General features: G+C 34.2%; 3 protein-coding genes across 21 annotated transcripts in view; 2 read left to right on the forward strand and 1 right to left on the reverse strand.

The window, feature by feature from the left end:
• The window catches only part of magi2a (membrane associated guanylate kinase, WW and PDZ domain containing 2a), a 328,630-nt gene extending 322,204 nt beyond the window's left edge, over positions 1–6,426 (reverse strand). For 15 of the 16 annotated variants that reach the window (XM_073946372.1, XM_073946344.1, XM_073946347.1 and 12 more), the window contains exon 1: positions 5,632–6,426. In XM_073946372.1, coding sequence (XP_073802473.1) covers positions 5,632–5,944 — 313 coding nt within the window. In that variant the 5' untranslated portion in view covers positions 5,945–6,426. The remainder of the gene's footprint in view (positions 1–5,631) is intronic. The other variant, NM_001327853.1, reaches the window with a different exon arrangement.
• Positions 6,427–40,949: 34,523 nt separating this feature from the next.
• slc35e3 (solute carrier family 35 member E3) lies at positions 40,950–45,788 on the forward strand. The gene is made up of 5 exons (NM_001030179.1): positions 40,950–41,552; positions 41,833–41,943; positions 42,680–42,838; positions 43,927–44,009; positions 45,391–45,788. The coding sequence occupies exons 1-5, from the start codon at positions 41,139–41,141 to the stop codon at positions 45,575–45,577; spliced, it is 954 nt and encodes a 317-aa protein (NP_001025350.1). The 5' UTR covers positions 40,950–41,138; the 3' UTR covers positions 45,578–45,788.
• A 3,354-nt stretch (positions 45,789–49,142) lies between these two features.
• Positions 49,143–59,518, forward strand: mdm2 (MDM2 proto-oncogene). 4 transcript variants are annotated; one of them, XM_005164844.6, is made up of 12 exons: positions 49,147–49,180; positions 50,677–50,748; positions 50,833–50,907; positions 52,364–52,497; positions 52,805–52,854; positions 52,966–53,024; positions 53,180–53,249; positions 55,816–55,973; positions 56,086–56,235; positions 56,346–56,414; positions 56,732–56,764; positions 57,614–59,088. In XM_005164844.6, exons 2-12 carry the CDS (start codon positions 50,689–50,691, stop codon positions 58,214–58,216), a joined length of 1,461 nt encoding a protein of 486 aa, XP_005164901.1. In that variant the 5' UTR covers positions 49,147–49,180; positions 50,677–50,688; the 3' UTR covers positions 58,217–59,088. The 4 variants fall into 4 exon arrangements, with proteins under 4 accessions (NP_571439.3, XP_005164901.1, XP_073801693.1 ...); NM_001365432.1 differs by lacking the exon at positions 49,147–49,180 and adding an exon at positions 50,512–50,591 and having other exon boundaries at positions 57,614–59,518; NM_131364.3 differs by lacking the exon at positions 56,732–56,764 and having other exon boundaries at positions 49,143–49,180; positions 57,614–59,518.
• The last annotated feature ends 9,938 nt before the right edge of the window (positions 59,519–69,456 follow it).

A 69,456-nucleotide genomic window follows, 5' to 3' on the forward strand; every position in this document is an offset into this window, starting at 1 on the left:
TGAATTTTGAGGCAGATCAGATAATGCATGCCTGAGTTATAATGACTTCCGGTTTTGTGGCGAATCGTCAAAGTTTGCGGGGCCGCTACGGACACGCCCATCGACAAAAACTATAAAGCTCCGCAATTTAACATCGCCATGGCCTTTAGATGACAAAACCCAATTTTGGTGTCGATAGTATAAAATCCCTAGGAGGAGTTCGTTAAGATACAACGCCTGGAAATGGCAAAAATGCCACTTATTTGCAGCAGGAAGTTAAAAATATCTGACTTCCTGTTGGGTTTGAGATATGGCTCCAAGAGACTTTTTCGTATGTTTTGGCGTGTTTGAGGTGTGTGCCAATTTTCGCGCATGTGCGTGATTCGTAGATCAGGGGCTCGTCCGTTTAATTTTTCTAGGTGGCGCTGTCGAGTCATTTTGCCACGCCCACTTCAATATTGTTATGTGGATGTGTTCAAGAGATGACGTTTATCAACCATGTGAAGTTTCAGGCTGATCAGACTTTGTGTGGTTGAGTTATGAGGACTTCCTGTTCCATGGCGAAGCGTTGAGGTTTGTCATGCCGCCACGGACACGCCCCTCTGCGAAAACTCTAGAGCTTCACAATATATCATCGCTAGAGCTTTCAGATGACAGCACTCAAATTTGGTGCTGATACCATGAAATTTGTGGGAGGAGTTTGTTACAGTGTAAAACATGTCATTTCCTGTGGCCAGCAGGTGGCGCTATAACTGTATCTGGATATCGGCATGTAAACGTGTTCAGGTCAGGACTCTTATCAAACGTGTAAATTTTGAGGCAGATCGGATAATGCATGCCTGAGTTATAATGACTTCCTGTTTTGTGGCGAATCGTCAAAGTTTGCGAGGCTGCCACGGACACGGCCATCGATGAAAACTCTAAAGCTTCGCAATTTAACATCGCCAAGGCCTTTAGATGACATAACTCAATTTTGGTGTCGATCTGATAAAATCCCTAGGAGGAGTTCGTTAAAATACGACACCTGGAAATGGCAAAAATGCCACTTTTTCGCCGCAGGAAGTTAAAAATATCAGACTTCCTGTTGGGTTTGAGATATGGCTCCAAGAGACTTTTTCGTATGGTTTGGCATGTTTGAGGTCTGTGCCAATTTTCGTGCATGTGCGTGATTTGTGTATCGGGGGCTCGTCCGTTTAATTTTTCTAGGTGGCGCTGTCGAGTCATTTTGCCACGCCCACTTCCGAGACCCATATCAACCTGCTATTTACACCGCGTTTGGTGTGTGTGCAAATTTTCATGAGTTTTCGGGCATGTTTAGCCCCTCAAAAGTGCCCCGATAGGGGGCGGAATAATAATAATAATAATAATAAAAAACGGAGCAATTCCAATAGGGCCTACGCACCGTTTCGGTGCTCGGTCCCTAATAATAATAATAATAATAAACGGAGCAATTCCAATAGGGCCTACGCACCGTTTCGGTGCTCGGTCCCTAATAAACGGAGCAATTCCAATAGGGCCTACGCACCGTTTCGGTGCTCGGTCCCTAATAATAATAAACGGAGCAATTCCAATAGGGCCTACGCACCGTTTCGGTGCTCGGTCCCTAATAAACGGAGCAATTCCAATAGGGCCTTGCACCGTTCGGTGCTCGGTCCCTAATTAACCACTTGTTACAACAGCATCTCTGAACATACAACACAACAAACCTTGAAACAAATGATCTACAGCAGCAGCAGAAGAAGAGCACACAGATTACACTTCTGTCAGCTGAGAACCACAAACTGAGGCTACAATTCATCAAAACTAGACAACAGAAGACCGGAAACAGGCTACTTGAGTTTTGAGTCTGATAAGTTTTGATTTCTGCTTAGAGATTCAGAAGGTAGAATGGGGATTTCATGTAAACAACATCTATCAGTAAAATGCAGCATATTATAAAGCTAAAAACCAGATCAAATTATTTTTTTGAACATGACACTGAGTTCACTTTACTCAAATAAACAGATAACCAGAACCAGACCAAATAACCAGATCTTAACCCAATAGAGAAACTTTGGAATGCAGAGTAACAAAAGACCCTCACCATGAATGTGCAGCGAATAAATTTACAACATACTGCTATGTCAATATTAACCAAAATTATTCCCCTTTGATGTAACTATGTCATGAAGAAATAAAGCTTCATTTTTCAAATTCATATTTAAATTGCTAAACAAAAATCCCATTTACCCACTAGATAAATGTATTGATGTCAAATTAAAAAAACTGCAAGGTGTTATTAAGGTCTTTAAACAGTTACAAACAAAACAGTTGCGTTACAGTTTTTAGTACTAAGTGATTCTTCTGGATTATTGTTTTAGAATTATGTGAAGTCTGCTTATATTTGCTATTCAAATGATACAGCACACCCATATGAGCCTTCTGTAAAGCTGAACAAGCATTACTCCACTAAGGGCAAAGGTGGAGGTGACGGCTGGCAAAATTAAAATGAATTTAAAATGACTTGAAATTGAGTGCTCTGTCTGAATGGGTTTCATTTAAGATATTGATCTCTTGATTTGCTTGTGCCTACAGCAAAACACAAGGGTCATGACAATGAAACAAGGTGCCAATGTCAAATGTATCCTTCTGTTGAAATGTAGTGCATCTGAATTTGACCTTAATATGAACGTTCAAGCCCAAAGCATCACAAGAAAATATTTTAGAGATCTTGGGTGGTTGTCTGTATTGATAAGAGTCATGCACAGGGGGAAAGAAAACTAAATGAAACTGATAAAATAAAGATATACAATCATGTATTTAATATAAACGAGGGTCAAAATATGATTATTTTATTTATAATAAGGAGAATGATTAAATTCATTATAAAATCTAGAGGAGAAGCCTTATTAATTAATTTATTCACATCTTAAGATCATTTGTTTTTTCATAACAGTCACTTAAAATAGCGTTATATTGAGAAAATTCTCTATATTATAAATTATAAAATATAATTATCTATATTATAAAAATATTTTTATAATTATAAGTTGTATTATAACAACAAATTCTAACAAACATCTCATAATGAGTGACTTGCATAAGTGACTTTTTTATTTTATAATTTATCATGATCACATTCAAATATAAAACTGACAGATATTATATTATTATTATGAAAAAACTTTTAAATATTAATGACATCACTTCATATTATTTTATGGATAAATAAAATTCCTGAAAACATTTTGTATATTTACTAAAATGTTTAATAAGTCATTATATTGAGAATGTTCATCAATTATCATGCCATGTTAATTTAAAGTATTATTAAATATAAACATTTCAGTATTAAGTTCTTGTAACTGTTAAGTCCCTAAAATGTGAAATTAAAAAAAGGTAACGTTTATTCATTATAACAAGAACATGTAAAACATGTTATGGAATGAGTAATCATTTGTGTAAAAGTTTCTTATTTTTATGAGATGTTAAGTCATTACTTTGCAAAACTTTTCAGTTTTTATAGGATGTTAAATGATTTTATGAGCAAGTTGCAAATTTTTATAACTGTCCTGGGGGCTTTAGCAACAAATATTTAACCCCCCCCCCCCCCCCCCCCCCCCGCTGTAGAAGACAATTACTGAAGGCAGGTTTTAAGATGCAAAAACCTACATGTCAAAGTAAAGGAATGCCATGCACTCATCCCAACCCATAATCTTAAAGCAGCTAAAATGCTTACAATTATGGGTCTGTTGCCGAAGAGAAAGGATAAGCTACTTTGTTTAACTAAACTGGCATCATTCATGACAGTGTGATTGTGAGGTTCAGACACAGGCCTACTGGGAAAATAGTAATGTCATGATGTATTTCAGAACTGTGGCACACCCACAAAGACCAGATCACAGCCTGATAGCACAAAATAAGCTGATGGATAACGGAAAGATAAACCTTCTGTGTCAACAAAGAAGCTCAATTTGGGTAAATAGCAGGACATTTGCAAACCTTATACAGAATGTGGTATGCAGTGCAATGCCTCTGTAAATGTGACAATGACATCACATAAACACCAGGATGCACTATATGGACACGCCCCCCTTTCCAAAAACACACCAACTATGGCAAGCCGTTTTGCCATTCAATCTGTAAACCAAACTACTATCTATTTTCATGCTACTACTACCTTTTTTGCAAGGCAAGGATTAGAATTTATTTATTAGCCACTAGTGCATGCTCTTTAAAGAGTAGTACATTATTAAAAGACACCAGTACTTCATTAGACATTAATACTTAATTAGACATCAGTATTCTTATTGGTACATTATTAGATACTCCAATTTATTTATAAGAATATTTCATCTAATTAGATACTAATTCGTTAGATATTAGAACCTATCAAACTCTAGATTATTCTATAAGAAACTCATTAGTTATTCATTAGATAGTATTTCTTAATTTATTAGTGACTAGTAGCACAACACTTTATTTTAAGGTGTCTTTTTTACACATGTTCCATGTACTTACTATAGTAAATACAGTTAATTATGCATAATTATATGTAGGCATCGGCCAGTATAAGAATCTGATGTTATGATAACCTTGGATAAAAATATCACAGTTTCACGGTATTGTGTTTACTGCTCCAAAATAAGTTATTTTTAAATGTTTTGGTATTTTAAGAAGCATTTAAAATATTTTGGACCAGTAGCTTTTGATGTTCCTTTTCAGCTAAAGATACGGTTGCCCTATAGTTGTGAAAAACATGTAAAAAACCAACCAACAAACAAACAAACAAATAAATCGTACAAATAACTTAGGAATGGTAACAGAAAACTTTGGCGGTTTTAAAACCTTGAATTTTCCAAACCGCATTATACCTTGAAACCGGTTATCCTCCAATACCAAATTGCATGTAACTAACCCTAAACCTAACCAGAATTCTAACCCTATTCGTAAGTACATGGTAATTAATAATACCCAGTTAAGTCACCTTAAAAAAATAAACTGTAACCAAAATCTTTTTTTTCTTGACATTTGTCATTCAGATTTCAACTAATCAGCTTTCACTAGAACACGATCCAACTAGGGCTAAGCAAAATATAAGTTTAACAGCATTATCACAATGTGCAATAGTTTTTGTACAACTTTGAAAGGTTTTGATCATTTCAAATCATGACTAACACACACACACAAACACACACGGACACACATAAACTAGCATGAAAATATGCCAGTGTGGTTTATGTTTAATGTTAAAATGGCTTGCCATTCACCAACTCTGCTTCTATAGCAACAAACTAACAAGTTTCACGCGGGAGTAACAACTTTAACCAACACTAGTACTTTCGTCGTATGCTACATTTGGATGCAATCTGATGCATAATAGATGTGAAACCCCGTGCTCACTTCAGAATACGTACATAAACAAGTGTACAATACAGATGCGCACTAGGTTCGCCATAAGCGCATATAGTCCATATCATTATACTAGGTTCTCGTAGCTTTATTGTTGATAGATAGATAGATAGATAGATAGATAGATAGATAGATAGATAGATAGATAGATAGATAGATAGATAGATAGATAGATAGATAGATAGATAGATAGATAGATAGATAGATAGACACTTTGTCACTTTAAACAAACTTTATATGTTAAATGACAGTTAAACTGACCTTGTTTGACACACTTGAACCGAACAGGGTCTTTGCAGTGCCTGACCACAGCCCAAACATCCCTGATGGTCAGTCCGGCCACTGGAGTATCGTTTACCTCCAGAAGCAGCTCGTCCTGCTGCAGTTTGCGCCTGTCCGGTTTCACCTCTCCAATAACGGGGAACTGTCCGTTCTCCGCGCCTCCCTGCAGCTCGAACCCTAGATCCCCACTCGGACCCCTGGACAACACAACCTCATGGACTCTGTTAGTCCAGTGACTTTTCTTCTTCAGGCTTTTGGACATGTTTGAAGTTGTTGACAGGACTACAGCCATAAAAGCGCCTTGTCCGTTCAGTCGCTTCACTAAAGTTGCACGGTCATATGGTTAGAGTCTCCATATCAGCAGTAGATCCTCTACGGCAGCCTCTTAAAACTGCTCCTCTCACTGTAACAGTGATGTCCGATTCGCGTATGAACCGTTTTTACGAGCCGGTTCTTTTCGGTGATTCGTTCGAGCCAATTCCAGTTTGTGAATCATTCGGCGTAAAAAGCCTCAATTAACGCTAAACCTGACTAAAGTTACACAAATACGTGAAATATAGTGATAAACTTTAGTATTTCTTTAAAAACGCCACAACATGAATGTTTATCAGTGGATATAGCTAATGTACAAATTCTAGACTTTTAAATACCGCAACAAGCCTTCTGTGAACACTTTTGGGCGGCAAATCAAATGGGCTGTGCGCTGGAATAGATTCCTTTACACGAATCGGACTTCATAGCGCTGCACTGAAACCAAACTGCTCGGGAAAGTGAGCCGGATGTGATGTGTGGAGGAGGAGAGAAGAGACGCTTCCCGCTGGAGAAATGAAGAGAAAAGAAGAGCGAGAGAATGCAAGAAAGTAATGGAACTTTCATCACATCGTCAGCCTGGAGCGATTTTTCCATTATAAACGACCGCTGTGCCGCCTCCTGGAGAAAATGCAAAATTAAACGCGTTCAAACCTTTGGTCGAAAGTTCTGCATTTTTTTCTGCAGATGTGCTGTAGTAGCTTAGTGCTGTAGTAGACAGAAAGATCAAAGTTTCAATGCAGGGATAGAAGAAACTTTGATAAGCAAGTCATTTTAAATCATCTGACAATACAAATCATAGCTTTACATTTTAAAAGAGCATGTAATCTTTCTTCAGTTGTTTATATTTTAAGCTGCACTCAAAAATATTTTGCTGCTTGCTCAAACAACCTTAAACAACAAAATGTATGAGCTGAATCAACACAATTATTGGGGAGTTTTGTGGGACAACTTAATTGTTTTGTGTTAATCCATTCATTTTCTTTTCAGCCTAGTCCCTTTATTAATCTGGGGTCGCCACAGCAGAATAACCACCAACTTATCCAGCATACAACTTATTAGCCTACCCAATTTACCTATAGCATGACTTTAGAATCGTGGGGGAAACTGGAGCACCCGGAGGAAACCCATGCAAACACGGAGAGAACATGCAAACTCCACACAAAAACGGCAACTGACCTTCTTGCTGTGAGGTAAAAGTGCTACCCACTGCACCACCGCGCAGCCTGTATTATGTTCAATCAAATTGAATTTGTGAAAACGATTAAGTTAACTGAACCGATTTGTGTTGAGACAACATGAAGTAATTGTGTGGAACCCAGCATTTTTTACAGTGTACAATTTTACTGGACAAATTGCTTTTGAGTCCTGGAGTATGATTATATAATTGTATTTCCTCCACAGAACAGTAAATTATACATTTAATAAAATGTTTACCAGAAAATCCTAAATTTCAAAATGTTACATGAATGCAATATAAGTGAAAGGAAGGTCTGTTTAAGTAAATGTGTTGTAATTTCACAGAATCCATTTATATCCACTAAAACTAAAACCATGTAAAGCATTAGATTTTTTTCTCATTAACATAATTTAGTACTTGTAAAATAAATTCCATGTATATGCAGAAAAAAAATCAGTTCTATAAAGATCTGATGGCAAAAAAATAATCTTAATTTATATATTTTTTTATGTCTGCAGCATAAAACAAACAATGGTTTTACTGACACACTAGACTATAAATTGTACATTTAGAAGGTAGATATAAAATATATATATACAAATGTGGAATTTTAATTTAAAATGTAGAATTTTCAAGTGGTCTATTAACTTATTATATTTCTATTGTATTATAACATAAGCATGTATACACATCTACAAGATAAATACCCCAAATTAAAGAGATTATAACTCATAGAATGACAGCACAGCTGTTTTAATCTTGTGCAGTGCAGTTTTCCATATCCGAGAATCAGGTTTTCAAGTAGATTAGTTACAGAGCAACACAGCGTCACTTTATGATCAAACGCTGTTGAAACCAGGCCAAATGAGTTTTAAGTTATTATTTGTTTTGCTATAATCCATCATCACACAGAACACATGCTTTCAAGTCAGCACTTCGTCTTCCAAGACAGCTCCCATGATTCGCTTTAGAAATATTATTATGGGATATTTAACTCCATACTGAGAAAACTTCCTATTTTCTGTTCTTTTAAACTCATTTCTGCATATCTATAGTCTTCTCAATCTTACAACTTGGTTCACCATTTTTTCTCTGCCACATGGGTGTAATTTACGATAAGTGGCAAAAAAAATCTGTGAAGAACATACTGGGTACTAAGTATGCGTCATTATTCTCCCCCCAGTTCACGCATCAAGTATAAAGGCAGCATATTATAATTAACAATGTACTTTCAGGAGATCAAAATAAAAATAAAAAAAATCTCAAAGTTTTCTAAAGCAACATTACAGGTTGAGTTTTACTGTACTGTAGATCGGTGGTTCTCAAAGTGGAGGACAATGAAGGGGGATCGCCTTGTGATTTCCAAAAATCTATTTTTAACAAACCATAATTACCTTATTTTATCCACGAACTGAAGAGAAAAGAAAAATAGATGTTTATAGTTACTGTATACTATATAGTTACTATAGTATCTTATAGTTACTAGTTCTATTGGATTGCGACCCCTGGGGTAATTACATTATATTAAAGACACAGCAATAGCGTCAGATGCAGCAGATTGATTTTACAACACCACGTTAAACTTTCTGGCCCATTTACAGCACTCACATACATTAAAAAATTAAACGAAGAATAGACTTGGGTCTATTTGTGTGTGCGCGCCATTGCATGCATTGCATGCCAAAACCCACCTCAGAGCATATTGGGGGTTGCGAGTCAATGGCATTGTTATTTTGGGGGTCGCGGGCTAAAAAGTTTGGGAACCCCTGCTGTAGATAATAAACTGGAGAAGCAAAGAATTTAAATAATATGAGCTTTGGCCACAAATATCCTTGTAATGCAATGTTAAATTCAAATACCAAGCATAATATAACGTTCATGACAAATACAAGTAAAACACAATACCTCCTGCCCAGTTTTCATTTTGTATATGGATTTATTTCTAGGCCAACCTTATTAAGTGAAATTGTTTGGTTCAGTTCCTTTGAATGCAATATTCCCAAACCAGAAGTACGGCACATAATTTAAATGTCTAGTTGTTTATGTAAACAACTAGTAGATATTACTTTTTTTCTAGAAATAATGCTGAAATCGAACAATTGTGCACTGCATCCACACCATAAAAGCTTTCTTCTGACTTAAAGGAATACATTAGGATGATGCTTGGCTAACTGACGTTTAGAGGAAATAACAAGGGCCAATGCTGTGACCTTTGCTCTGGGAGACAGAGGAGCAGCTCTCTGCATTCCACAGATGGGAGTATCTGAGCGATGAGTGAGAGTGGGAGACAAACAGACAAGACGAGAAAGAGTGGGGGTGTTTTGACAAGGCTAAAAGAATTGTTTGGAAGGAGGGTTTTAAACAAGTTTAGGAATTCCCTGAGCATGGCAAAAGGATATTGAGGAGTTGGTGCTTTTGAAATGGACATTGTGTTCAGTCCAGCCACATGAAGATGCACATATAAGCAGTTTAGATCTACAGCATCATAGCAGTTAGAGGCCATTCACATACAATGCAATTTTGGGTATAAATGAATTTGTAAGGGCCATCCAGTGGCGCAGCAGGTAGTGCTGTTGCCACACAGCAAGAAGGTTGCTGGTTCCAGCCTTTGCTGGGTCAGTTGGCGCTTCTGTCTGGAGTTTGCATGTTCTCCCTGCCTTAGCGTGGGTTTTCTCTGGGTGCTCCTGTTTCCCCCACAGTCCAAAGACATGCAATACAGGTGAATTAGGTAGGCTAAATTGTCCGTAGTGTATGGGTGAATGGGTGTGTATGGATGTTTCCCAGGGATGGAATTCCGTTGTGGCAACCCCTGATTAATAAAGGGACTAAGCCGAAAAGAAAACAAATGAATGAATGAATGAATTAGTGACAAAAACAAAAGACAGTGGAATAACATAAGTGTATAGACCTTTCCCTGATTTTTTTGTCAGCTTGCAGTTTGTAGGAGTTGGTTGTTGTTGAAAGTGCGGACTGGAATTTTTGCCACTAATTACACTCAACTTTAATCGAGTCAAGTGTAGAACTTGGGTTGAAAGTTGAGTCAAAAGCTCTGCAGCAAGTTGCCTTACAATTTTGAGTTCAACTTTTTTTTTCTTTTTTAAATTGTAGTGGACACAGGCATTTTAACCAACAGACTATGATTCCATCTAGTTAAATTATATCAAACATACACTGTTAAAGGCAAAATTATTACCCCTCCCATGAAACTTTATTTTTTTAAATAATGATAAATAGATGTAAAAAATTAGTGCAGTATTTTCTATAATATTCCTTTCTTCTGGAGAAAGTATTACTTTTAGTTTGGCTGAAATAAATAATAGGTCAATATTATTATCACTCCTAAGAAATTATTAGTTGACTGGTTGTAGAACAAACAACTGTTGTCCACTCACTTGCCTAAATAACCAAACCTGTCTAATTAATCTAATTAGCCTAGTTAAGCCTTTAAATTTCTTTTACCTATAAGCTGAATTCCAATATCTTGCAAAATAACTAGCAAAATATTATGTACTATCATCATGGCAAAGACAAAAGAAACTATTATGTTTAAAAATGTGTTATTGGGAGCACTTGGGAACTTATTTTAAAAAGCATTACAATTAATAAATCATTAATTATTATCAATTGATTATTAATACATTAATTTTAATTGTAATAATAGCTACTACAATAATGATTCTCCACTTAACCAGCAACTTCCTAAATAGCTATTTATGTGTTAATGTTCTTATTTATGTTACAATTAGGTTTGCAAGCGAAAGCACAGTGTTATTAATAAAAAGTCAACATCCCTTCACCAAGACTGGATGCGACACCAGGTTGATGTCTCCGTTGGGTCCTAAAGATGAGAATGACTGCCAAATACCTCAAATATGTGTATCATTTCTCCCAAAAAAACTGTAAAGATGAACACAAGAGCTAGAGAAAGTGTTTTTTTTATTCTGTTTAATACGGATCGGCTATGAAGTGTGCGTTTGTGTCATCAATAATTAAAAGTGCTGGTAAAACAGTTATAAAAATCACGACATGAAGAGGTAATTTGATGAAAAATAACAACATTATTGCGTTAGAGCTTAAATAAACTTTTTAACGCAAAAACAACATTATGCAGGCATATTAATACAGCTGTTCTGCATCAGTAATTCAGTTGACTGTTGAAATTCAACATTTTTAATCCAGCTAGTGAAGTTATCAAATAAATAACTCAATAAAAGTTTATAAATAAACTCAACAAAGCACCAAATATTTAACCCAATGGTTGAGTTATTAAATAAACAACCCAATAAAGGTTAAAAATAACCCAACAAAGCAACAAATAAATAACTCAATTTTTTTTTGAGTGGGAGGGCTAATAACATTTACTTCAACTGTAGATATTGATATTTTAAACTCGATTTAAAACACAAGTTGCTTTAATTTAGTACTGTAGATTCTTTAAATGGCTGTTTTTTCCAAGTTAGATTTATAAAAATAACAAACCAAGCCACTGGGTTAAAATTTGGTTAATAACTTTTAAATGTTTAATATTTCATATTAATAATAATAATTATAGTTTTCTGGATATTGACTGACAGCATCACAACAAGTGTAATATTCCTTCGTTTATTGGCCAAAATATTGAAGATCTGAAAAAAAAAAAACAATTTTGAAATATGCAAAATGCTAACTTTGCAAAAGCATATCACACATTTTAAATTAATATAGATTAAACTATGTTTTATTGTGACTATCCATAGAAATTTTTAATGCACAAACGTAGTGTGGCCATAGATTCACTATATGAGATTGTCAATTGCCATGTCTGAGTAAGGAATGTCCTGTTCAGTGCAAACAGAAGTGGCTCAATTACTGTCAGCATGAATAGAGTTCTAAGTGTACTTACTTTTCAGCATTGTGCTCTGTCTTGTGCAAAATTGTGTATGCACAGCTTTAAAAGTAAATTGTGGATGTCTGTGGTTGGACATCCTATAATACCTATTATATAAAAAGTTGATATTTGATGAATGTATACCAGGCTTATAAAACCAGATTAGACTACAGTGATGATGGGCCACAACATTATCACAAGTCGCAGCTGAATACTGACTGAATGTTGTAACATGGCCAACTTTGAGGTGTTGAGATATGATGGCATCGGAATTCACAGTGGGATGACAACAGGCTTGTGGAAGAAGTGTGATGCTCTGGACATTGTTCTACTGGGAATGGTTTGAAAAACATGATGAAGAGTTCAACGGTTTGCCCTGGCTCAAACCTTTTTTAATCTTAATCCAACTGAGCATCTGTGGGATGTGGTGGACCAACAAGTTTGATCCATGACAGCTCCACTTTACAACCCACAGGTCTCGAAGAATGTGCTGCTTCAGTCTTGGTGCCAGATACCAGAGGACACCTTCAGGGGGTCTTGTAGAGTTCGTGCCTCAGTGGGTTGGCACTGTTTTGGCAGCATGCCCGGAACCAAGAGGATATTAGGCAGGTGGTCATTTGTGTTCATTTTCACATCCTTCAACATTGACTTTAATACTGCACCAAATAGAACACTCACTTTCTTTCAGCTTATCAAGGGTCACAACAGAGGAATGAACCACCAATTAGACTCTGACAATTGTTTTAAACAGTGGATGCCCTTCCAGCCATGAACCAGCACTGAGGGTACAACCATCTGTTCTGGGAAAGACCCACTCGCTCTCTCAGTCAACACTAAGGTCAATTTAGTTAATCCAATTAACCTTTATCGCAAGCTTTTGAACTGTCAGTGAAACCAGAGCACCAGAAAGAAACCCATACAGAAATGGGAAAAACATGTAAACTCCACACAGAAAGGTCTATGGTCCAACTAAGACTCGAACTAAGACTCAACTTTCTTGCTGTGAGGCAACTGTCCTAACCCCTAATCACCAGGCTGCCTCTAATCAGAACAAAACTAGTATTCTCCTGAACTTAATGTGCATGATATGTTACTAATTTCACTATATCTGCTATTTGTTATCTCTGTAAAGCTGCTTTGACACAATCTGCATTTTATAAAGTGATATTAAAACAAAGGTGAGTTGATTTTTGTAAAGAAAATAATAGCGGTGAGGTGGGATGCCTCATGGCTCAATTCTTGGACCCTTTCTCTTCTTTATCTACATGACATTACTTTGATCTGACATTTAAAAAACATGGCTTTTCTTAACGCTGCTGATAACACTGAACTCAATATTTCATTCTGGCTTGATGATTTCATGATTGCTTGCATTTCATCATCTCTGACTGACTACTTTTTATTTTTATTTTTGCTGAATGGAGGGTCATCACCTTTAGCTCAGACTTACCTAGACATAACTTTTGTGGTTTTTGTCCAACCCAACATTTCATCGCAATTAGTTAGGTGCATTCATGAGAGCCATTAACGTTGGAATTATGATTGGCCATTATAAAGGCATGGTAATTAAAATAATATAAATGCAGTTGAAGCAAAATATTAGAAACAAAAAAAGTAAAAGTGGATATCGTGGAGAAAAAATATGCAGTGCTGTAAAGAGTACAAGATGGAGTGTGATTATCATTATTATTATTATTAGTGGTATTATTATTGTTAATAATTGTATCTGAATAAGGTGCCATTCCACTGCTCGAACCATCATCAGCAGCATGCTACACTCCCTGATACATTCTTAAAAACTTAGAAAACTACAAGGACATCAGTTCAAAAGATGACGGCTTTTTTGGCTGATGATGAAGTTTTAAAGTCTTATTAAAGTCTTATCTTATTGCATGCTTAGCCTATTTGTTTAACATATGTATTTATATTTATAATATTTAAACAACATGCTTGTGTACACTTATTTCAATATGATGTCACATGCAGAGTGCGTAAAAGTTTTACTGGAAACTATATAAAAACAAACATAAATGGATATACAATGTTTAAAGTGCATGTAAACAGATCTGTGATCAATGCAAAAATTGTCATTGAATATCGCCACTGATGATCAGCTGAACTTCACAGACCACATTGTAAGAAAAGGCCAGTCCTGCAGATATGTCTTCAACAAAATTAGACCCTTCATTTTGGAGCATGATTTGCAAATCACTGTGCAAACTCTTGCCCTATCCAGAATGGACTACTGCAATGCACTCTCTGCAGTAGTACTATCCAACCTCTGCAACCTCTGATCCAGAATACGGTGGCAAAAGTGGTCTTTAACGAGCTGAAAAGAGCATGTCACAGCTCTGTTTATCAATTTGGACTGGCAGCCAATTGCTGCTCTCATCAAATTCAAGGCTCTGACATTGGCCGACAAAACAACCACTGGCTCTGCAGCCCTTTATCTAAATTCACCACTTAAACTTATGTGCCCTCTAGAAGCTTGCATTTTGCAGAAGATTGGCAAATTGTGGTGCCTTTCTAAACACAAAATCACTTCCACATATCTTTACTTTAAAGTCGCCTACTGGTGGAATGACCTGCCCAGCTCGACTTTTCAAAGGAATGGCTAAAGGCACTTTTTCATCAACATTTTCATTTATTCTGTTTTAACACTTAGAATCTTTATTCTGTTTTCTTTTCTATTTCTTTACCTTGCTACATGTATTTTTAGACTGCCTAAAACTGATATACAGTATTGTTTATCTGTTGGTCTGCATGCTTGTCCGCATTTGTCCAGTAGCTCTCAAAAAAAGCATCAGCTAAATGAGTAAATGTATCTGTTTTCAGAGTGTTGCCAAGTGACTGCCATTGTGTTTTGAATGGTTACCTTCTATGATTTGATCATTCCTCAAAAAAAAAAAAAAAAAAAAAAAAAACAGTAATCACTGTTGCCAACTTAGCAATTTTGTTACTGGATTTAGCAACTGTTCAGACCGCCCTAGCAAGTTTATAAAAAGCTCCACCTAGCAACATATTTAGCTATTTTAAAATAAGCTTTGGCAAATTTCAGCTACTTTTGAAAAGTGATCCAAAAAATAACCTTTAAATTACACAAAAAAGAAGAAACCACTAAACTGTGTGGTAGCCAACAATACCACCAGCAGACTTTTTTTTTTTTTTTTTTTCTCAAGCAGACTTGAGAAAGCTGGAGAGAGAACTGTAGCAGGAGAAACATCATGTGATGCTAGTTGCTAATTCGGTACATTGTTAGAAAACAATGCAATGGTTGGGATTTTCTGCCAAATCATATGTTTAAATTAACAACATTTGACGGACATTTAAAGTAACTCTAAGAGCTAAACTATGCAATGCTCAATAAAATTAAATACAGGTAAACACAACTTTGTTCAATCAATCAATCAATCAATCAATCAATCAATCAATCAATCAATCAATCAATCAATCAATCAATCAATCAATCAATCAATCAATCAATCCCTTTATATTAGCACAGTAAATGTGATATAATAGCATATAGTAATAAAGTAATATAGTAATTTACAGTATAGTATAGTAATATTATAAAGGTCTCCGACATCCTTTGGTTAATATGGAGCAGTTTTGACAGGAGCAGTGATGTTTATGACGCGTCCAAACGTTTATATCTCAAGATTTATTTATTTGTCTTACAAATGCTACAAACAAAACACGGTCAAATCACTTCCAACTGATCACCCATCACCTGTGTGCCCTTATGTAAGCAGGTGAGCTGACGTGAAATGTAGGTGGAGCTTATCCATATTACTAAACCACTCGATCAGTGACACAGAATAATACAGCATAATAATATTCATCTTAATTACTCAGTAATCATACAACAAATAAACAAATAAACTATAAATGATATAAATATCACAAATGGTTCCAACAAATAAAGTACATTAAATAATGTAGCGTAGTAATACCAGAGCCTCATCATACTACATCAGTGGCTGAAAGCGCGAACGGCATGTCCTAAATTCAGGCAGGGATAACGTGTTTGTTCAGATCCTAAAACAAATACCATGTAATGCTAATTCAGTACCTAAAATAGTTGATCAGTTTAGTACGCTATTAGAAAACAATGCAAGAGATGCTTGTGATTTTCTGCCGAATCATATGTTTAAGTTAACAAAAGTTGATAGACATTTAAGGTAACTCTAAAGAACTAAACAATGCAATGCTCAATTACATACAGGTAAACACTCGTTCAATCAATCGGTTGATCAACCAATCAATCATTCAATCCCTTTATATTAGCAGAGTAAGTGTGGTATAAATGATATAGTACTTAAGTAATATAGTCATTTACAGTAAAGTATAGTAATATACTACAATAATAAATGTAGTAATATCAAAGCCTTATCAAGCCACTTGAATGTTTGAAAGTGCAAACAACATGTCTTGAAGTTCAGGCCGAGATATGTGTTTGTTCATCCATGTTGTATCCTAAACCCTAAATTTAAGCAGCATACAGTACTTTGCAGATCAGAGGTTTGTTTTGAACATGTACTCTGGCTCTTTTAGTGCTGGCTCTATATCTGGTTCACGTTCACACCCACACTCACACACTTTCATCCAACAGAAAAGTGCTTCTAGAAATGAGATGCTTCATCCCTGCTGCTACATCAGAGAGCAGGTGGCCATCCTAAACAGGACAATCGAGTCAGAGCTCCAAAAGCTGGAGGAAGCAATCTCTCGCTCCCACAATGCACTCCACCAGATGGGAGCACACTGGTCCTGACAGTGATGTCGCCCTGGGGACTGCAACATATTGCTAGGCAACATGATCTAATCATTATGACAGGCGTAATTTCCAGCCAATTTAAAGCCATCCAGAAATGAAGAGGCAGAGCCTGATGGTTTTAACGGGAGCAGGAAGGGATGCGCACGGGTGCTGTTAATGGCTGCTGTGCATCATTTGGGACGGCAATAATCAGAGGAGCTTGAAACAAGAACATCAGTCGGTTTCTGCATTCATGAGTTTGTATGCATTTAATAGTGATGTTAGCTATGGCAAATGTATTACTCATTAGTGCAAAACTCTGACCTTAAAGAAATAGTTTACCCAAAATGTATTTAAATTTGCCGTTAACTTACTCACCCTTATGCCATCCAAAGATGTAGGTGACTTCATTAAGGGAGATTTTAGCTAAAACCATGGTCATTAGTGATTAATGAAATGCAAGTCAACTAGCTGTCTGTCATTTAAAAGTATTTGAAATGGAAAATAATGACCAAACTAAATTAATACCCAAGGCTCAGGTTCATAACAGTCTGGAGTGCAACCATTTTCCTGCATAATAATGTATGCAGATGCAATGTCACACATGAACTGATGCTGTTTGATTTAAAATAAACATGTTTACTACTTCGCCAAAAAACAGCGAATTTAACATTTTAAAAATGTTTTTTTTTTTAAATGGACAATCGTTTTCTGTAAAAAAAAAAAAAATAGAATGACAAACGTGTTTTATAGTTTTACATAATACCATTGAATTACAATTTAGGCATTAGTCATTTTTCAAAATAGATATTATTTTATGTTCCACAGAATAAATCTCTATTTGTTAGAAATGACAAGAATGATTATTTAATGTCGGATTGTGAAACATTAGTAAAGACATCTGAATTAGCAAAATCAATATCAAATCAAATATTTCCTAATTTTGCATTATGTATATTGAACTTATTCTTTCATGCCAGAGCGGGCACAGCCATTTGAACCTTGCTGGCTCAAGACATGTGGCCATCATCATTAGTTGTTGTGCTGAGTAATGTTGCAAACTATTATTTTCTTAATACATGCATTCATTTTCTTTTCAGATTAGTCCCTTTGTTAATCTGGGGTCGCCACAGCGGAATAAACCGCCAACTTATCCAGCATATGTTTTATGCAGCTGATGCCCTTACAGCTGCAACTCATCTCTAGGAAACTTTCTTAATACACTACCTCACAAAAGTCTTTTCGCCTATCCAAGTTTTAGGCAAATAATAACTTGACTTCCAGTTGATTATTTGGTATCAGAAGTGGCTTATATAAAAGGCAAAGGGTTCTAGATTACGCTTATTTTACCAAAATAAAATATGATCATGCCTTGATTTGTAATTATGTAATTAGGACAGTAAGTTCTGACTTTGCTTAAACAAAAGTCTTGTCACTTAAAATAAATTATGTACACTATAAAATATAAAGTCATGGTGCAGTGGAAAAAAAGATTGATATTGTGCATGACTCCCATGAGCTTGGAGGACTGCATCCACACATCACTGCAATGACTCAAATGACTTAATAAAGTCATCTGGAATGGCAAAGAAAGCGTTTTTGCAGACTCCCAGAGTTCAGCAAGATTATTTAGATTTATATTCAATGCCTCATCTTACCCCAGCATGCTCAATAATGTTTATGTCTGGTGACTGGGCGGGCCAATCCTGGAGCACTTTGACCTTCTTTGCTATCAGGAACTTTGATGTGGAGAATGAAGTATGAAAAGGAGCGCTATCCCATCTAAGAATCTGCCCTCTCAAGTAGTTTTTAATGTAATGGGCAGCACAAATGTCTTAATACCTCAGGGTGTTGATGTAGCCATCCACTCTGCAGATCTCTCGCATGCCCACATACAGAATGTAACAGCAAACCATGATTTTTCCTTCACCAAACTTGACTGATTTCTGTAAGAATCTTGGGTCTATGTGGGTTCCAATAGGTCTTTGGCAGTATTTGTGATGAATGAGATGCAGTTCAACAAATGAAACATTGGAAAAATCTACCTTCTGCCACTTTTCCAAATGATCAAGTAAAAATTAAGCTATTTATTGCTCTTACAACTCGACAACAACACAGTTAGTAGGTTAAATAGTTTGACTGTGTTCTTCTGTTTGCTTACAGCTTACAGTGCATCCATAACCGAATGAACGAGTGAGGTTTGTTTTTACTTTAAAAAAAAGTAAAATCTCAGCCTCCATCAATCTGTTGGAAGACCATTTAGTATTTCCCAGAAAATGCTATAAGATATATCTCTAATTTCTAAGAACAAAATCAAGAATGACAAAAAAAACATATATAAGAATAAATTTGAGCTTGACTGTGTGTATACATGCACAAATTAGGTTGCTGTGACATGATTAAAGACTTCAAGGCAGCCTTTCCTTGCCAAAATATCAATTAGTTACCTTCAAAATGCTTTTAACTGCTTTTAAATTCTGTGCTTTAAAGAGAATCACTCCCCTGCTCTCTCCCTCTGTTTGAGTCCAAGGCTGGAGTGGCAGAAGGAAAACAGTAAGTTACTTACGCGCATCCATCATGAATATGACAGTAGCCACATGATGGACTTCATTGCAAATCACCTATGACGGAGAATACTGCATGTGTCAAACTCCAAGAGTTTTCTAGAACAGAGGCGTCATTGTACTGTCACAGGGCTTCACGAGACTTAAAACTAGCTATACACGTGAGTGGGAGTTATTGAAAGAAGCCAGTCAACAATTTTACGTTAAATATGTTTATTCTATTAACATACACCTGAAGGCTCCTGACCAACAAACTGCATACACTTCTACTGATGATCAGTTCAGACATTTGATTTGCAGTGCATGACTTATTTTTGTATCTAATCTAATTTGTAATTTTAAGACCTTCTAAAGACCAGGTAAATATTTATCTCTGAGCAATTGGTGTCCTATGATGTTAAGTTTATCACGACACATTAAATATGTTTTTACAACAGTTCTTTCTGTTTCACGAATCTGTCCAACATGAGGTTTACTTATTCAGATTATTATTATATTTATAATCATTAGGGATGATATATCGGTGGCCATGTCAATAATGGCCAATAAATGCTATGGTTAATATTATTATTGGTCTGATAACAAAATTAGGCAAATATATAAATAAAATATTATTTCCACTGATTAAAACACTTCACATGCCTGGTGTCTGCCACTTTTTTATTATTATACTGATATTTTTATTTTGGTTAATGTTCAGTTGCTATATTTATTTATTGTTTTTAGGTCAGGCAGAACATTTTATTTACATAAAAGTAAGTTGTTCATAGAAATTAATGGTTTAAGATAAATATTTAGTTTGATAAAGAAGAACAGATTAATAAAGTTTAGAGATTTTAAAAAATAAAATGAGTTGTTCACTTTTGTATATTGATTGGTTAATTTTTTTAGCAATTATACAGAAAAATGTTTAAATTAATATCTATAGGTGTTACGATGGGGAGTGACACTGACAACAGAAGATTTGGAGCCACATGCAGGTTTATACAAAGTCAGGCAAGTGATGGTCAATACGGGGGCAAACAGGAGTGAGGACAATCCAGAATCACAGTCGAATACAGGCAAGAGGTCAGAACGGCAGGAAAAGACAAAGAGGCTAACAAGGCTAATGGTCGGTACACAAGATAACAAGACTGGGAAACGCGTTGTAATGCTACTGAGACAGATAACAAGACTCGGCCCCCTGAAAGGGTGAATGTGTGCCTTAAGTAGTGAGTGCAATCAGTTTCTGACAATCCTCAGGTGGTGCGAATGTAATCAGTCTAGATGAGTAAGCATGTGTGTCTGGGCGAAGTGCATGTATGAATATGTAGTCCATCAAAGGCGGAAGTGTAGTCCATGGTTGTAGTGAGTGAGAACCAGTGATCTAGTGGAATATGATTGCTGGTAATCGCAACAATAGGCTAACAAATGATAAAAAAAAAATTACTGTAAAAAATGCTGGGATTCACACAATCGATTTGTGTTAGGACAACTTGAAGGAATTAAGTAACTTGTTCATTTTTACAAATGTATATGGATTGCGTATAAAACAATTAAGCTGTCCCCCCCCAAAAAAAACATTCAAGAATTGTCTTTATTCTTCATTTTAAATACACAGTTTAAACACTTAGTGCCTCCAAATCTTTAGAGTTATCAGTTATCAAATCAGTCAAAAATTCTATAATGGTGTATCTCTACCTAACATATTGAACAGTAAGCTATCAAATCATTATTTCAGATATTATCGCCATATGTTGTTCAAATATGCTTTACACATATGGTATGCGTTTCACATCAACATTACATCACTGCACAACTATATAAACAAACAGTGAATCTGTTGAATCAGAAACAAACTGTTTAACAGTAGTTTTGTTGTAAATAATGGTCAGTTTCATGCACAAATTGGTTATTTTGCTACGTAAGACCTCAATGTATCATCAGGAGCCACCGGTATTAATTTTGTGTTGCCTATTTGTTTAGGGGTTTGATAATCTCTTTATACTATTAATATCAATTAATAGTACAACCTTATGGTGAATAAATTAACAGCAAATTTAGATTTTTGGATGCATTAATGCAATATTTATTTAGATGAAATATTACATTATTAAGACAATTTTAAATGTATACATTAGTATGACTCCTCAAAAGCAAGACAAAGTAATCAGCAGTCAAAATGGATATTTATATAAATATAGTCCAGCATAAAAAAATGACAATCATGCCTTGTAGAATTTGAATAAAGCACTTCTATAGCCATCATTGTACAACAGCATGATGTCTATATGTTAAGATGACACTTAATGCTCCGAATTCTCTTTCTTGCCTTTACATGAAAAGAACCCATAATATCTCACACTCTTTGGGCTGAGAGTGTTATGTAACCCTCCCACTTCAAATGTCGGCCTCCATTCTTTATGTAATGAAGCAGGCTGCAAAAAGCACAGCTAAAACACTTTAAATCTCACTGACAGATGTACAGTTTAAGACGTTGAATGGTTTCTTTATGCGGCATTCGAGGTATGAGTAAGTTTCATGACAATTTATTTGAAAGCAACAGGAGTAAATGGAGATGTTTCTCCATTTATCTGTGAGGATTTTTTGAAAATTTCCTTGAAAGTTTGAATTGTGATTATGGAGATCTATTATAATTCATAATTCCCACCAAGTGAGAAGTCCAGAGTAGATATATAAAAAATGCCAAATGTCATACAGTGTATATGGTATGACAGCAAATACTTTAATACTGTATTAATTACTAATTGTACTTTGTATTAAATACTAATTGATGATTTAAAGGACAGTTCACCCAAAAGTGAAAATGATGTCATCATTTACTGTCCATCCACTGGTTCCAAAAACAAAAGAAGATATTTTGGAAAATGCAGAAGATGGGTAAGTGGTGGTTAAACAGGGTGAATCATCCCTTTAACATTTTGTTTTACATATTTAAAATCTTTTTGTTGCATATAGCTTTTAAATTGCAATAAATAAATAAAATAAAAATTTTCAAAACATAAAAAATTATTTGGAAGAGAAACATATATATCTTTTTAATTTGAATTAGACAGTGTCCTCGCTCAGTTGAAATTTCAGTTGATTTTTATTATTATTTTCTCTTCATTGCCATAATAATTATTTATCCATAATAATAACCACAAAAAAGCAAGAATTTTAAGTTTTGCAACATGAAGTAAAACAATGGGTAATGAAATATCATACACATAGTGTATGTCATAACTTGTTTTCATGTCAGCTATATTTAAAGGGTACCTTTATACACATTTTTACATGTTCGTAGACAATGACGTACAAAGGAAAAATGTCAATCAAAGTATTTCTGCTGTTCTTAAGTGTTACTATAAAAAAAAAATCTATTAATTTTTACCATTATAGAGGCTGGTTATATTCACACAACTGTGCTTAAACCACTTAGAAAAGTGTTTTTGCATAATGGGTCCATTAAAAAAGGCACTATGATATTATGCAGCACCTGAAAGTAGTCCCTAGCTAGATAACTTGACCACCTGCTTGCACAGGGAGAGTGCTGGTCAAGCAGAATAATTTCATGAACTATGTTTCCAACCAAAGATGCAAATTAAAATCATGTTCAAAACTGGAATATCGCATATAAAACATGCGAATAAAGCAATGTTTCCTTCTAGGTAGTCAAAGACAACAAAATTGTCACTTCCTGATTAACTGACACCACAAATCAAAAGTACGAATGGAATTTGCTGCGGTAGGAGAAGCTATGTGGATCTTTTCTTCATTTAATAAATTACTTGAAGATTTAATATGAGTCTTTTGCGTCTCTAGAATGTGTCTGTAAAGTTTCATCTCAAAACACTCATCACATTTTTTATTATACTTTTTATAAGTTTCTCTTTTATACTTTTTTGCACCAGGAGGCTGAATTGTTGTACTGCACCTTTAAGGCTAATCCTCCCCACCCACTGTGTCTACGTGCCTCGGCTGCGTCAGACAACAAACAGTCATAAAGGAAGCAGATCTCACGTCGCGTTCGTGAGAAATACTACAGTAAGTACTTTACCAATTAGCTTTTGCTGCATTTGTTGTGTTAAGATGAGTCAACTTGACGATAAGTCACACACAATGTCATTACAAAGTTCATGCACGCACATACACAGATACACACGCACACACACAGCACAGCAGACACACACACACACACACACACACACACACACACACACACACACACACAGACAGAGCGCGTTTAGCTTTGCACTCTTTTTGTACGCATATGTGACAGGATACAGGTTAATATCCACTGCTTCATGCATATCTGTTTCGTTAATGTACAAAATAAACCTGATTTAAATGTCCAGAAACCGGAATTGAAGCATCTCTTTTATGATTGTTGTGACACGAGGCTGTGGTGATAAAGTAAAGCTGAAGTAAATCGCAGTAATTCATTAAACAACGGCACTGTTTTAAAACATTTTTAACTTGTAAAACTCACTCTTTTTGATCACATTTGGTGATGATTGTTGATCCTAGCAAACTGAACAGACCTTTTATTCCCGGTTGCTTTGCGCTCGTCTTCTCTTGTTGATATGATCATACATGTGACTACCGGCATATGTTGATACGCAGCTGTCAATCAATTTGGTTGACGGGGGGACCACACTCCTATGTCAAGTTGCGGTCGGTCTGAAAAACCGCTCCAATTGGTCCTCCGTTTTTATGTTGTTAAACTAAAAAAAAAAGCACTGGGTGTGTTTATATCACCCCAATATTACGGTCTATACACTATATCTAAACATATGTCTGTCCAAACATCTTGAAAAGTAGATTTTTCACCATAGGTGCCCTTTAAAGGCCTGAGATGTGGAGCACAGACACTCTTGACAGTTCTGGAGGTAATTAATAACATAATAATGTTGAAATGGTAAAGGTGTTTTAAAATGACCAAAACAACATTTCAGATGTTCTAAAATGTGCTCAGCCTGCTGGTTTATCTATTCACACACATTTTCATCATCACATGAGCTCTTATAACAAAATCCCATTACCTTTTTAATGCGCATACTGGAATTTGTTTGAAAAAAAAATGTTTCCATCGTAGTTTATGCGCATCTTTTCTTATTGAATAAAAAGTGTATCCAACTCAGTTATCCTACATCTTTTCTTATCAAATAAAAAGTTTAGCCTACTCAGTTATCTTCCCCTTTTTTTTGTGTTGCACATTTTCCAAATTTATGTGCATCTTGGCGTTTCCATCAACCATTTTGATAGGAGGATGGAAACATAGAGTGCCTGCTTCAACCATGATATGGCAGCAAAGTTCCTTAATTATTATGCCAAAATGAGCATATTTTAATTTCTCAGCTATATCAAAAGTCTTTGGTCACTTTTCAGTGAAATGCTAATGGTCTAATTCGATTCAATGATCTATGCTAAGCTAAGCTAAAAGTGCTCCTGTCAGACTTGGAAATAGGTTTATAAAAAAATAAATGTGGAGTATTCCTTTAAGAAACCACTAACAGGTTAAGAAACAATAGAATAAATACATAGGGTGATTTAGCATGAATCATTATTATACAATTTCCTTTCAGCTTATTTCTTCCTTAAACTGGCTAGTTGTACACATTAAATGACAAAGCTTCTTGCAATTATTGGTCATGACATTGCACATACATAGTTTTGTTTATTCATGGATCAGCTAAAACAGCAGAGATAAGTCTTGGGATTTAAGAATCAATATTGATTTGTCAAAATTATATGAACAGGCAGTTCAAATTAAGTTCCACATATTGCTCACAGTTAATCTTCAGCTTAAAAAAAGCACATTGACAACATTGTCAAAACCTAATGAAAGCAGATGAAGCATAACCATGTATAAATCACAGACCAGGGTTTGGTAAAAATCAAGCTGTAATTCTTTAAATGGGTGACATGAATGAATTAGTACATCAAGGTTTGCTATTTGAAGTAACAAATATGTTGTGAAAGCCTGCCAAGAACTTGACACGGGGTTATCAATAACTTGTTAAAGCGTGCTCTCGGCTTGATTTTATCTACTCGGCTGTAATCATAGTCATTTTCTTTCTGTTTCACACCTACACGCCATGTGAGCCTCGCACAATTTGATAAATATTTTCCCTGGACAATGAAATTAAATTATTTCTCATGACCCAGATACTAAATCATGTTTGTGTCTCTCACTGTCCTGCCTTGAGCTTAGGATTTTTGCACAGAGGTTGGAGACAAACTCGACAGTGCCCCCTCCTGGTAAGTTTGTTGGAATCACAAGTATACAATGCATGTTAATAGGGTTAAATATATCAATAATAAAAAAAAATTATGATAATAATAATAATATGATTATTAGAAAATTAATAGTAATCATACTTTCCCAATTAATTGATTACAATAAGAATTGCAAACCATTCTGAATTGCAAATGTTCCAAAATGTTATGTTTTAATATGCAAATGAGGAACTATGTCAATAAATATGAACAAATTTAAAAATAATTCTAGCACAAAAATTTTATAAATTAAGAGTGCTTACAAATGGGAAAAAGTTTATTTTTGAAAAACTTCATACTTAACAAAATACTGCAAACAGCCAGAAAATAAATAAATAAATTTATGTATAATAAATAAAATGTTTTATACTTTATGATAAAACAAATTATGAAAAAAAAAATTATCTGTAAAAACACAATAGAGATTTGAATAATACAACTGTATGTTAGACTTGTTGAAGCACAAATTAATGGGTTTTTATTTGAATATTCATTTTGGAAAAAAATACTTTTAAAAAATGACATCTAGATATATATTCATACAAATTGATAAAATGCGCCATAAGAAACACACAAATGTGTATGTTTTTGTAAATGGGGGAAAATTTCTTCATTCATTCACTCAGTTTTGAATACAAAAGAAGATATTTTGAAAACTAGCTATTGATATAAAATGCTACAAAAAATTCCATGGAAATCAGCGGTTATCAGATTATTCATTCATTCATTTATTCATTTTCTTTCGGCTTAGTCTCTTTATTTATCAGGGGTTGCTACAGCTGAATGAACCACCAATTATCCAGCATATGTTTTACACAGCAGATGGCCTCTCAGCTGCAACCCAGTACTGGAAATATCCATACACACAAATTCACACACATACACTAAGGCCAATTTAGTTTATTAAATTCACCTATACTGTACCACATGCCTTTAGACCATGAGGGAAACAGGAGGAAACCCACACAAACATGGGGGGAGCAAGCACAGAAATGTCAACTGCAGCCGGGACTCGAACCAGTGACCTTCTTGCTGTGAAGCAACAGTGCTAACCACTGTTACAGTGTCGCCCAGCAAAATTATTCAAAATATCAAAATAATAAAACGACTCAAACAGAATTAAAACTGGAAAATGACTAAATTATTCCGAATTTTCTGTTTTGGGTGAACTATTATTTGAATATGAAAGTTTCATGATTCAGAAAGAATAAATTATGCTAAATTATGATCAAAATCAGATATGGAGCATCTCTGCTGGAAATCTCTCATGGCTCTAACCGCCCAAAGTTCAGCAATTTAACATTTTTTGCTCTAACCAGTTCATGTCAATCCTGCAATCCCCTGAGAAATTCTGCCCTCTAGCTCCCGTAGAGAATTAATTGAAAACTCCAGCTCATGATGTACTTACTCTGCACCAGTAGACATGTAGGATGTGTTATGAGGGGGGTTTGAATGAGTAAGATGAATGTAATTGCTCACATTCTTTTGAGCAAAATCAAAAGTTTTGCAGAAATAAAAGTTTTTGGAGTAAAAGTTAGTGTTTTTTTCTGCAAAGCTTTTTGATCAAATGCAGTTACAATGAACTTAAAGATTTTGTGACTGAACACAGAACTTAAAGTTTAGTTATCAAATGCTACATTATTTTGCAAATGCAAGCAAATTATTTTTATTTTATTTTTATTAATTTAATTAAATTTTATTTTATTGTGAGCAAATACTAAAAAATCTGAGAAGACTGAGAAGCAAAAGTTTAGAATAAAATTCAAAGTGTTCTGAGACAAAATATCTTTAAAAGAACACTAAAGGTTTGATTATTACATAGCATTATTAGATTTTTTATTATATTTATTATATATTATATGTATTATTATATAATAAAAATATTGTTGTAATATAATTTTTTTTATATATTTTATGTAAATAATTATCTTAGCCAATTTAATTCAATTAATAATTTTTAATCATGTTCAAAAATTTGTACTAATGTCAATACAGTTCTTTTTTATATTAGATTATTTGGCCTTTAATATATAATTAACTAATAGTTTATTAGTTTATCATCTACCTCACTTCTCTAGAGAACTCACAATTCTTTGAGGAAATGCAAAAGCGCTGAAATTAAATTATTGTTCCTTTAGGAGTTTTCATTATCCATACGTCAAGATGAATATGAACATCAATGGCCTGCCATTTAAATATGTGTACTTTGAAAGTGCTTTGACGGAAATTCCCTACAGGTCTTATTACTTTTTCACATATCCCATCTGAGAGAGCTTTAATGTCCCTGAGTCTGGTTGAACTCTGCTAAAGTTTCAATATTCCTATTCATGTCAATCAGCAAGAACATGAGGTACAACTGAACATATTTGATGATTTATTTGAAGCGACCTACTTGAAGAAGTGATGCTGCTAGTGAAATGAAATTTCTGGATGAATATGACCCCTTTAAGAACTAGAAATATGACCAAACGACAAATCGCTCTTAGCATAATTCTCATTATTACAGATCAGATATGGCTTCTCCTGAGTATGCATATTTTTCCTCATTAGCTCTGAATCATATCCACTGAGATTTCCCAGAATGCCAAATCTGTTTTAAATATCAGCTGAATATTTTTTTTCTGAGATCTTCTGTCTTTAAAAAAAGAAAAAGAAAAAGAAAAAAGGGCAGACCACAGAGGAGCTTAAAGTGGCCTTTTCTAGAAAGTTCACTCTTTCTGAAGTTTCTTTTGAAACTGTAAGGAAAGTTCAGAGTTTATTACGCGCTAATCTCTATCAGCAGAATCTCTCCATTAGAAATGTCTTAGTTTACCATCTTGGATTAAACCATCACTGAACTAAGATTGCTTTATCTATAAAGGATAAGATACATGAAATACTGCCTCAGAACCTCTGAATTAAACATACACATTTTATAAGGTGTTTTGGAGTGAGCTTCAGATCCTTTAACTGATCATTCAGAAAATGTTGGTTTAAACGTTTAGGTTGATTTTTGGGTGAACTATCCATTAAAATGTTGGACAGATGCATGGATGGATGTGTGATTGGATGGATGAATGGTTGGTTGATGGATAGATGGATAGATAACAATATATAAATAAACAATAAAAGCTTAAAAAAAACTTAAAATTAATACAAAATCACCAAAACAAAGCCAATTAAGTATTAAAATAAAAACCAATACATAATGTATGCATATATATATATATATATATATATATATATATATATATATATATATATATATATATATATATATATATATATATATATATATATATATATATATATATATATATATATATTAATTTTGTTTTTTGTTTTTGTTGCCAGTGTGTTACAGTTCCAGTCCTGAGGGGTATTGCACAAAGGTAAAAGAAGGGATTAAGCTGGGATTTTGAGGCTATGTTGGCTGAATTTAGCCTTGACTCAATTACGTGAAAGCAGGCTAAATTAAGCTTAATTAAGTTACTATGGAGATTTATTCTTTGCAGCTATAGCCAGAGCAGGCACACAACCAGGCTAAGATTAATTCTAGAGATCTATATGTTAGTTTCGTTGTCAATGCTACAAAAGATTAATGTGTTTTATAGTCACTCCATGCTCTTCACTATTTCCATATATTTTCCAACTATAAAACTTATAAAAATAAGTTCAACTTTATTAGCAATCTTTTTTTATGTTCATATATATCAATTTCAGATTTATATAGATGAGAGGCAGCTTTTTAAATTCAAAATATTTTTAAATTCAAAGATGATTTATTGCAAAAAAATAAAAATGATAACTGTGATCGATCCTGTGGTCTGTTAACAACTGCTGTGCATGTGCTCTTATCCTGGCTATCAACATCAGGCTTGACATTTCAGCTCATTTTTTTATCCTGGATCAGCAATTGTGCAACAGACCTGATTAATCTAAGTCAAGCTGTGCTTTTTTTGTTATCTTGGCTTTCTTGATTCTACTTTTGTGCAATACCCCTCTGCATGTTTTGCTTTCTTCCTGTTTCTGTTGTTCAGTTCCTGTCATCTCAGCGCCACACCCTTGTTACTCCCCAGTTAACCTTGTAAATGTCATCAGTCTCCGTCACATGTTTGCTTTTATGAATCTAAACCCAAAGCTTTAGCTAATACTTGTTGGCCATTGCTTGAGGTAAGATGTTCTTTTTTTCATGATAATATATTTTTTCATTAGTTTTGCAGGTTTTCATTAAATCTTTTATTGCACATAGCTCTGCCTCATCTCTGCCTTGCTTCCACATCCTGGATCCACCAATGAAAGCTGCCTTCGTGAAAGTGAGCACTGCCTGGAGAACATGATGAAACTGGCAAAACTGGCTAAGATGGAGAGAAGTCCTCTCATGATCTTCTTTTTGATAGTCATCTAAGCTACGCTATGCCATTGCATGATACGAGCTGCTAGATAATTAGTTCAACTTTGCATTGCAGGTGACCATTTTTGAAAAAAATAAATTCCATCAAGGCCACCATTCCTGGGTTTTGTCCAATCACAGCTGCCACTCTGGAGCTCTGTGGTCTCAGACCACACAAGGTCTGTAAACATCGTGACTTTGTCAGCTGCTCTGCCAGTTATGGAGGTCTCCTTGTGTGCTAGGGCTACACATTAAGTGGATTAAAAGTTTTTCAAAACTGTATTGAATGTATTGAAAGTATTGATGTGTAGTTTTTAGGACAAGTTTGAAAGGTTTTCATCGACTTCAAATGTTGATCACTGTATTTCCCCCTTATAGACTTTCCTCTTTGCTTCCATCTTTACACTTCCACCCTTCTAAACCTTGTTTTTTTTTAGTTACAGTCCTGGCCACTAAATACTTATGTTGTTGTCTAAAAAACAAGTCTAAACAAGGTCTTTTGTTTTTTTGTCAATAATTTTTTTTTTTTTAGAAAGGTCAGTTAGTAATATATAAAATAATATTGTTTGGTAGGTCTACTATACATACTGATATTTAATGAATACTTCTAGGATTAATATAGGCAAACCTACTACTACATATGCCCTTATGCCTATTTATGCTGTCTAACAGGCTAACAACCAGGCTAAGATTAATTTATATGTTAGTTTCGTTGTCAATACTACTAAAGATTAATGTGTTTTACAGTCACTCCATGCTCTTGACTATTTCCATATATTTTCCAACTATAAAACTTATAAAAATAAGTTCAAGATTCATTAAAGGGCTCTCTTCTGCATGTTTTATAATAAATTGTCATTTTTGGGTCTCATTTAATAGTATATTATTTGATAATTTTCAGTAATTTGCTATCTTTGCAGGTTTAATTCAGGGGCACTGTTTATATTCTGCTCTTTCTATCAGAACAAACTGATGATGTATCGTAAAAACCTTAACAATGTTTTCTTACTTGCGAAGCCATCAAAGGAATATAAAACAAAAAGCTGTCATAACCAAGCAAAAGCTTCTGTATTTTCAGTCCTTGCAAAATTGAGGACATCGAGACTTATTATTGTGTGATGGATGTTTGAGTGGAATGCAAGGAGTAGTTGTTTTTGTTTCCTATTCACTGTTGTTATTCAGAATTTTTCCCTCCAGATGTATTTTTCGTTCTAATTCTTAAGATGTAGATCAGAGGCTAAAACAAGATATGCGACTCAATTAATTGTCAACATCTGAAATGACTATGTAATCATCAAGAGACAAGGAAACATTACACTGACAAAGGCTCACAGTGCAACTATTTGTTTTTCTTTTCTCCTGTTGTACTTAATAAGTTGAGCACAGAGCGTTTGCTACTTGTCATTCAGCATTTTGCCTAAATTAATAGCATAGCTTTAATTTATTTTCATTCATTTTTATTGTATTGATAAATAAAAAATAAAGTGAGATGCATTTATCATTTTTGTCTGTCTTCTGTCTACATATAAAGTAAATTTGCCTTGTCAGCTGTCCATCCAACTTAATTTCTGCAGGTTATGGCGGACAGATTAGCTGACTTCTGAACAGATTGTGTCAGTCCTTTCCTCACACTGCTCTGCTGTGATCTTGATAATCTCCTCTTTCCCTTCCACAGTTCACTGACTGTTATGGTTTTCTAGACATTGCTTTCCAAATTCTCAACAAGGTTAAGGTCAGAACTCTGGGCTGCTGTTTCACTGTTTTCAGCCTCCGATACTTAACCAGTTGTGATTGATTACTGCATGCAAATTCTGCCAAACTGGTGACCAATTCCAGATGCAAATTGTTGTTGAAATTGAAATAGCTTGTTTTGTTAATTGTTCACCGGTACCGTTTGTGCTTTGTTCCATTTTTATTGTGCTAATTTTCTTCTATTTTTGGCAGGCTTGTTGAGGTATTATGTTTTAAGCAGCGGTCACACTGCACTTTTTCTCCCCATAGATATCCATTCATATGCACTCGAATGTGTCAGACCGAAAACGCTGAAAATAGCTCCCGCGACAGGTTTCGCAGTTTGTTGCGTTGAAAAGTTTAAGCTTGGTGAACTCTGACCTGCAAATTCAAATCACATGATTGCGTAAGACCAATCAAAGAACAAAACATGACCTCTCAGGACAGAGATTTAAAACATAAACCAATCGCTAGCTTTTTTAAATTACATCTTGAAAATCATATTGTTTAATCCCGCCCCTTTTTGCAGCGCCATACAACAGAATTTTGCAGGCTCAAACTCTAGTGTGACTGCAGCATCAGTTTATGATCACATTAGGTCACATTTGTCGTTTAGGCTTACTTTTCTCTCTTTTTTTTATTTCTATTTTTTTAAACTTTTTTAATGATAGTGTTTAGCCCAAAAAGTTTCTCAATTATTGTCTTTGAGGTCTTTTTTTTTTTTTTTTAATTTTACAACCTGAAACAAACTTATCTACTTGTAACATTTTATTAATCTTATCAATTCTGATACTTGTGTTTAATTTGGATAGGACAACTCTACAGAAAAGTTGAGAACAACTGGTTTAGGTAAACTATTGCAGTTTGTGTCTATCCATTTGCCAGGTTTTGTTTTATTATGATCGTTGTTTCAGTGTGTGCTTTTTTTTTGTCCTGCCATGTATCCTGAGTTTTCCTAGCCACTGTCCAGTCTCATTCCCTGAAAGTGTCAAGCATGTGGTTGTAAGCCTCTGCAAGACTAGTTCTCAGATCTTTCAGCAAATTTTTTAATTCCTCATATTCCTACCTGGTGTTCTTCATTCTGCTTTGTTTGGTCTCTGTGGTCATCTGTTATATTCAATTGTTTGAAGATCATGCTTCTTTCCTTCTCCTTGTGCACTAGCTATAGATCTTTCTGCATGTGGAACCTCTCTCTTGCTGATTCCTGAAAAAGAAAACATTTCAAATGTAAAGTTAGCATAAATTTGTGATGGTTTTGCAAAATATTGATACCATGCAACCATACTTTAGTCATAGATTTATGTGAGAGTTGGTCAAACAAAATTAACTACTAGAATAATCACCTTTATAAGGGCTTCTAGAAGATTTAAAACAAATTTTACCTAAAAAGGCTTTTCTAATCATCAGTCTCGGGTTGTTTAAAACTCAATGGAAGACAAAAGATGATGTTTTGAAGAATGTTAACCACTCTTTACTAAAGAAATATTTATAACTAGAAAAACCCTCCAGAATACTTTAAATGTTATATAAATAATTATTTTGTAATAATAATGGGCTTTTTGGAAATTGCACATATTACAACTATGAAATAGGTCAAATTAACTGATTTTTTTGTTCATAAAACTTAGGGTAAGTTTGAATAATCTCAATCTTTGTTACAATCTCTGTTCACACAGATACATACACACACAAAACACAAAACACAAAAAATGCTGTATCAATACCTTACATAGCAAACCAGTCAATGTTGATGCCACTGTGTACAGCATCATACTTAATTCCCGGAGGGCCGCAGCTTTGCACAGTTTTGCTTCAACATATGTTTTGCTTCAACATATGATATATGTTGATATACATATGTTGAAGGTTTTTTTATTTTAAGTATTTTCTATGTATGGTATTTTGTTCAATTTAATCCAGAGATGCAGTTAGGTATAGTAAAAGAAACTATAAATTATTAAACTTCAATGTGCACATTGAGCAAACTGCGATAAGATTTTCAGTAAAAAATGCAGCATCATACTTAATTCCCGGAGGGCCGCAGCTTTGCACAGTTTTGCTTCAACCCTAATCAAACACAACTAATCAAGGTGTTCAAGACTAGTAGAGACAATTAAGCAGGTGTGATTTGGAGGTGGTAGGAGCTAAACTATGCAGAGCTGTGGCCCTCCAGGAATTTAGTTTGAGACCATTGATGTCAAGAAATGTTGTTTCTTTGTTTTTGTTGTCAAAAACTAGCATACCTGCAGTATACAACAAAACATACCTGCATAACATCACAGTTTTCGCATTTTTTCTTTTACTTTCAAAAGCGACAACAACAGTACTATTATTTTAACTTGCATTTCAAAACTATGATCCCATTTCTTTATCATATTTAATTAACCTGACATGTTCAAATCTAATGTGCTCATATGCATTTTTAAGCATGACAGTTTCAAATGATGGACAAAAAATTGTGTCTTTTGGTTTTAAATGACAAATTGATGACTATATATATATATATATATATATATATATATATATATATATATATATATATATATATATATATATATATATATATATATATATACATATGTTGAAGGTTTTTTATTTTAAGTATTTTCTATGTATGGTATTTTGTTCAATTTAATCCAGAGATGCAGTTAGGTATAGTAAAAGAAACTATAAATTATTAAACTTCAATGTGCACATTGAGCAAACTGCGATAAGATTTCCAGTAAAAAATGCTTTCATAAAGTTTTGATAGCACAAATCCCCAATCACTTTCATTACAAGCAAAAGAGCAGCATGTGCATTCTGTGAAACACCTTTTTTATCCAACAAAAGAAAGAATACAGTTTGAAAGAGATTAAATGTCAAAACTGTCACAACTATTCCTTTAATATGACACTTACAATAATGATGTGACTGGAGGACAACAGATTCTTTATGCTTTGAAATCTGAAAACAGATGACATTTTTTTTCCAGTCAAGGCAACATTTGTCAGACTGAGGCAGCTTAATTCAAAAACTGTCTTTCAAGGTTAGCTCTGCATGCGACAGGCTAATTCCTCCCGTCGCACTGAGATTTGTAATGTACGGCTTCAAAGAGGGCATTTATCTTCGCCACCGTGCCTCATATTTACCAAGGCTGTCTTTTCAAAGTGAACTCATCTGATGGCTTGTGTGATTGGAAACCATCAGCAATGCTCCCTGTCACTATTTAGTCATCATCCTCTCCCTTCATCACTCCTTCGCTTTCTGAATGATGTCTGAATTAATGCACAGACTCACATTATCTGCGCCGGAGGTTGCCATTGCGCTCTGATATAACTGTTCAGATTGAAACAATGGCGAGCATCTCATTTGTCACATTTGCAATATTCGCAGGCTTTTTCAAAACTGAATCTGCATGTCGGAGCTGAGTGCGAAAAACAGACCGGAGGGGGGTTGATAGTCCTTTTCAAGATGTTTTGAGAGTAATAAGGAAGCTGGATGTGGCATTTGTCATGTACTTCATGCAGATTGACTAGCAAACAGTCTGGGGAAGAAGGAGGAAAATAATAATGTGGCTAATGAGGGCAAAAAGACTAAAACCTACTGAGTCATTTTATAAAGCCTGAAGGAAAGTAAGTGAAACCTCATAAAAACACTATATGCAGCGCTGTTTCTATCAAAAAGAGCGCTCTTCAGTTAAATATTAAGAGAAACAGTGCTTACTGTAAATTGAAAGAGAGTCTCATGTTTGCAGACATTGCACAGACAAATCTCAGGGGAAATAGTGTATACTGAATAAGCAAAACAATCTGATATATTTAGTAGGTAACTGAATGACACAAAAGTGCATGTTAACTTAAAAAAGAGGCAAGTTACCAGTGGAAATACTGCTAATGATTTAACATTATATACATTTACTTTGAATTATCATAGATAAAGTTACCATTAACTATGTTATATTTGATGAAAATCAAGTGTAGCTGACACATCACAGATCATATCCTATTTAAATAGTTTTGTACCATATGTGTTTTAGCCAATAATTATGTATAGCAGGGTTTCTCAATCTCAGTCCAGGAAATTCTGACATCCTTGCAGTTGTGTTGAGGCAGGTAGGAGCTAAAATCTGCCGAACACCGGACCTCCAAGACTGAGTTTGAGAACCCCTGATGTATAGGGTGCTTTGTTGTGTTAATGGATTACCTTAGTGTGTTGGTGTTTTGTTTGATTGTATAACACTGTGCACAGCATATATATATATATATATATATATATATATATATATATATATATATATATATATATATATATATATATATATATATATATATATATATATATATATATATATATATATGCCATGCACAGTGTTATATATATATATATATATATATATATATATATATATATATATATATATATATATATATATATATATATATATGCCATGCACAGTGTTATATATATATATATATATATATATATATATATATATATATATATATATATATATATATATATATATATATTTATTTATGGATGGCCACTTACATAAACAGATTTTAAATATTTTTACACAACAAAAGATACTAAAAACAGAAAACACTAAAAGTGTTGATTATGTGTGTCAGGCCAGGTTACTATCTGACTTTCTAAAGAAACAATACACTGAAATGAAAATCTGTACAGTTTTCTGCATTTTGTAATTCATTTTTTAAATTGCATTATGGGACACTGATCTTTCCTCCAACAACTTTTGCTATTGAAAAGTGACTTAACTTGTCTATAAGATTTTGTAAACTACAGTACAAAAACCTGTTTATAACTGCCAGTAGCCTATTGTTTCAAACGACTAAAATGTCAAAACCCACTACACAGTTAAACTGTAAAGTTGAGTTTTCAACATCAAAAGTCAATAGACTAGAGATCAAGGTCCCATTAAACAAGTCATTATCATAAATAAAAGTAAAACACATGTGCATCATAAAATACAAACATTGTTAATAATCTAATCATTTTTACAGTGTACATTATTTCTCACATATGTCCCAGTAGACGTCCATTGATGTTTTAGATATCAAGTGCTTCAGATGCCTATTACCCATTTAACATAAGCACAGTCACCACCATTTTCAAACTATAATATGTTATATTTCTGGTAAAGCACTTCCAGTACTAGTTTTGAGCTTCTGTAGTTCTGAGTAGTCAGCTGTGTAGTTTTTAATTGGCTAACTTGTGTAATATGGACTATAAAAAGGCTTTGCACATTTAGGTGTGATGGTATCATTTTAATTGTTACAAGTAAATTTGAGCAACACTAAATTGTAATAAATAATACTTCTAACACAATACAGCAAACTAGTTTTAGGACTGAGCTTGATTGGAGTTCCGAGCTACTGTACTGTTTACCTGTACTACTGTGTTGTTTTCATCAGCTTATATTAAACTGCTGACCTGGCAACCACAACTTTCTCTCCCTCCCACAATGCAGTTGAACAGTCTAAGTTTGAACCTGAACATGTAAACAACTGCAAACTGGTTGAAAGAGTGCATTAGAACTTGTAGCAATAGATATTATTTATTTAAAAAGGGAAATAAATAATGTTTCTCCTCATGCACAAAATATCAGGATGTAATCTGCCACAGTTTTATATTTATTTATAATGTAGTGGAGTAAAAAAAGTTGAATAAAGTAAAAACTAAAGTAAAAACTAAAGGTTTCCCAAATAAATGATATAAAATATGTTGTTATTGTTTAAAATATTGATTACATGACACATCTTTGTTGATACATTTGGTGTACACATATTATTAGATATAGAATAAATAATAGCCTAGTTTAAAGGGTCAAAAAAAAGTCTTATTTATAATATATAGTGTAACATAAGCACTAAATGTGATCATTTCAGACACTATATTTACAATAAAATACAACTGCAATCATTTAGTTTAACTTAATGCGCAATGAAGTGTTTGAAAAAAACTTTCAATTTTACTACATTCTTCCATTAATTTTTGAAGAAAGTGTGTTAATATATACTTCTTTTTCACGCTGACCACCAGTTCAGCAACAAAATCTACAGTATGAACACACACAAAAATGTGTTTTTATGGCTCTGTAATGTTCTTGTACGATGTGAGTCTTGTGTCTTGCCAGGATGAAGGCATTATTCATATTCCATTACGGGAAACAGAGACGAATGAAAATCTATCAAGGCCTCTTGTAAAGGCACAAATCTGAACTTCCTTGAAACTTGAATCGATACAGCAAGTATAAGCAGCTCATCCTCATTGAAAAAGTCAATTAAGCCGTCTTAATGTTTCAAGGGGGAAGCAATTTCATGCAGATGCCTGCAGATGAAGAATTGCTCGCGGCCTCCACAGCTCACTGAATGACTGAAAACACACACCGCAGATTCATCACACTAACACACTGTTCTGTGTACAGGCATAGTTAGAGGCAACTAATACATCTTTACTCATGAACTATTGCAGTCATCAGACCAGGGAAAACGAGAGTGAAAGAGTGAGAGGGTAGTTATAGAGCAGAAATTAACATATTGATGTTGCACGGCAGAAATTTGGGAACTGGTCCAATTTTCCAAATGCATTTCAATTCAGAAGGAAAAAAAAAACTGCTGTCAAAATCATGAAATTGAGTCAGTCAGATGGTTGGCACGGGATTTTACTGCCACCTATTGGTGACATTGGACATCTTGAGCAAAGGTCATTCTAACGCTGGGGTTTACAATCTCTTAGGACCCCCATCCTAAACTGTAAAGGCATCTATATAATATCTAATCCACCTGCATAAATACATTAACAATGTGGACAAAATATTATCTTGTAAATAGGACAATTTTTAATTTCCTTCTTTTAGACTACTGCTTGAGAAACCATAATTTTCTGTAGAATTTCACATGATATTTCATTCAATACTAAGAGGTTTTATTCTCATCAGTAGTTCTGTAAAGAACCTTTATATCTAGAGAATCAAGCACAACAGTGTTTTTATGTTTTTTTTATTGGTGAAATAATGTTTCTCATATTATTACAAATTATTGTGAGAACTACTCACTAAAAGGTTGATTGAGAAAACAAATTGGTTCTTGATGGCTATAAAAATATATAAAATATTATATTGTATTATAAATATTATATTATTTTAAAATATTTTATATACAGTCAAGCCCAAAATTATTCATACCCCTGGCAAATTCTGACTTAAAGTTACTTTTATTTAACCACCAATGTTTTTAAGACCAGAAATGGCTTCTCCCAAAAGATTATAAAACTATATATAAATAAGGCATCATTGTGACAAAATATTTCAAAGCTTTTATTTAAATTTGAACAAAAAGTGGCATTTTTCAAATTATTAATACCCTTCTCAATAATCAATAGACAAGCCTTTATTGGCTATTACATCAAGGTCTCCTTGTCATCACCCTGATCTTTAGCTCCCTGATCTTTAGGTCTGCATTATAAACAGATTTTTGTCATCTAACAAATTGTGTATATATTTTTTTTGTTTTTTAGAATTGTAACATTGGAAAAACTAACATCTTTAATTTTCTTGTTGGGGTAATAGTTACCATTAATTTTTCCAACTGCTTTTTGCTGTTTTATGGTTGATGAGTTTTGCATTCTGAGCATGTAGCAGGCCCACAATGTTATGAACAAAAAGCACTGTTTTAATGACATAAATGTTGTATTGAATGAAATAAGTAGGGCAATAAAATATTATTGTGAGTTAATAATGACATTATAACAGAAAGCACAAAGTTATGAACCTACATATCCAGAGGACGGTTTACTCAAGTAAATCTTGCGAGAGTCTGGACGGAGACCGTTAACTTGCAGACATGAATCTCATTTGTGAACTTTAAGTCGCTTCCAGCTTTGACCAGCTTTATGCATATCTCCACTGGTATTTTGCCCATTCATCTTAAATGATAAGCTCCAACTCTTTCAGGTTGAAGGTTCTCCTTGCCATCACCCTGATCTTTAGCTCCCTCCACAGATACTAAATTGGATTCAAGTCAGGACTCTGTCTGAACCACTGTAAAACTTTGTTTTAATTATTTTCTTTCTTTATTTTTTACATTCTTTTTATTACATTTTTACATTTACTGATATGGTTCACTGGAGCAATTGTTGAAAAACAGCCCGAAAAACATTAGGTTCTCATCACCATGTTTGACAGTGGGGATGGTGTTCAGGGTCCTTCTCCTTTTTATGACAAATTAAGAAATGAAAATATTTTTTAACTCATGTGACGATAAAACAGAAGTCCTGAAGAGCTGCTTTGTCCATACGAGCATTTGCAAAGGCCAAGCAGGCTTTTGTGTGTGGCTTTTTTAACAGTGTGTTGAGTTGACTAAAACAGCTGTTCCCAATGAATCAGAGTGATTAAGATGGTTTAGAACTGCTTGGAGTATTTTGAATGGTATAAATTTCCCCATAGTGTGTGATAGTTTGCAAAGGGTATGAATAATTTGGATATCTTTTGTTCAAAATAAAACAGGAGATGAGAAATAGTATTTTCCATAATGCCACTTTACGTCGTCTTATTATCTTTAGGGAGAAGCCTGTGTCATTTTCAGTAAAAATAACAGATTGCTGGTTGAATAAAAGTAACCTTAAGTCAGAATTTTACAGGGGTATAAATAATTCTAACAAGGGCTTGCCTGCAGATTTGTTTGCAAAGAACACATCATTCTTTGGTCTGTATTACAAACAACAATATTATATTTGTTATAGTCTGCATTATAAACAAATTGTGTATATATATATATATATATATATATATATATATATATATATATATATATATATATATATATATATATTTTTTTTTTTTTTTTTTTTTTTTTTTAGAATTGTAACATTGGAGAAACTGACATCTTTATGTTTCTTGTTGGTGTAATAGTTACCCTTATTTTATTCAACTGCTTTTTGCTGTTTTATAATTGAAGAGTTTTGCTGTCTAAGCATGTTGCTGTTGCTGGCCAACAATCTTATGAACAAAAATGCACTGCTTCAATGGCATGGACATAAATACCGTATTGGACGACATAAGTAAGGCATTAAAACATTACTGTGAGCTAATAATGACATTATAACAGAAAGCACAAAGTTATGAACCTACATTGTCTTACTTTATCCAGAAGACGGCGCTTTAGAGCTCTGACGTGGCGTCGCTGCCTTCAAACTTCTCCACAAATAAATCTCGCGAGAGTCCGGACGGAGACCGTTAACTTGCAGACACGTCTCTCATTTGTGAACTTCGCGTCGCGTTTGAGGACGTCATGCGCGTGTGTTTGAGCCCAGCTCGAGTCCTATAATGAAAACCCGCTTTCACAGACTCAGCCACAGAAAGCAGTGGCGCTTTCTGTCTCTCTGCTGATGCCCAAACCCAAGCAGAGCCCCAAAAACTGTTTCTCCAGGAATATACACTAGTCTGAATGAGCTCAACGATGGCGACGCGACTCTCTGACTTGTTCGGAAACAGCCGGATTATTGCAGGACTGCTGGTCAATTTACTGTCTTCAGTATGCATAGTGTTCATCAACAAATGGATTTATGTGCACTACGGCTTCCCTAACATGACTCTGACTCTCATTCATTTCGTAATGACATGGCTGGGGTTGTTTATTTGCCAGAAGATGGATATATTTGCCCCCAAGAGTCTCAGACCGTCTAAAATCCTCCTGCTGGCTCTGAGTTTTTGTGGTTTTGTTGTTTTCACTAATCTATCTCTCCAAAGCAACACTATAGGAACATATCAGCTGGCCAAGGTCATGACAACACCTGTGATTATAGCCATCCAGACCATGTACTACAGAAAGACCTTTTCCACAAAGATTAAACTGACTCTAGTAAGTGGGCTTCGTTTATTATGCATATCAATGGTTTATGTCAATTAAAATCAAAGCACGTCTTAAAATCAAAGTCTATCTCGTAATTGAGTGCTATTGCTACTGTAACATGTTCATATAGCAGTTTTATAGCATTGAACTATGAGTTTGGACTATGCTCTGCATAAAAGCAAGTCATAGTTACATGTAGGATTTGATTAGTCTGGGTTATGGGTCAAATAATATATGTGATCTAATTTTGTGATGCTAAATGTTTGTATTTTTGTTTTGTCATTAAAAGGTGCCCATCACTTTAGGGGTCATACTAAACTCGTACTATGATGTGCGGTTCAATCTTATGGGGATGATATTTGCCACATTGGGTGTCTTGGTAACCTCATTGTATCAAGTGGTAAGTGTTCTTGCATTCACACTTTGTATGTCATAAATGTCTTCATTCAAAACCAGTGCTCTGGTTATTGGAGAACTCCGAGACCTCAAGTATAGAAACAAATTTAGTTCCTTTATCATAAATATAATAATTATTAAATATTTATACTAAGGTTCACAGTATGGGGTCAGAAATTATTATATGTGTGTTAAATATTACATATAATGTGTGTATGCATGTATATGTATATAGTTTTTTAGCAACAAATCATCTATTTAGAATGATTCATAATGAATCTGCCACTGAAGATTTCTTCTAACATCATGATACAAATTGTTTTATTACACTTGAGAGCAGTTATTAAACTGTAAGATCACAGCAATGCATTTTGACCTACACATTAAACGTTTATAAAAAATGTTATTAGACTGAATGTTTACCAATATTACTTTTTAGTTTAAACTGTATTTGTATAGAATTAATGTATTGCAAGAATCGAAACAAACATCTTAAAATAAAAATATGAATTTGTAATAACTAATGAAATATTATTACAGTCATGGTCAAATAAGACTAATCAGAAGATCTAACAGCATATTGAAATATATTAAAATAAGAAAAACCTTTAGAAAAATTAAACTTAATACAATATATCATAATAATATTTTTAGTTGAATTTATTCAGATATTTTGATCACACTGCATATAACTAGCTAATTATTTACATTTTTCTTTCTCTCTCTTTCTCTTAAAATAGTGGGTCGGCGCCAAGCAGCATGAGCTTCAGGTGAACTCAATGCAGTTACTGTATTATCAAGCACCCATGTCTTCTGCATTTCTCCTGGTGCTCGTGCCATTCTTTGAACCCCTCACTGGAGACGGTGGTATATTTGGCCCTTGGTCATTTCTGGCCCTGGTAAGAAAATGAGCAAGAAAACACATTTTCTCACACAGTCTCATATGCTTCAGTCCAATGGTATTTCCTCTTTATACAAACACGGTCTCATAGAGGCCTTGTGTTACTAGCCAGACTTTTTTGGGGGGGAAAGTAAAAGTCTTTGAATGTATACCCCAATTTGGGTTAAAGTTGAAAAATTCAATAGTAACTTATATTTACCGTTGTAGATTTTACTATGTGAATATTATTATTTTTTTTAAATATCTTTTCTTTGATCAATATCATGGTTCTGCTATTTAGTGTTATAGCATTATTGATATTTTGAAATGTATTAAATTTTTATACCTAACATTTACAAGTCTGATATAGCCACGAATCAATATTAACAGAAGGTTATATTTATTTTTAACTGTTTTAATATTATTATTATTATTTATTTTTCATTTATTTACAATATGTAAGATAGATGTGTACAAAATCAGATTTGTCCAGAGTATATACATATATGTGTGTGTTATTTAATTAATAATATACAAACATAAATTATTCATTTTTTTTAGCCTTTTTTTACATTAATATGCATCAATATTAAAAATTGTAAACCATATAATATTTTATTAATATATTAGATTTTCCTACAGTTTCATTTGCTTTTTAAAATATTATATCCTCAAATGTATTACATTTTAAAATATTCTTAGAAAATATTAAGACTGAGTTTAAATATGAGCATCAGTTTTCATTTATGTATGTTTTGTTAGAATAGTACAATATTTGGCCAATATGCAACTATAAATATTTAAGGAAAAACTATTTTTCTTTAGAAAAACACATTTTATAGTTTAAAAAAATGTAGCAATGTTTTGTCTTTGTTTTTATGCATTTACTGTAAGAAATTTACAAAGAATTATCAGAACATGGAATTTAATTAATATTTAAATGATTTTAGGCATAAAAGTAAAATTCTGACTTGTATTGTTTCCTATTCCTAAGATTTGGTATCATGCTCAATTGTCACAAATTATGCTATGATAATATTTATTTATTCCTAAATGTTTGAGATGCATTATTGATTGAAAAATATTTTCTGTTTTTTTTTCATGAAGTTCATGGTTCTGCTCTCTGGTGTTATTGCCTTTCTGGTCAATTTGTCCATTTACTGGATCATCGGGAACACGTCTCCTGTTACGTATCCTTTCTGCTGCTTCTCTAAAACATCAGTCATTCAGCTGTGCTTCCTTTCTGTTCTATTCTTGGTGCAAAACACACCCTTTAGACAAATATATACCAAAACAGGGCTCTCTTGTTTGTTAATTGTCAGACTAGGCCTATAATGCAAGCAAATGTCTGTTTATAGAACCTGTAAGCTTGGCAAATAATTAACATGTATTTACACACTTGTTTAATAATGAAAGGGGAAGTTCTTTTTTTTTTCTTTAGACTTGAGCCACACTGGAAATATTCCATGCTTCTGAATGCAGCCATTGAGTAAGCGTTAGTGAATGAGGGAGAGCTTTCATAATGTTGACAGCAGAGGGAGCACAAAACCATAAACTGCAATGTTTGGGACACGTATTAGGCAAACATATTTGTGAGCGGATTTATTTTTCAAAAACATTCTTGCAGCTATTTATATATAAATGCAAAGTATCTTGGGATGTGCGAATATGATGGCTCAGTTTTTGAATGTTGATGCATAACAATACTCAAAATCAATGTGTGTCTTGTGCATATCTCCTATTTATAAATGATGATAAGTGACGTTTAAACTTGTATATCAATTAATTGATATTACAAATTATGTTATTGTACAAACATGCATGTGTTTTATACCAAATTCTTTCACTTTTAGATAAAAAAGACATGTATTTATATTTAAAAATCCATCTGTTGACAGATTATATTGTATAATTTGTAATATTTAAATTGACAATAACAATGTTGATCAATCCAGAGTCAATAAAAAATATGAATGTTTTTTAAACATACTTTTACTTGTTTTTAACAAATTAACTCATTTGCATAGTATGTTTTATTTTTTATTGTAACTAATGTTAAAATAGTAGTTACAAATTAATTATGTAAACTAATCCATATAAAATGTATATATTCATTCATTTAACTGTTTAGGTTTTTTAATATTTGGAGTCGTATAACATATTCTATTAATAAGACTTGTATATGCATAAATAAGGAATAAAATAAAACGTTATATTCGTATAATTAACTATTTATTTATTTTTAACATAAAATATGCTAGATTTATTCAGAAATTAACATAAATGTTATTTTATTTCCATGCATAAGTTTATTCAACAGAAATAATCTAACATTATTACAGAAATCCATACATCAATATTAAAAATAGTATTGTATATTATCAATCAACTTAATGCTTGGTTAGGTTAATCAGCTGTTTTAAATGTAATATTCACAAACCTACCTATCTAGAAAATGGTTTAAAGAATATACACTTTAAAAAAATGTTTGACTAATTTTTTTGCACATCTTTAAGACTCAAACGCAAGTCATAAATCTAAAAAAAGTTCCCTTAACATTCCTCCTCACAGCTACAACATGTTTGGCCATTTCAAGTTCTGCATTACATTACTGGGAGGGTATGTTCTCTTCCAGGACCCCCTGTCTTTAAATCAGGGTCTGGGCATTCTCTGCACCCTCACTGGTATCCTGGCATACACTCACTTCAAGCTGGCAGAACAGGAGGAGGGCAAAAGCAGACTCACGCAGAGGCCGTAAATCCACTGATGTGTCAATCAATGACAACACAGAGTTCAGTGCCTGATGACGTGTTCAGGAGAAGATACCGTGAAGATTAACCAAACATGCACTACTGGTAATCAGAAGTTTGGGATTTTCTGCTTTTGTTTTTAAAAGAAGCTTATTCTGCTCAATAAGGCTGCATTTATTTGATTTAAAATACAGTTAATGCTGTAAAATTGTGAAATATTATAACTTATTAAGGGTTTTCTTGTTGAATGTCTTCAGTGTCGCATGATAATTTGCTGTCCTGTTATCATCGGTTATTATTGGTGCTCAGTTACTATTAATGATTGTTATGATTATCTTTTCATGGTTCATAGTTTTGTGGAAACTAATACATTTTTACTTTTTAGGATTCTTTGATAAAAAGAAAGTCCATTATTTACATTAAAATATTTACTTTCACTAATTAACAATTTATGCGATGAACAAAAGTAAATACTTATTAAGGGTATTGTATCATTTTCCACAATAGTATGAAGCAGCATTACGGTTTTCAACACTTATAATAACAACAATAAACGTTTCTTAAAGGAGCACTCCACTCATTTGAAAATATGCAAATTTTACACTTCCCCTAGAGTTAAACGAGCCTATAGACCACTTTGTGGAATGTAAACAAAAACATAAAATACATTTTTAATTTCCATAGCTTCCAATAATGCAAAATTCATTCATTTTCTTTTGGTTTTAGTACACAGAATTACTACAAAAATGTCAAGCTTTAAATAGGAAAATTTGCAAAACCTTTTAGTCATTTTTTTTTGCGTGAGATGCTAATGGTCTAATCTGAATTAATGATCTATGTTAAGCTAAGCTAAAAGTTCTCCCCGGAGATAGAATATGTACATTCAAAAATGTTAAAACTCCACAGTTTAACTCAAGGGATCTTGTAAAATTAAAATATTATCAGAAAAAAAGAGGAGTGTTCCTTAAAGCACCAGATCATTAAGATTTCTGAAGGATCATCTGACACAAAGCACTGTATTAATGATGCGGAAAATTCTGCTTTAAATGACAGGAATATTTTTTTTAATAATTTTAAACCACATTCAATAAAATGATAAAAGAGTTTTAAATTAAGTCAGTAAATGCAGCCTTGGTGAGCAGAATAGACTTCTTTTAAAACATTTAAAACCTTATCGATCCCAAATCCTTTTAATGGTAGTGTAGACTGTAAGGAAGTTGAAGCCAGAGGCTGAGGACTGTCAATAGCATTTCAATCTTTGTAAGATATTACTTTTTAATCCAAGTGTTCAATATTTGCAAATAAAAATGCAAAATAAAATGCATTTTCTTTTGTAAATATTATTTAATGATGTATTTTTCTGTCTATAATCTATTGTCTGTACAACAATAAAACATTTTATAAGAACCAACAGTACTCTTTAAGTATTTTTTTTTTTTCCAAGACTTGAATTTGATCTCATATTGAGTCTAGTCAGGACTTTTAGGACAAGGGTCGCTGCCTACTTGGCAAAAATGTTTCAGTCTTTACTATCTGTGAAATGGAATGTCAATCTTTTGTTCAGTTAATGAATCTCTCTCTCTCTTTCTCGCTCTCTTTGGCAATGCACATTTTAAGCATCACTCGCATTCCAAAGTCCTGTCTTCAGTCCCAAGCCTACATATTCACCATCCTTTTGCGTGGATCTTGGACTTTTCAAGGGGTTTCTCAAGGATGTGATAACTAAAAAAACTATGACCTTAAAAGGATGTTTCATCAAGAAATTACATATTCTGTGAAACTTGAAGAACACATCTTCTCAGACAATAAGAGAGTAAATACAGTTCTAAAAAAATTCTAAATATTAAAGTATAATAATGTCTACACTAGCACTAAACTGTATAAATATATATATATATATATATATATATATATATATATATATATATATATATATATATATTTAAAACAAAACATGCATGTTGATAGAACTTTTATTTTTATGCTATTGAATCTTTTGTGCTCACCAACGTTATTTAATCAATAATAAGAACAGAAATATTGTGAAATATTGCACTTTATGATAACTTTTCTACTTTCAAAACGCATTCATGCCTGTTTAGCTGTCATTTCTGCAGTCTTCAATGTGAAATAATCCTTCTGAGTCATGCTGATTTAGCAAATAATTTAGCAATTTTGAAACAATTTAGCAATTTTTAAAACCCTTTAAAGTCTTAGGACAATTTAAAAAAACTTGTTTGATCCACTTTAAAAGTTGACTGTTTGTATAAATGTTTTTAGCAATAATGCAATTAAAAAAACTAAACTTTTACTTATAAATGAATGAAACAATGTTATTATTTGTTTATATCTTTATAAATTTCATTTGTGTTCTTGTTTCATTGGATACAATGTCCAAATTCTGATAGTAACTTTAATTTCTGTCTTCATCCTTACTTACTTACTTACATTATTAAACTAATTCCTTTTCTTATTACTCCAGTGGTCCATTAAATTTTCTCATTAATACAGACATACAAGCCCAAACATGTTGAGCGTAGAGGAACATGTTGTACTAAAGTCATCTATGAGTCACTCTCACTCTACCCTGGCCCTAAAGACCTGATCCTGTCACAGGAACTGTGCAAGACATGCTTTTGTCCTCTTCATAAAGCAGTGATTTCACTCAGCAAACAGTATAGTATAGCAAGTTTCTAAGTAGTTAGCTTGGCAAGCAAATGTGTCAACTCAATAGTGTACAAGGGTCATGTCATGACAGCATCTGAGCAGTCCAGGAGAAATGTGATCATCGTTACTCATTAAGAATTCAAACCAACTGATTAAAATGATCAGTCATTTTTTTTTTTACTAATAACAATTTTAATTAAAAAAAAACTACACTGATCACAAGTTAAAATTTTAAAAAATTGTATACATTTTGATTATTTTATATAACAATGCTGTATTTAGTTTTTTGTATAATCAACAGTCAAATTTTCATATGTTAAATGCATTACTTAATATGAATAAAAACGATTTAAATATACATTTTTATTGGTACTGAAAGCAATTTTTATTTTAAGCTTTTCAATTCCGTAAATTACTGCTTACATTTCTTCCTAATTTCAACTTCGTTTAGAACATTTATTCTGCATGAAATAACAAAAAGATGACACGTTTTTTAAGACAACACAAACTTCTGAAGGGTTAAGAAAGCGATATTTGGTGTAATAACCCTGCTTTTCAATCACAACAAAATAAATCATTTGTTATTCAGACCAACCTTAAAATGCTGAACCCAGTTGCCAAAACTCATCAAGATTCATGATGTATATTGAGTCTAAATAAGTAACCAAACAACCTTTTAAAACCACAAACTGAAATTAAATCCTACAATATGCGAAAATATAAACAGTAATAATAACTATACCTGTGCTTCACTTGAACTAAAACTGAAAAACAGTAAAACAGCAAATGCAGCCAGTGTAAATATTACCCAACTCGCCGTCCTCTACTTGCTATGTATTGTTTACACCCCGCGCTTCTCGCACGTGCTGGAAGTGAACAATTTGAAATGTGCGTTGGTCCAGTAGAGGGAGCAAACGGTCGATTCGCGAAACGGTCACCAGCAGGTAGGACAACATAAACACTTTCAGTTTAGACATTTCGCCCTTTCTCTTTTATTAACTGCATTTATAACAGTGCAAATATAATTAAAACACTGCTAGGCGTTGTAGCGTGTGCATTTTGCTCAGTTTGAGGCTTTAATTTCGGTTTAGCGGGCTGAAATAAATCACCTCAGTTAGCCTTACGCTAGAGCTCAAAGCGAGGCCTACTGAAGCCTCGGGCTTTCCTGAGCGCCCACTGCGGGAAACAGACACTCGGGAGAGCTCGCGTTTGTTGCGTTGCTACGATCAACACAGCTTCGTTAATGTCGCCCAGATGCGCAGTACACGTATTATGCAGGACGTGTTTAATCTTATTTAAGTAAAACGATTCTGACTTAACGTTATCTGTTAAGAAATCCACAGAAGTATTACGTAAACTCAGCACACTAACAGCTTGTGACACTTGTTTTGCAACCAGAAAAAACAGTATTTGTCATTATTATCTGTTATTTGTCAATATTTACTGTTTGCCTTACTGAAATCCGACGTAATAAACAACTAGTATTTGTGTGTCACTAACCTAGTCATAGACATATTAACGTTACAACTTTGTACATCAGTACGTTAGCAGTGTAACTTGTAAATTAACGTTAGCTTCGCAAGGTATAACGTTACTGTGCCATTATTAATGAAGAACATGACGATAAACAACACCAACAAGGGCGAGAAAGAGAAAACAATCGAGCATGTTTATACATAATATTTACATGCAAATAAATGTTCACGTTACCTCTAGTTTTTTTTTCATAATTTAACGTATGTGCAGCTAATTTAATGATATCCCATACATGTAGATGGTCGACATAAATCCCGAAGACAAACTTGAGTTCGTTTTGTTTATGTGTGTACTGTTTGCATTTCGGATAAACAAACACGGCGTGCAAGTTATTCAAAACACTCGACTGTCATCCGTATTGTCGTAGCACTTAGCAATGATGAATTCTGATTTTTTTATTTATATATTTGATGCGCTTGTAATCCACGGAGGTCATCGCATTGGTCCAAACACCCCGTTATTTCACCTGTTACTGAGCCGATAAGCCTCATGTGCTTATCCAGAAATGGGCGGGTGCAGCGAGTCCGGGACATGCCCGGACATGAACGCAGACAGACGGACAGCTCAGCAAAGATAGTCTGCTACCGCTAGGCGTCGGAAATACAGTCACGCTTTGACTTGTCATGCCCAAACCCGCCCAGGACATGATGATCACCTCGGTGGATTCTAGCCCTGACATGCCTCTCTGCGCCTATTTAAACCATAGACCGGCTCTTCACCGGCTCCTACTCATCACCAACCCAGAGCTCAAGCACTTTATGTACAGATAGTAAAGTATATGTTTTAGCAAGAATACTCAATTTACCTCTTTTTGCACAGGTAATGTTGATGTGGAGGTCTGCATCTGTGTTGAATTGTTGACTGTTTGCATCTTCTAACTCTGTTTGTTTATTTTTTTTTACAGATAACTACCAAAATGGCAACAGAGAGTTGTTTAAGCAGTTCTCAGATCAGCAAGGTTGACAACGAGAAACTGGTAATGTAGCCTCAAAATGACTTTGTATTTTAATATAGTTTTTGTGTCTTGATATGAATGAGTTATTTATGGTAACTTCCTTAGGTAAGACCAAAGGTGCAATTGAAAAGCCTGTTAGAGGATGCAGGTGCAGATAAAGATGTTTTCACCATGAAGGAGGTAAATAGACTTGATGGGAGATTTAAGTACATTTAATTTCATATTCACTATAATTTAGAGATTTTAAGCTGGAAAGATTGTCATTAGAGTTTTGGTTAAAAATTAAAATCAGTTGGTGTTATTGTATTAAAAGTGCATTAAAATAGTAAAACTATGTTATAGTTTTATTAAATATGATCAGAATTTAAAATAATAATTTTCTATTTTCATATATTTTCAAGTAGTTTTTATCTTTGATGGCGAAGGTCACTTTTCAGCTGCTTTTATGCCATGTCTTTAATGTCACGTGAGCCGCAGAAACTTTTGATATGCTAGTTACTTCAATAATCATTTCCTATTATTATTATTATAATCAATGTTAAAAACAGTTGTGCTGCTTATTATTTTTGTATTGTGTAAACATCTATAAACATTTCACAGGATTTATTTGAAAAATAAATATTTAATATCATTATAAATGCTTTTATTTTTAGTATTAACTTTTACTTTCACATTTTAATATTTGAAAACAATCCAACAAAAATCTTGCAGTCCCTAAACTTTTGAACAGGAGTACAACTATCATGCTATATTACTTCTTATTAAAATTATGCCACTTGTGGTAATATTTGTATAAAATAAATTATTTATGTATTTATCTATATGACAACTATTCAAGAGTTTGTTGGTCCATATGACTGCGGTCATATGGCAGTAGTGTTTGATGTTGTTGACTATAAATAACCCTTCTCCAATTTCACATGTTGCTGCATATTTATGTGTACAGTTAAACAAATGTAAATTTACAAGGGCATGAGGGTGGTTAATTATATTTGGCTATTGCTTTTGTTCAGTGTGGCACTTGATTTGTTTTGTTTCCCTTGCTGTGATATAGGGTTAGGGATTTAAACAATCCCCTAAACTCAAATATTAAGCATCACCTTGTATTGCACATTTCAATTCAAATATTGTAACCTATTAGTTCTGTAAGTGAAGAGACTAGTAGGCACTAACAGTAAATCTGATGTTTTTAGGGAAGATAGAATGTGCTAAAATCCATTAAACTTGCATTGAAAGGACCTGAGTCATGTCTAGGGGTTTTAGGGTGGGCTCTTCTTTTAGTTCATAACCATAAAACGTATTGACTCAGTGACACTAGTTTTTGCACATGCAGTTGAAAGATTTAAAAAAAAAATATTTTAATCTTTGTTAATGTAGATAATTTGTTTGCCTTTTTATATTTAATGCTTATTTCATATATTATCATCTGTTGTTAGCCTCAATGTGATGCTATGAGTCATATTGTTTTATAACTGGAAATTGTGGTTGTGTATGACTAACGGGAACGTTTTACTCATTGCATATTTATAAGTTACATCTTTACCATCCTTTCTCTTGACACATTCTGAATGCATATAAAATTAAATCCCTGCCTCTTCATCTCTAAACAACCCTCTTCCTTTCTGTGTGTGTTTAGGTTATGTTTTATTTAGGGAAATATATCATGAGCAAGGAGTTATATGACAAGCAGCAGCAACACATAGTTCACTGTGGAGAGGATCCTCTCGGTGCTGTTCTTGGAGTGAAAAGTTTTTCAGTTAAAGAGCCGCGGTGCGTACTGAATCTCTTAACATGTCCAAGGCAGTAACAGCTGTAGTACTAAAGACCCTTGAGAATATCAGGGTGGGGTTTTACAACAACAGGTGGCACTATCTGGATATTTGCCTTACTGGCCATTCTGCTATCACCTGTTGAGGATATAAAGTGGCTTCATAAAATATTGAGATACTCAAGTTAAAACATTTGTTTTAAAGTAGATATAAAAGTAATGATAAGAATATTTTCTATATACGTACATAAGTTTGTAAGCATTGAAAGTGAAATTTGCTATTTGAATGATTAATTTTATTTTTTTTAGTGCCCTCTTTGCATTGATCAACAGAAACCTTGTCACAGTGAAAAATCCAGGTACCTTAAAAACTAGTTTCGTTTGTGCTTATTTATTTATTTTTAACAATATAGTTTTATTTGTACAAGCTATCTGTATTGTATTAAAACTAGTCTGATTTCCTTTTACAGAATCACAGTCTACCTTCTCTGAACCCAGGAGTCAAAGTGAACCAGATCGAGGACCCGGGGTAAATCTTCTTTTATACTCCCATTTAGAACCACAGAGTATTGACCCATTCCACAGAGTTGCCCTGGCAGTGCTGTGTTTGTGCTTGAATGGCTTTATAGAGCCCCTGCTGTGTTTGAGATTGAAGCATGACTGAAACCCAGCTTTCTGTTCCAGGATACAGATTCAGACTCTCGCTCATCTACCTCACAACAGCAGCGCAGGAGGAGGAGAAGCAGTGATCCTGGTAAGGGCACACACCAGAGAGAAAGACACACAAACGCACCAGCTGTGGCCTGTTGAGTGTGTGTGAAAGCACACGCTTGATCAACTGGGGTTTCAGATAGAGCTCTGTTTTTACATTCAGCTCTCCCTGTACAGATATTTAGAGAATGGTTTCATGTTTGTTTTTATTCCAGTGTTTACAGATTTCCTGGTTGAACAGGAAAGGGCTTGTCCATTTTTGTTGTGTTTGTGTGTATGCATTATGCACTCAGGTAGAATTTAAGAAACGTTTTAATTAATTTAATAAGTTTACTTTCAGGTGTAAAACTTAACAAAAAACCTCATGTTGCACTGGTATATTTTTGGCAAGAGCTAAAAAAAAAAAAAAAAAAAATCATTCAAAGATCAAAATTGTGTGTGTGTGTATATATATATATATATATATATATATATATATATATATATATATATATATATATATATATATATATATATATATATATATATGTTTATTTATTTATTTATTTTTGCCAGAAATCATTAGAATATTCAATAATAATTAGACATTTTCCTACTGCAAATATATGAACTAAATTTTTGATTAGTTCATTGCTAAGAACATTATTTGGAAAACTTTAAAAGGTAATTATTATTATTTTTATCATTATTTTTAACCCTAATTTTCTTCAGAACCCTCCAGATTTTCAAGTAGTTGTATATTGGCCAAATATTGTCATATCCTATTAATCAATTAAAGCTTATTCATTCAGATATCAAATGATGTATAAATCTCTTTCACAAAACTGAAAATTATGACTGGTTTTATGATATCATGCCACAATTAGTTAAGTAAAAGATGCAACCAATAAGATGTTTTTTTCTTCCTTTTTTTTTTAGTCTAGGGCTAATCGTTACAGCAAACAAAATTATCATAATATCATGTTTCATATCATTCGATTTAGATAATTATTGAATAAGCTTTAACAATCCATTTAGGAATATTAGGATTGTTTTATTTAACGACTTTACCAACATTAGTAAGGCAAATAATTCTATTAGTCAAAATCAAAAATATTTAAACCAAATATCTTATCTCTTTATAATAAAATAAACATAAATGTTAAAGAGACTCTTAATTGCTGAGTGTAATTGCTGAACAATCAAAGCAAAATTTTAGGTGTGAATAATAATGATACTGTAAACCTTAAAACTCCTTAAACAAAACAAATTATGATAATCAAATCTGAGCTTTCAAAGGAAGGAACCAGCCATCATTGTTTGGATACATACTGCAACATTACAAATTGTGAAGTTGGATAACTACATCACCGCCACTCTGACGACATTCCCCACATCTTTTTTTATCTGCAATCTCCTCACTGTTGCTATATGGCACTCATTTTTGCATGTGTTGTTATTATGACATGAAGTGGCGATGACGAAACCCAAAACTCATGAAAAGCACGAAAGCGTCGTTTTCTTCCCTATTTTCAATGCGCTCCCCTGCCGTCTTTCTGTAACTAGGCGACCATCAACTGTTTTCTCAGAAGATGACAAACGGACAAACCATTGTTGCAGTTTATGGAGAAAATGAAAAATCATTGCAGTGTTTGGGTGCGCTGTGTTTGCCTGAGGTAATTAGCCTACCATTATTACTGAAATGTGAAAATTCTAAATAAAGAGTAAAGCAGATTGGTTAATTCTACTTGCATGAATCGCAGTGCGCACGTGGCCATTCTAAAAAATTCAGATCTTTTTCAACTAGGTGTGCCTGAATATGCATATCCTTACTTGCACTACAAGTCGCGTGTCTCCATTGCAAATGACAAACTTGCATCCTAAGCTTGTTGGCATTCCTTCCAAGGTGCACACTCAGCAGCCATATTAAACCTAAAGCCCTTTATACTAAACTTCTTTTTATTGTTATTGACAATGGTGTTTGGTCAATAAATACTGATACCGTTTTTGTCGCTCAGACCTGTTCTCCTCAGTTTTTATGATTTCAAATCTGTTCGCTGTAGTTCTGTTTAACTTATAGTAACCATTCAGCCGTCAGGACTTTCCCTCATGCTGGATTATCATGTACAATTCCTTCAGTCCTGACAGAGGACTGTGTGTGGGTAAACATGTGGTACCATAATGACTGCTCTTTCTGTCACTGTGAACAACTCAAAAGGACACCGAGATCTGGAGGCTGTGCAAAAATGTGCTCAGATGACTGCGGCTCTTCAATGGCTCATTTTAAAACCGCAGCCATGTACACAAAGGCAGTTTGTTGAGCAAGCCGCACCAGATGCACCATTATCGCTTAGAGCATTGCTCCTGCTTGGCCCATAAGTGTCCAAAGTTGAGTGCATCTAATGGGAATATCAACTAATTTAAACTAGGTCAATATGCTGTATATACTTAAGGTTGTGTGTGTGTGTGTCTGTTTTTTATAGCATATACACAGAAAAAGAAACTGATCCGGAAGTCTAGGGAACTCAGTGTTCTTGTTTTCTAGCAGAACATCTATATGTGTAAACATGTAAAGGATGTTTGTATCTAAAAGCTTTGTGCTGAACCTGTTTTTGTGTGTGTTTCAATAGAGAGTTCTTCAGCTGAAGACGAGTCTAGAGAACGCAGGAAGAGGCATAAGTCGGACAGCTTTTCCCTGACATTTGATGACAGCCTGTCTTGGTGCGTGATTGGTGGCCTGCACCGGGAGAGGGGGAACAGCGAGTCTTCGGATGCAAACAGCAACTCGGTGAGGAGGACTTTTAAAATGTTTGTTCACATAGTTTTGGATTATTAACATAAGTCAGCAACTTTGTGCTGTTCTGTAGCTCTTTCTAACCAATGTTTTGCTTGTTCTACAGGATGTAGGTATATCTCGCAGTGAGGGCAGTGAGGAGAGCGAAGACTCAGACTCTGATTCTGATAACTTTAGTGTGGAGTTTGAGGTGGAGTCCATCAACTCTGATGCTTACAGTGAGAATGATGTGGATTCTGTCCCAGGAGAGAACGAGGTTTCAGCTCTTAAGTCCTGCTTTATTAAGAGAAAGTGATTAACTGATGACTACTAGTCTAACCTGTTTAACAATTCTCAACTCAGCTTTTTTTTTTTTTGCTTATTCAGATATATGAAGTCACAATCTTCGCAGAAGACGAAGACTCTTTTGATGAAGATACTGAGATAACCGAGGCAGTATGTAGCATTTTACTTCTAAATCCTGACATTTTCCTCGAACTGGGCTTGATTTTGTATATGAGGATTATATTGGATCATGAAAAGTGTGTTAGTTTAAAGGTTAGGAATGAAAGCCTTTGTGAGTCGGCCAAAAAAAGCAGCTGTTTGAGTTTTGCAGCAAGTTATTACATTTTGTTGAAAGATTGTGATGACAGACTTTCTACTGAACTTTGTGCACTGATGGACTGTGCTTATTGTGACTAGGAATGTGTATAGAGTGCATTAGTGCCCATCCACATTTTTAGCATTTTGGCATTGTTTTTGTTTATTTGCAGGGATTCACAGGGACCAAACTAACTATTAATGAGGTAAATCACAATGTTATAAAACTGAAATGTAGGCTTCTGACAGTGTCTAATTTTCTTGTTGAGGTTAATTGCTAAAGTTTTTATCACAGTGTTATCTCAGGGTATTGACCTAAGCTTATAAATATATTACTTTAACAGGTATAATAAACATAATATACTTAGTTTATTGCTTTACTGTATACGCTTGTAAAGAGTAAATACAGTAATAAAGTCCCATTAGTATACTTCAGTAAATGCATTAAATTCAACAGTGAGAAAAAAAAGCCAGATTATAGTTGTTCATAAAAAAATACGACTGAATCTTATAAGCTATTAAGTCCATTTATAACTAACTTTAATAAAAAGTTTACGACTTGATTTTAATGTGCTTTTAGGCATTAACTAAGAAATTACCATCAGCTAAGATAAAACATGCTCTAGTAGTTGTCACTACATTGACTTTAGGTAAATTAACTTATATTAACAAATCGAGACTTACTGTAGAGCAGTGTTTTTCAACCATGTTCCGGTAGGACCACCAGCACTGCACATTTTCTTGTCTCCAAAACCAAACACGCCTGATTCAGATCATCAGCTCATTAGCAGAGACTGAAAGACCTGTAACATGTAGTGTTAGTGGTCCTTCAGGAATGTGGTTGAGAAACACTGCTGTAGAGTGACCGAACAAAATGCCTATAAATAGTCTGAGAATTTTCAATGTTGTAGGCCAGACTATTGTGTGAAAATTTAGAAAATAAATGACCATTTAAATCTTGTGCTGTGATGAACACCAATACAACAATCTGAATATTAGCAAGTTAGCTAAGCAAGACACAAGTAATGATCTGTTGTAACAATATGTTTCCTCAGGACTACTGGAAGTGTCCCAAATGTGACCAGTTCAACCCTCCTCTTCCTCGACACTGCAAAACCTGCTGGACCGTCCGAGCTGATTGGCTTCCAGAAACACACTCCAACTGGGAAAACCTTTCAAGAAATACTCGAACCAACCCCGAAGACACCAGCGTCACCACAACTCCCAACACAACCTTCGAAAAGAAACTCTCCAAACCCTCAAGCCCTCTCCCAGAAACAGATGATGGAGTGGACGTACCCGACGGCAAGTGCTTTCCATCTCCTGCCACTACCAAAGATGAGCTTCCCTCCTCTGCTACCATTACTGACTCTCAGACCACATCATCACAGCCCTCCACTTCCTCCGGCGGGGGCAGCAGTCAGGAAGAGACCCCCGAGCTGGAGCGCTTCAACAGTCTGGAGGCCTGCCTTCCCGCTACGTGCCTAGAACCCTGCGTCATCTGTCAGAGTCGCCCCAAGAACGGCTGCATTGTTCACGGAAGGACTGGGCACCTTATGGCGTGCTACACATGTGCCAAAAAATTAAAAAACCGGAACAAGTTGTGTCCGGTGTGCCGAGAGCCCATTCAGTCAGTGGTGTTGACTTACATGAGCTGAGGCACTGAAATATACCTCCTCCTGTCCTTAAATGAAGTTTGGGAGTTGCCTTGTGGTTGTATTAGATATAAACGTTTGTTTTCAAATTCAATATTTGTAATGATTCAATATTTTTTTCTTATTGAATACCTAATTTTATTTATGACTCGTCGATTTCACTCACACGTTTTGTAATAAATTCACACACTTATATTTTAAGGATTGTGTTAGAATTGAAACAAAAGCTTGTGAGGTGCTGTATTGATTAAATAGTCTAATAGAAATGTTTGTAATTTAATTTATGTACATGCAGATGTAGAGGTTTTTGAGTTGTTTGCTGCACTGAAAAAGAGTTCCCCGAGCTCATTTAAAAATGTTCTTATGATATTTCGGCTGCGAAGACTGTCTTATTTTCTTTCAGAAAGACATAATAAATGATTATTTTGAGGTTCTTCTGCTTTTACAGATGAGATCAAATCTGCTTTTTCTGTCCTCTGCTTTGAATGATTTTCTGATGGCTTGTATGTAGGTTAGATGACTGGTGGCAGTAGGGGGAGTTGTTTTTGTTGGGGGAAATACACAGCGGTCACCCAGAGAGAGCTTCAGTTACTAGGGACCCTCTTTTCACTCTAATATCAAGAAACATGTTCTGACTTGTTTCTCTCTAATGGCAACCTAGTACAAACACTGGCCTTTTCAAATATCTTTTTCACAAAAGGTGTTTTTTTTTTTCAGATGAAATTGTCAGCATCTATGACAGTTGTGTTATGCAATTATCATTACACCACCTATTTAACTGCTAATTTAATTTTAGCAAACAAGAAAAAAAAAACACTTATTGGAAGATTTGATTTTTATTTATTTTTAAAAATAAACTTTTTTTTTGTAATAAACTGGTTTTGTAGTGTTTGCAGCAGCATGGCAAATGAATCTGAGTCTATAAGTTCACCTTTTTATTTGTCAGATGGTGCACAAATGAAGTGCGATTAGAACATGATTGCTGGAATCAGATGTTTTCATACACGAGGTATGTATGCACTTTCCTGCACTTACATATGTATTTGCACAGTATGACAGACTGCAAACGAATGAACACTTTGTAAACAAATTCACAGATGTTTTAAAAGGATTAAATGCATTCAAGCTTCAGAAAATGGCATCAATAGCACAAGTCTGATCTCTTAAATGCTATTTATACGACTATATACCTCTACTTTCATATTGCAATGGCATGTCCTATAGCCATGTATTTTTATGTATTTCTTTTTTGTCTCAAATGTTATCCAAGTATTTGAAGAATATCAAATAAATGCATTTGTTGACTATGCTGTTTTCTAAAAATGTCTTCTTTTTTTTTAACACCACCTGGATCATGTGACTGAAGAAGTTTTATAAAATATCAACTATATGTGTAGTGGTCAGAGGTTCTGTTTTTTAATTATAATTTTCTGAGATATTTTTTCATTTTATTTCACATTCCATACACACACCCACACATGCAGAATGTTTCGAGAACCTTGATATTTCTAAGGAAAGTACTTTGGTTTGCATATATATATATATATATATATATATATATATATATATATATATATATATATATATATATAAATGCCTCACTGTTCTAACTTTTAACACACTTAAAAATGTTACACTGCTAGAGAATATCAATTCATATTCTGAGACGACAAAGGATAATTCTTGACCATGAAATATAAATGATTTTTTAAAACTATCTATTGGTCATAGTTTTGCAATTTTTGCTGAAAAGGTGCAGATTCTTAAGTCAAACAAATTCCTATTATATTAATCATTAATACTTTATTCATCTTCACAGCAGCATTTATTATTTGACTGTTACCATTTGCAAACTCATTATATTCTATCATGTTAGCAAGCCTTTCATCTGCCATCAGTTCAGATGAAATCAATAGCAGACAGAAGATGTGCATAAATGAATTTCAATCGAAGTGCTTTTAAACTAATAAATCCCCACATCAGCAAAGGAGCACCTGTAATTTGATAAATGCAACAAAAACGATCAGTTTTTAAATAGTATACAATCTTGTCATCCTTAAGTTCAGACAACTAATTTTGTACCACACTGACATAAAGTTGGTTTGATATTAGATGTTTGATAAATTTACAAATTTAGGGGCCATCTCTAAAGTTACAGACAAGTAACGACATTGGTATCTGCTTGTTAAGTCTGACATCATTCGAAAGGGGTCTCCAGGTCCAATGGCTATATCAAACTAAGGGGAGACTCAACAAATGGCAATAATAAACGTTTATAAAGCGATGTAATACTTTCAATAATCACAATCGGAATATGTATATATTTGTTAAAATATTGGTGTCTGTGGTGCAGCAAGTTCTAAGACTACACCATGATTTTATATAAAATTCACTTTAATATGACTTAAAGGTAGCCATAAACAAATATTTTCTAAATTCAAATGAGTATCAGCTTGGACCGGGTTTATCTGACATTTTATCCTACTCATTAGATTATGCTATCAACACTGTATTTGAATGGTTCTGAGGTTGTGGTTATAGGGATTAGGTAGGTTAGGGCGATATTACAGCTTCATATCACACTACTCCACATTAAAATTTACATTGGTAGCAAAATCTGATCAATCTGATCAAAATCTGATCAAAATGTGCAACCTACTTTTTGAATAGACAATCTGACAAGGTAGGATAAACCGACAGAACACCGGAAACAGTATTCTATCACCACTTAAAAGGATAGACATCTCTCACTTAGCATATGTGGAGAATGATTTAGTCACAGAACCTGTAAAGATGTTAATGTAGGGCTCAAATATATTACACAAATTTGACATTAGTACAAAAATACTGTAAATAATAATTTAAAAAAAAATCTCAAATGCTGAAAAATAAATAGAACAATAAAAAAGTTAAAAGTTGTGCATTATATTTGAGATCTAAAGTTGTGTATACATGAGCACTCCACAGTTTTGTGACGAAATCCATTCTCCTCAAATCCTAAACTTGTGCTAAGTTAGAAATGTGTCTACTAATGTCATGTATAACCTTAAAGACGGTCCCAATTTAGCGAATATCCAACTTTATGCCAGAAATGACCACCTCCCATATATAAAAGTTGAGTTTTTATGACATTTTGGGGTTACTTGAAAGGGGAATGCTCTGTGAAATAATAAAAACACGGCCATATGCCACTCATATTTTTCGCCCTGCTTGAAGGTCCATATAGCCTAGCACAACAAAGCAATCTCTAGAAGCGATGCAAATGAATTTTTCATGTGTTCTCATAACTTGTGACACGGATGCTCACAGTCTGCCAGTTTCCTTCTTGTACGTTGTAAATGTGTCATTCAAAGCACAGTACTCTTAAAATATTAACCTCATCTCAGGGGTTATGAAAATGCAAAGTGAAAAACCAACAACTGTCACGCACTTTGATTGTTGCAGCTCATCATCATCCGTTAAATAATCTTCATTACAGCAATAATTGCAATGATGTTGTGCTTTTTATATAATAGAGTTATAATGCTGCACATGAATAATAAGCTAACCGTTTTAATTGAACTGCAGCGTTTGACTTGTGCATTTATTCTTGAATATTGAGTTTCTCCGCTAGAGGGCAATGTGGCTCTGCTCTTTAATACTGCATAACTATTCTCTCATCAGTAGGCTAGTCTAGTCTTGCACAATGATATGTGCCTCCTATTTGGATAATTTGCATTAGTATAATCAATAAGTAATTAAAGCAGCAAACCAAATTTTCGCACAGCAATTGAAGAAGCGTGTTTTTTTTTATTATTATGTATGAACTGGTAGCATTGTTTATTTCCTCACGCTGATATAAATTAGAGGTAGGTAGAGCCCTGTTCCACAGCCAGAATTATTGTTTCAGCAAAAGTGAAAAAAATAATATAATGCAATGTTCATGTACTGTGTAAGGAAAAGAAAATACAAAATCGGTCACTATGGAAATTGTTTATATCTACCACATATGCAACTTTTTTTTTTTTTTTTTTTTTACCTTAAAGATGCCTTGAAGGTGTATATTAGTATTTACAGACCACACCACACAAAAGGTGCATTGATGCCATATAAGAACTATCTTTGATTACCCTAAGAATTGTTTTATGAACTAAACAGTTTATAAAAGAACCATTGTAAATGTGTGTGTATGTAAACAACAAAAACTTTACTTCATTTGTTTAATAAAACATATATTTGAATGTTAAAGGATCTTCTGTTGATACCAATAAATAATAATAAAAAATATATATATTTTTAAGTGTGCAAATGCTGCACTGAGCACTGTTTTCATTTTCCTCACTGCCTTGCTATAATCTTAGATAATAAAAATATTGCTGAAATTTTCAATAGTCAATAAGCTGTTAATGTCTGGTGTCCTATAGGAAAATTGTATTTAGGTTATTTCCAACAGCATCTATCTGCTGCATTGATCACTTACAAACAGTAGTCTGTTACTAATTACTAGCTACATAACTAAAATTGTAGCCCATAATTTTATTTAAGTAGTTTATTTAGATTACTTTTGGATTACTTTCGGACTTGCTCATATTTTGTTTTTAATTTTGCCGCCAAAATCAAAAGCATGGATCACAAATGACTACACATGATATTTACATGCATTGGGAAAAAAAGCTTTCATTCATCTAATTAAAAAAAAAAAAAGATTAGGGTAATGGTTCACATCTAAATTGTATCACTTGACTCAATGAAAAACAAACCATTTGCCAAAACAATATTTTCTATCTCCATGTGAACAATTTTATATAACCTAAGCATATTTGTCTTGTTGAAGAAAGTCAATTAACTTTTTATTTCTAAACTTTTAAAAGCTTTAATCAAAACAACAATTGCTATAAAATGTTGATTCATCCAATAAATAAATAAAATAGGGTAATGGTTTCACATCTAAATTTGTTCTCTTGAGCCAATGGAAAATAAATCCTTTGCCTTAAACAGTATTTTTTTAAGTCCATGAAAATACAAAGCACATTGTAATGATCGCTGTATGTGGGCAACTGGAGCTACTATAACCTGACTATAACTTAACTGTTTAATTCATCTAAATGGCTAGCAGGGTGCTAGCATTTATGGTGCATAATTTTACGCATATCAGCACGTTTGCAAAGAGAACACTCATGTCCCATACACCACACAACCCTGAGTGTCTGTTGTCAGCAATCTGGCAGAATAAGTAGATAAGACAATACTATCATTCATTCATTTTCGGCTTAGTCCCTTTATTAATCAGGGGTCGCCACAGTGAAATGAACCGCCAACTTATCAAGCATATGTTTTAAGCAGCGGATGCCATTCCAGCGGCGACCCATCACTGGAAAACACCCATACACAGACAATTTCATTCATTCATGCATTTTATTTTCGGCTTAGTCCCTTTATTAATATGGGGTCGCCTCAGCGGAATGAACCAGCAACTTATCCAGCACATCTTTTACACATCTTTTTTATATTTTTTCCCAGTTCACCATTACCGCATGTCTTTGGACTGTGGAGGGGGAAACTGGAGCACCCGGAGGAAACCCACGCAATACGACATGAAAAGCCCTTAACAGAACCATACCACTGGGGTGCTTCCTTTATAAATAAATAAAATATTGGGCTCAAATCACAGAAGCCAACTCAAACATGAACACACAGAGATTTCAAGAGTTCACACTTTGCTGATGATCCATAAAAAGCTTGTTTGGCATGCAGTCCCAGGAAAGAGCCCTGAGCTCAAGAGATCCTCAAGCCCAGGGCTCCCTCCCGTTCGCAGAGCAAGAGGGGATCTTGAACTCGGTGCATCTTAGAACTCCCAGGCTGCAGTAGCTAAGGGAGCACGTGAGGAAAAGGGAGCTAGACAAGTGCCTGATTAGCTAAGTCTGTTATGCATAATGTATAAACCGGAGAACCAGTGGAAAACCAACGCAGACACAGGGAGAATATACACACTCCTCACAGAAACGCCCACCAGCTTGGTGGGACTATGGCTGGGAGTGTTCTTGCTGTGGGGCTAAAAGTGCTAACCACTGGGCCGCCGGGCCGCCCAATGGTAAAGGAGGAGAATAGGGAGGAGGGGGGGTTTCTTCCAAACGAAGATAAAGTAGAATGAAGACTGTGGTTATTTATACTAACTTAGGAATCATATGATTGGAAGATCATGATTAGCTAATACGAGATCAGCTGTGATAAATCATAAGCACGTGATCCTCGAAATTAGTTTATAAATAAACTTCACTTTATAACAAAACAGCCCTATTTTATAACAATAACTAATATGACACATGAACTAAGGCTGCGTCCGAAACCGCCTACTACTTAGTAGGTACTGCATTTAAATTTAAGCATACTCCTTGACCTTTCCCACTCCCATTCATGAATTATTTCAAGGAGCATCATGGGATAGCGTAGTGTCCATTGTATACACACTTTGGAATCTCACGAAAGTAGCACGTCATTCGGGTATCTTGCACACTGCTTTTCAAATTCTATGAATTCAGATATACTCAGTTCGCATACTGATTTTAGCCTTCTATATTGTATGGAAGTATGCGACTTCGGACACAGTCTTACTCTAAACCATTTCCCATGATGCACCTGGCTGTAGTGCTATGGGTCGTTACTGTGTAAGTAACATTAATATTTTACATTGGTCAAAACAAATATTTCTTAGTTGAGCTCTTGATCAAACACATTTATATTTAACTATGTTTTGAACTTAAAGTATATTACTTGAAAAATAAAACAAATAATATTAAACTGAATTGAAAGGTAAATGTTTAATTGGATGAAGTACTGCTTGAAATATAAACAATACGATTATTATTAAGGAAGCTTATAAGAAAATGAGGAAAATGAATAAAATTTAAATTATTTACCACCATTGTGTCAACAACTTGTAATCTTGTAATCCAAAAAAATGCAATCTCATTTTTACAGAATTTCTGAGGTTTTTTGGAATATGATTGCATAATTCAGATTACATATGATCAGTTATAAACTGTTGCAAATAATATAATCAACTGATTATAAAAACCACCAACAATAATATGAGTTTCCTGCTAACGTTGCTGTTGCATGGAATGAGGAAATATGTGTGAGTGTGTGTGCGTGTGTGTTGCTAATGCTGAAATGAAATGTCTAATCTCTCTGTTCCTCTAAACATATTGGGAAAGCAAATCCTTAATCCCTATAACTAAAACTAACTGTGCTGGAAAATTGGGAAGAATTTTTTTTTTCTTTATAATCAAAAGCTAATTTTTAATTTATAACTCATATCTGAAACGCACCCCGATTATAAATTTAACTAGTGTACAATCCATTTGCAGTATATTCTCCTGCAAGGATAACTTTTTATTCACTGTATATATAACATTGGCACAGTTATGATACACAATAAAATCCCACAGTAATCGGGCTGAAATAAAGCCTTTGTTGTTAAAATGACTATAAAGAAAAACAGACAGACATTCTTTATTTATCCCTGGAGGAAAATTCATGGCACTTGTCACAGGGACAAAAAATGGGAAAACAAAACAGCACAACAACAAATCAACAGGAAAATAATGCTTTGTGAATGTTGAACAGCCAGCCGTCAGTATCTTGCATGACAGAACTACACGTGCCACCGAGCGTCTAAATCCGCGGTTATCGCGTTCCTGCAGACGTTTCAGATGAACTTCTTGACCACGGGCAGGCAGAGGGGGTCACATCTCTAGATAAGCCTGCAGTGTCGGCTGTGTTTTGGTGCAGTCATTCATGTACAACCCGATCCTGGACAGTCATTTGTCCTGTTTGTCAGCTAAAGCGTTGAATACAGTGAGGACACAGACAGTAAAGCTGTTTATATGCTGTTTTCTGGCAACACTGACATGTGAGGTGCTAGCCTGCAGCATGCCAACAGCTCTCATCATTTACATCATTTCTGCATCAGTTTGGTGTGTTCGCCATTATGCATTATTATTTTTTTACCCTGCAGATGCTTTTAATGTAAGGCCTTTTTCGTGGTCAACTAATGAGAGGCCGTTGTACAACTAGTACCATTGTATTGCTGGTACCAAAGCTTTAGTTTGAGTGGACAAAGTACACACGGGATCTCTACGTTACATTTACTTGTAGTCATTTACCATGCCATTTTATACAAAGCAATTTACAAATGAAGGAGATATCGACTTTTTTTTTTTTTTTTTTGGTTGTAAGAATATAGTGAAGGTCTTACAGAAAAGATTAGTTTTGAACATTGTCATTCATCAGTCCACATGAAATTGGTTAGATCAGAGGTGTCCAAACTTAAGCTGCCGTCACACTGCACTTACCGCCCCATAGACTTCCATTCATACGCACGCAAATGTGGCAGACCGGAAATGCAAGTTTGTGCGACAAATTTCGCAGTTCGCTGCATAAGGAAGTTTAAGCTTGGTGAACTTTGACCAGCGAAATCGCATCTTATGACTGCATGAGACCAATCAAAGATCAAAACATGACCTCTCTGGACAGAAATTTTAAATATGGACCAATCGCCTAAAAATCTAAATGTCTAAAAATCTTGTTTAATACCGCCCTTTTCCGCAGTGCAGTTCGACAGAATTTCGCAAGCACAAACTGTAATGTGACTGCGGCAATAGTCCTGACCTTCAGAGTTTAGTTTGAACCCAATTAGAGACAGCTGAACAAGCACTTACTAGAAACTTCCTGGCAGGTGTGTTGAAGCAAGCTGAAGCTAAACTCTGCAGGACGTCAGCCCTCCAGGACCGAAATTGGGCACACTTGGGTTAGATCATTCCACCAGTGAGAAACAGTGAATGAAAAGTTTTGGAAAGTAAGAGTCTCTCTGAGATAGTACCACAAGATGGCACTCACCTATCGTCCAAAAGCTTCTGAAGAGGTTGAAGACTTCAAGGAGCGAGTGGAGATAGGAGGTATGACTGAAACTTAAGCAGCCAGTACAAAAATATAAAGCAGTTGGGGGGTTGGTGCTCAGGGGTCTTAACTCAGTAGAGGTATTGAGGATGAATACTAGTACATTTACTCCTCCTGCCTACAATCCCTATTGGTGTCAAGACTCAAACCTGTTTCCTTTGGACCAGTAGTTTGCGTCTTAAACCATCAGATCATAACTGGCCAAAGATTTGCTTTTGCCAGAAGTGGGATTCCAACATAGGCCTGCAGCAGAGACCTTTACCTGAAAAACGCACTTAAAGCCTCTTTCCCCATGTGAGATACTTTATATTTCAACTTCGGCTCACTTTGGTGTTGCTTGACTTAGTTTACATTTTCTGTACAGTTTAGTGCTGCTTAAAGTGGGTGGGATTACCACAATAGTTGTGCAACCTCTACTGCTTTGACTTCCAGAAAAAAATCTGCATTCTGGATTGGCCCTCTCTGGCTGTATTTTCTTCTTAATGTAGCCACCAATGAGAGGAACGTCTGGACCTCTTCTTCTGACCACAACACTGTCATTTCACAAGTCTTTTACTTGAGGTGGAATAAATATGGTTTAATTAAGAGAACCAACAACACAGCAGTGGAATCTGCTGAATATTTAAATATAGCGGGTTTGGTGTTGCAAATCTGATGATGCATCACTGATCTGAGCAGTCCGTGATCAGCAGTGAGTATATGTCATATTCTGGTTACAGTAAAGCTTGCTCGGATCCTCACTGAAGGTGGAACTACGAAGTACCTAGGTGTTCTAGGTATCGAAACGCAGTGGGAAAAGTACCTTCAGACCACTTTGTCATCCCAACACAAATGAAAGCAGTTTGTTAAAAGAGCATTACAGTAGTCCAGTCTACAAATGACAAAAGCTTGGATAAGAATGTGTGCAGCCTATTCTGTGAGGAAGGGCCCAATCTTTCTAATGGTTAAAATGAGATATAGAGCTGTGAGGAAAAACATGTGCTTCAATGATGGGTTTTCCAGCAATGTGTAAACTGAGAATAGAAGAGGTCCAAGAACTTATCCCTGAGGAGCATCCATGACCAATACATTTGCTTTGGATATTTTTCCCCTCCAGGGTACCATGAAAGTTGGTGATATTCTGGGTAGGTAAGACTCAAACCAGCAAAGTGGGGTTCCAGTGAAGAAAGGGTGGAGAGAAGAATCTGAAGAATATTATTTTTCAGAACATATTGCCTCTCTCCATGTATAAATTATGCATAAAGGTTACCTGTAGATGCAGTTTGTGTGTGTGTATGCTGTCGGCATGACTATATCTACTTCCTGGATAGCTCTCTACAAACTCTATCTGAAACTTGAACTGAATAAAAAATATTATTAAACAGCTTCCAGAGTTTTATATTTTATAACATGTGGTGGTGAGTTTATATGTAAGTGTTTTCAAAAAAGTTTATTGACAAGTTTATTGTTCTCTAGAAAATATTGAAATTTAATATTGAATAATTTTTAAATTTATAATCTTTATAATCTTTTTTTTTAAAGCCACAATTTTGAAACAAACTGAATGTTTTTATTTCATACTACGACAACTAAGAAAAGTTGCAATACTGACTAACACATATAAAGATTCAAGTATACCTTGATATTTTCATTTTCATTGTACTCTGAACTTATCATGTTGTGGAATACCTAATTGAGAGTTCTTATGTGTAAAACATCTGATTTTTGATCATGAATAGGTTCTTTTTATTACCCAAAATGAAATAACTGAACATAAACATAAGGAGTTGAGAGAAATTCTTATTTTGGAAGAACATTTCAAATGATACTTAATTTCTTAATTTTTTACTTTAAGCAAAAACACCTTTTTTTCTTGTGTTTCTTTAAATGTAAATGAGCTGCTGCTTCCACCCCATTTCCATAAGAAACATACAGCCTGTTTTACACACTCTCAGAAAAAAACTGGTTTTGACTGGTTTTAACATGCCTACAGTGCTCATGAGACACTACAGTCCTTCATAAACATGGAAGTTTATTATCTGCTTGCATTTTAAAGCCTTGTTAGTTCTAAATGTATATGCTATTTTCTGAGGACACATAACCATGTGAATCAGTGAAACAGCAGATAAACCCAGCTGACAGATGGCACATGCCCCATGAGTATTAAACTTTTCACTGTAGTGTCTTATTTGATGTTAACTGTCCAATATAAACAAGTTCAAAGTTATTAAAGCTGTATTTAAAAATCTAGCTGGTTATGTGTGTAATTGTAAATAGCTGAGAAAGATATCATGTTTGATATGTTCACTTACCTATAATAACAGTGA

This window comes from Danio rerio, chromosome 4 (genome assembly GCF_049306965.1).
Source record: "Danio rerio strain Tuebingen ecotype United States chromosome 4, GRCz12tu, whole genome shotgun sequence".
Taxonomy (NCBI): Eukaryota; Metazoa; Chordata; class Actinopteri; order Cypriniformes; family Danionidae; genus Danio; species Danio rerio.

Excerpts from the sequence above, each read along its gene's own strand:
- mdm2 (XM_005164844.6), top strand. The coding sequence starts at position 50,689 with ATGGCAACAGAGAGTTGTTTAAGCAGTTCTCAGATCAGCAAGGTTGAC. Across the intron at positions 52,498-52,804 it reads TTTTCAGTTAAAGAGCCGCG|TGCCCTCTTTGCATTGATCA; the intron begins GTGCGTACTGAA and ends TATTTTTTTTAG. Across the intron at positions 52,855-52,965 it reads TGTCACAGTGAAAAATCCAG|AATCACAGTCTACCTTCTCT; the intron begins GTACCTTAAAAA and ends TTCCTTTTACAG.
- slc35e3 (NM_001030179.1), top strand. The coding sequence starts at position 41,139 with ATGAGCTCAACGATGGCGACGCGACTCTCTGACTTGTTCGGAAACAGC. Across the intron at positions 41,944-42,679 it reads TAACCTCATTGTATCAAGTG|TGGGTCGGCGCCAAGCAGCA; the intron begins GTAAGTGTTCTT and ends CTCTTAAAATAG. Across the intron at positions 44,010-45,390 it reads GGGAACACGTCTCCTGTTAC|CTACAACATGTTTGGCCATT; the intron begins GTATCCTTTCTG and ends TCCTCCTCACAG.